We start from the raw sequence: 51,354 nt of genomic DNA, 5'->3' as shown, positions 1-51,354 counted from the left end.
TGAAGCTACCAGCATGAGTTTGACCAAACTGTGGGAAGCAGTGGAAGACAGGAGTGCCTGGCGTGCTCTGGTCCATGGGATCATGAAGAGTCGGACATGACTAAACGATTCAACAACAACAAATGAAAATATCATGCAAAAATGCATTACATGAGGGAAAATTGCTTTGCAAAAATGTTTATATTGAGCAGAATTGTACACACAAATGTGTGTATTAGGAGACATTTGTCGTAAACCACTTACAAATTTTCACATTAAAAAAAAATTCAGAAAGTGCCACGGAAATGTGGAGAGCTGAACTTAAAATTGGAAAAAGAAGAAATTGAGATGAACCAAGATTGACAAATTTGTTCATCTCTACCACTGGCATACCCCTAAATGTAACAAAGCAATTAAGGTAGCGGGTGCGGACTATGTGCTTGCTCTGGGAATGGACTGGGCACAATCAATTTTTCACAGACAACAGCCATTCCCTATCCTGTGTTTAAGAGATCCATGTATGGTGGCTGTTTGTGGCCTTGGTGCAATTAGAAAAGGAATCTACAAATCTTTATTGACTAGTTTTGCTTGACTGGTATTATATATTTTAATTCCAAAAGTAGGAGTTGATAAGGAACTTTGTTACTAAATTGGACTGATTGATTTTCTGTACTTTTTCTTCCCAAGAATAAGCTCTGTCTCTCTTCAAGCATTAACAATTTTATGAGAAGGAGATTTCAATCTACATATAATTATTATGCAGTTTTCATTTTCTCCCCTTCGTCTCAAATAACTGTGATTTGGGTGAAGAAGAAGAAGAAGTTATCTGTGATTTTGAAAATATGTTTGGGAGTTAATCTTCTTGATGTGTAAAGGAAGAGTTTAAAAATGCTTTTGTGGAAAAATAGTAACAAGTAGGGCAATAGTATATTACCTAAGATATCAAATTACAAACTTATTCTTTGTGAATCTCTTTGCTTTAAGGTGTGCACAAAATGGACCTTTTGTATTATAGGGATACTAATTATTGCACATTTCAATGGAAATATACAGTTGAATTCCAGCAACCATCATTTTTTTTGCAGACTTTTGGGGTAACAGCTCCTAATAAGTTTTGGGTGGAATAACTTTTTTAAAAGTTTATCATAAATAAGTGCACATAGCCAATAGCTCATAGTGACACAACTAAACCAAAACATTGAATTCCTATGAATGTGACATCTCCAGTTCCCCAAATCATGGTTTGAAAGACCGGGGTCATGCTGCAGGCACATATGCTTCTTCTCTTACCTGGTTTGAATAACCAGTTGATGGGATCCAGCCATCCTCTTGAGCAAATGGTAGGGCTATTTCCATTTATGCAGGGAACTAGGATCCAACAGTCATCTTAAGAAGGAAGGGGTCAGGGTGGTGATTTCAGCCAACTCCCCTGTCTTCTTGCAGCCCCCCACTCTTCCTGCACCACACCCAGAGCAGTTTTTAAGAGAGCGTAGGAAGCTGCAGAGGAAAGGAGGAATCAGCAAAGAAGGCCACCCAGCAGCAGTGGAAGTCAGCTGATCAAAAACTAAGACACACCCCATTGTTTGCTGTTGTTAGTTTTTGTACAGTGGTGCCCCGCAAGACGAATGCCTCGCAAGACGGAAAACTCACTAGACGAAAGAGTTTTCCGTTTTGGAGGTGCTTCGCAAAACAAATTTCCTATGGGCTTGCTTCGCAAGACGACAATGTCTTGCGAGTTCCTGCTGGTTTTTTTCCCTCCCCCCTTTTTTCTAAGCCGCTAAGCCGCTTATCAGCTGATCCGATCAGCAGATAAGCCGCTAAAAGCTGCTAATAGCACTAATAGCGCTAATCCGCTAATCCGTCAATGGGCTTGCTTCGCAAGACGAAAAAACCGCTAGACGAAGAGAATCACAGAACGGATTATTTTCGTCTTGCGAGGCACCACTGTAATTGTTATTTGGTTAAAAGTATCAATGCTAGCTATAATAAAAGGAGAATTCCCTGGCTGCCTAGAGAGCGCCCCAGCAGAGATTTAAAATCGCAAAACATGCAGCAAAGTGTGGAAATTTAGTCCGTCAGACCTTTAAAATATCCCCTTCTAAGTTGCTTCTAAAGTTCCACACTTCGTTTGGCATAGAATAAAATGGACTTTTAATATACCAGACATGATAACTGTAAAGCAAACAAAGTTTTACAGAATGCGTTTTATGTTCTAAAAGTAACAAAGTGATTTTTTATGTGTGAAGAGTACTTTTAAAAAAAGATTGCACCCCACCCCCTTTTCCTGAAAATTTCCATATACAGTGGTACCTTGGTTTGCATACGTCTTGGTTTGCATACGTTTTGGATTACAAACACATCAAACCCATTTTTTGGGATTACGAACAATTTTTGGGGGGAGGCCCCATTGGCGAAAGCGCGCCTTGGGTTGCAACCTGTTTTGGTTTACAAACGGACCTCTGGAACGGATTATGGTTGTAAACCAAAGTACCAGGAAAAACCCAAAGCTTTTTTTCCTCCCGGCTTCAACATTTCCAGAAATTTTATATCTGTTGGTGAGACATCCATGAGATGAAGCCTTGAAGCTATGCCAGATTCTTATAGTTTTTCAGGACCACTTTCGCAGAGGTTTCCTCAGGTTCTGAATTGAGCAACATCCTGACATTGCCAATGAATTTCTCCTAAATCAAAATATTGAGCTGAATTTACGGGAGGGGAGAGTAAAATAAATTCAGAGGATCTTAGAGGGGAGTAAAAATGAACTTCAAGCAGATTAAAGAAATGTCTTGCAAGGGTCCTGAACATCGCAACCAGATTGACTCCAAAGCACTCTGTTTGAACCCAAACTTTATGCAATTTGCCTCTTATTCATCTTTCCAGCATTCAAGTTGCATAAGAAGCTGTTTGACATCTTTTAACAGCTTTATCAAATCTCTAGAAACTGAACATTCTAAAATAGAAGGACCTTGAGAAAGTACAGGCAATTGCTCATGTGCAAATTACATCAAGTCTTGGGTTACATAAACACAAAAGGCACGTATTTGATGCTGCTTTTCCTACGTCTAATTTCAAAGGACTTCATTTACTTCTTGTAAAAAACAGAAAGATAAAGCTGCTGTTTATTACCTTCTTTGTACTCTAATACAACGGCCTAGATTTCAAAAGTACATTGAAAATCCAAAGAAATGATTTTTGTATAGCAGTAGCTGCCACACTGGAATGACTAAAAGACAAAAGGTTAACTTTGGCTCTGGGCTAGTTCCTCCCTCCCTTTAGTTTATGTTAAGGTTCTAACTGAAATGTTCATTGCACCCCCCACCCCACCCCCCGTCTTCATTTCTAGTTTCTAGCAATGTAATATCAACACTCTTTGGACTTAGCATCAGTAATGAGAGCAGTAAAAAAAACAACCCTCCATGCATATCTTTTGATTCTAATGACACAGATCCAACCAGCCACCATTGTGGTGACATCTGCATTAAATATCATTAAACTGGATAAACTGTTTATCTTTTCTTACAGCTTTGCAAACTGCTATCTGGAAGTTCATGGCTAAAGCAGATTTGCATGTAAAATCACAGAGCACCAGTAAGCTAACTTCTGTAACGCTTACAGAGATTGGGGGGGATGGGCCGGATACTGCGAAATCTTGAAGGAGGGGTGAGCAGGCTCAATCAAGATTTATTTTTATTATTATTATTATTTTAAAAAAAGTTTTCCTGGAGTCTGAATAATGGAATAGAAATCTATCATTCCTCTCACCACTAAGGAAGCATTTGATGAACCCTTTGCTAAGCGTGCTAGAGAAAAGGAACTTAGCTTAGCTGTAATTATCTGAAAGTGTCATTAATCTGTGTCATAGAAACAGTGGGACATATTCCTAGTGGGATAGAAATTTAAATGCTAAATTCCTTCCCAGGATCCTATGTTCTATCCACACGAAAGACTTCAGGTGTGAAATTCGTGTGCTTATGAGCATGTGAACACCCATGAAAATGAAAGAAATGATGATATTCTTTTTTGTTATTAAAAGAATCTATTCTGACTTCCCCCTTCTTCATTTCCAATCTATTTATCTATTTATTTTTTATTGATTTATCATAAACAAACAAACAAACAAATTACAGAGATGCAGTTACATATAGCCAAGATTTTAAGATGGGTCTATGCAGCCCAAGCATTTCGGTTGTTTTAAGGAGTGAGTCGTGGAAGGAGGACTTACATGACTCTCACTATTTATATAATTTAAAAATTGAAATCAGTCCACACCCAAACTTTCTGATTGGGCTTCAACCCTAAGCTGCACGTCTTTGTCTGGTCATATGTTCCAATAAAGCAATGTTCCATGCATTAGTAAGCCCTGCTTCCTTCTTAGGAACTTTTGATGATTTCCGGTATCAGGCTATTACCAATCTGACTTTCCATTCTAGGAGACACAGATGCAGATCCTACTAAGTCCACTCTGGCTGCTTCTCTCCCTGCCATCCCTCCTCAACCTTGCAGGGAGGTGGCAACTGAACTCTAAGTTTGACTTCCTTTAGCCTTTGTGTTTGGTGGGAAGGAGAAGAAGCCCAGAACGGAACAGCTAGGCCTCTCAGCTCCAGCCTGACTAACAACAAAAGGCAAAAAGGCAGTCAGAAGCTCTTCATGCTGAGAGGGCGCAGATGCTCTATTCATATTGCAAGAATAATTCAGGAATTATAGAGAGATAGGGACATCACAGCTACTTTACCAAGGAATTTGCAGGGAGTTGTGGACCTAATATAGTCATACTTGCTGAGTGTTATGGTCCAAGTCCTAGTCAAATGACCTTCAAGGGTCCCCCAGTACCTCCACAGTTGATATCACCTGAGCAAGGAGCCTCTCAACTTTTCCCTCAAGTAAGTTGAGGGGGCAGCAGAAGCAGTAACAGCTCCTGGCTGAATGTGCTTCTCACTGAAATTGGCACCGGGAGCACACCCATGCTGGCCCTTGAGAGGGAAGGACGTAGAAACAGCAGCTGCAGAACTCAATGGCCAGCAGTTAAGGATTCCCCAACATTTTGAGCATGGTGTCTTGGAGCAAATCATTGGCCCTTGTCTGAGGCATGAAAAAGGCTTGAGCCCCCTTGAGGTGAATTGACGCATCCCTATATGAAGCAAAGGTTTATTTGGTTCATTTCATACTTAATTTCCTCTGCTCGGAGTCTCTTCTGTTTTCCCTGCTGTTGAGCTGAGTCACTTCCTGGAAGTTGCTGCCTTCCATCTGCCACTGAGTTATTGGTTGCTTTTTCTAAATCTCTCCCACTAGATATCATCTCTTCACAATGCTGCTGTGCTGCATGAAAATTCAGAAATAGAAATGCCAGTGACTAATGCCTGGTTCACACATGCATGTTTATCATTTGATGGCCACAACACCATTTGATTAATATCTGGTTCAATATATGAATTTGTCCGGGTTGTAATTCTCTGCTGTATTATGAGTCAAGCAGTCTTTCTCTTAGCAATTCTTCTCCATAGTATGTACTCTGTGCTGATATAAATGCCCAAACTACACTATTTGCTCGTGGAGCAGACTTCGTTTTTTCCGTCTGGAGTTACCACTTCATTTCCTTCCAGCTGAATTTGAGGCAGATACAGAGATTCTTCCTCATTTTAAATGACTGAGAAAAACTTTTGGGGAGATGTTTGATCAATCTAATGAAACTTTGTGGGTGAGGTCCTGCATATCACTGGCCTAAAAAAAATAGCAAATCAAATCAAGGTGAGTCAGCTTGAGCAGAAATTCACCTTGAGGAAATTCAGTGAAAACTGAAGGCTATTAAATGGGAAAAATATCTTAGTAGGGTTTTACATATAATAAATCATGCTAGTGATAAAAGGAGATTGATCTATATATATTTATGACAGGTGTGACTGGTTTCATTATTAACCTCCACGATGGCTGCTTGTTTTGTTAGCCTCATTTTCCCCCAATGAGGATTTGCTCAATACATTTGTTGGGGAAAATATTGATTTTTATTTATTTTTTAATGTAGAAACATAAACTGTCCTCACAAAATTTTGACAAAGGAAACTGGAAATTTTTATTTTCTCATTTTGCCTACAGTCAATTAAATTATTAGATTCCTATTATCGATTTGATACTCTTTTGCATGATTGTCATGCGCTGAAGGACTAAAGAACCTTATTTGCTTTTAGTCTTATTGGAAAATAGGTCAGGTGTGCAACCTCTGCAAGCCAGCCATGAACTGTAAGCCATTACCTTGATGAAAATATTCATTTCATTTCCCCTCTCTCACAAGAATGAAAAAGAAAGGAATATATCAACTGAACAGCAGAGCTGTGCATATATACTCAGGTGAATAGGTTCAAAGTCATGTGTCATAGAGTCAAACTGCATAACTTGACAGCTATGGAAAGGAGCTAATTAATCACCGGCAGCATCTGTTAAGACAAAATAGACTCTCCTTTTTTAGCCTCTTTGGCAGGTGACTTTACTTCCTGTAGTCCTTTGTAGCATGTATGGCATAATGAAAAGTCTTTCCAAGACTCCAGAGAACAAAAAAGGGGTCCATTTTGACGGATTCGAAATGTGAAGGCTAAGACACAGATCTGGAAGATTTTGGCTGGGAGACAAGTGTTGAAAAAACAACAGAGGCACAATTTCCCAGGTAGAAACAAGGTAAGTTAAATTTTTTCAGCTTCGGTTCTCCTTGTGTAAAATGGAAATAAAGAGCAATTGAGAACTTAGTTGTAAGGATGAAATGTTTTTTGGACCCATGTATGTACTATTCCTGGGACACGGGTGGCGCTGTGGGTTAAACCACAGAGCCTAGGACTTGCCGATCGGAAGGTCGGCGGTTCGAATCCCCACAATGGGGTGAGCTCCCGTTGTTCAGTCCCTGTTCCTGCCAACCTAGCAGTTTGAAAGCCCATCAAAGTGCAAGTAGATAAATAGGTACCGCTCCGGTGGGAAGGTAAACGGCATTTCCGTGTGCTGCTCTGGTTCGCCAGAAGCGGCTTAGTCATACTGGCCACATGACCCGGAAGCTGTACGCCGGCTCCCTCGGCCAATAAAGTGAGATGAGCACCGCAACCCCAGAGTCGGTCATGACTGGACCTAATGGTCAGGGGTCCCTTTACCCTTTACCTTATGTACTATTCACTACAGATGGACAAATTTTTGTTCCTCCCAGTTCTTAAATTTTCCAGTCACCGGTTTCCCACATTCTGATTTTTGTGGGGGTTTTTTCAATAAAAAAACTTCCTCATAAAATAATCATCAACATTGTAGTACACATTTCGCCAATATACACATTTATGTATATATACACTTTTGCCTAAGATCCACATTTTTGCAAGCAATGTCTCCTAACATGATGCAATTTTGTATGTGTTATATACACACGGGCACGCACACACACACACGCTGTACACAACTGTATCACAAAAGCTAAAGAAGTGAAAATTTCAATTTGATTCGCTTACCTTTCCAGGAACTGTGCAACCCAAATTTTCCCCACCCCTACTATTCATACATAAACAGATGTGCTTGTTGCTGTTGTATTTGCTTGTCGTACCCATTTACATTTCGATCTCTAATTGTATTTTGAGAAATTTTAATTTGAAGAATTCACAATGTTTGCAGTCTGGATTTTGGCACATGATATCAGATTTAGACATAAAAATGTCTGCTTTTTAAAACTAGATTTAATGAATTCATAAAATTATCGCAAAATGTACGAAACCCTAAATTGCTATCCAACACCAACTATTAGATTTTTGGGTTAGGGTAATGATTTAGAGTTCATGTGACATTTAAATGAAGAATGAAGGAAACATTTCTAAAATTGGCAAACCCCCTTAAGCGCGCATCTATAAAAGGAAAGAAGTAAAGCATCATTAAGAACCAGTACACAAAAAAGTGTGAAATGAGGCCAAATTGTGGCCATCATAGAATGGGGGGAATGGCTACTTCGCCATCTCAACCTGGCCAATGCCATTTATCAACTCACAGCTTTCAGCATTTTTCAATATGATGCTACAAGCAGGGATTGACTTGTGGATTGTTATTTCTCATGGAAGGCATTTCTCCAACTACAGTGGTGCCTCGCAAGACGAAAAGAATCCGTTCCGCGAGTCTCTTCGTCTTGCGGTTTTTTCGTCTTGCGAAGCAAGCCCATTAGCGGCTTAGCAGATTAGCGCTATTAGCGGCTTAGCAGATCAGCTGATAAGCGGTTTAGCGACTTAGCGGATCAGCTGATAAGCGGCTTAGCAGATCAGCTGTTAAGCGGCTTAGCGGATCAGCTGATAAGCGGCTTAGCGGATCAGCTGTTAAGCAGCTTAGCGGCTTAGGATCAGCTGATAAGCGGCTTAGTGGCTTGGGGAAAAGGGGGGAGAAGGAAAAAAAACCCACAGGAACTCGCAAGACATTGTCGTCTTGCGAAGCAAGCCCATAGGAAATTCGTTTTGCGAAGCACCTCCAAAACGGAAAACCCTTTCGTCTAGCGGGTTTTCCGTCTTGCTAGGCATTCGTCTTGCGGGGCACCACTGTACTTTCCAGGAGCACAATTCAAAGCACACATAAACTATCCACCTTCAGATTTTCAATTTGCTTCTGTTAATAGGTCCTAATCAATGGAACTTCACGTTTCAGGTCATTAAAAGCTTCTGCTACATAAGAATGTTTCTTCTTTGTGTGTATGCCAGTAAGCAGATAATCGATGCTGAAGGACTGGCTGATCCCTCCACCCAGTCAAATGGACGTATGCTGCCATTCCATGCTTGATAACATCCATTAGAAAAGTTGTCAGCATCGGCAAACTTAAGAGAGACCTTCCTTAATCACCCTTGGGGGATCATTTATTTCACACATATCAAGGAACCTTCACAAGGTGGTTGAAAAGGGCATTGTTAAAATGTCCTCATCATAATTAACTGTGATGTGAGTGTTAATTGAGTATATGAGTATAATTTCATGGTCTGTACCCTTTGTAACCCTCCAATACTTTGTGTACATTAATTGTAGGGCACTATGGATTTACCTATGAATTATAGTATGCGATAATTAATTTATCCTTGTTGAATCTGGGGTTCTTAATTCAAAGTTTATGATGTTTGTTTCCCACTTAAATTAAGATGGACCACTATCACGTTCTAGTAGAGAACTCTTCAGGTACTATTTAGAGAGGAAGAAAACGCTAAAAAGATACAGATTTGAAACATATAATCCAAAGGCACATGATTAATGTACATAATTTATACATACAGTATGACTAACCTTGGGCCATAACGCTGTACCTTGGTCACTTGCTATATAGGAGTAACCTGGGGTGATGCCCGTCTCAGCAAGCAAGAATGGATCTGGACAACAGGTTCAGTGCAGGAACAGATTGGAAGAACTCTGGCAGCTTTGTTTCCTGCTTCAACCACAGATGGAAAGGTCCCAAGTTTGAGACAGCAATTCTACTTATATTTTGTGATGTGTGATTTGCATGTGGGGATGTGAGCAGGATCTACATGTTAATTGTGCAAGGGTGAACAAAATCAAGCCTACCTGTCAGGGATAAATAATAGAAAAATCTTGAAGATGGAAGGAGCCAGAAGGAGATCTACTTAGCTATGTTATACAAAGTCAACATCACCTCCGTTATGCACATAAAGGTGAACCAGTGTCACAAAGACAACTTCATTTGTTAAAAGAGCAGAGCAGGAGAGGTCACAACTGTACCATGCTAGAGAAATCAGTGTTGCACTGCTTATGACTGCTTTCCAAAGCAGCACAAAGAGCATCTCTCTGGGACTAGTAGGACTTTTGCAGGAGGCAGGCATGTGAATTAGCAGCTTTATCTACCTGCCATCACACACATAACTCTTCCATAAGATCTATATTGACACACACACCTAACAAATATCTTAAATTTTAAAAAATCATTTGGTATTTTAGATAGCATTCCCCCTAGTTTGTGCCAGGTAGCTGGTATTTTATGGAACAAAAGTTACCTATCCAAACCCTACTTTAATTTTACAAATATTTATTACTGTTTACTACATTTTTAAAGATATTTCACCATTTTTCATCTTGGTCCTCAAAGAAACATACATGGAGCTCCAGCCTTTGGACCTTGTCCGGTGAAGGGATTTTAAAAGCAGTTTCAGTGTAATCAGCAAGCACTTTAACTCAGAAATGAGAGGTTGAAATCCTGTGCTAGAGACAAGCTATCTCCCTATTGGTTTGTTTGGATCTGACCATAGTCCTCAGAATCACAATAGCTTCACATATTCCATTTCCATTTGCAGTAATGGAAAGTGTCTCATTCAGAGTCTTCAACACCTGGTTCTCCTATTTCAGACTTGCATAATTTGTGACCCACCAACCACAAAATTTGTCCAACAGGAGCTTTTGCTGCCTTCCTAGCAGTGAGATAAAGTGATATTTGGGTTGTGAGAAGCGTTCAGGACCTTGGAATGCCACACAATATGGTTGATGGGCTGAGTTCAACTTTGAGAGCTGTAAGTTGCACAGACCTAAGCTTGTCAGAAGACATAATTTGATGAAAATGAAAATAAAGATTGAAGAAAATTAAGTATTGCTGTGAATTCGACTAGCCTGGTCACAATGGAAAATGGTGATCAGAGTGTTGACAAAAGATTGCTAATGGCTACTGATAGTTCTCCAAATGGGCAATATACCTGTATGGGTGGGGTTTGAGAAAAAGACTGTGTTTGCATGTGTGTGTGAGGGGGGGGCACAGATACAGAGGGCTGTAGGTTTGGCATTTGAACTGAGACAGAGAGAGTTCTAGTTGGAGTTGGCTGGAAATTGCCGTGAAAATTTGTGTAGTGTTCTGTGATTCTGGGATTCACTGCCTGCTGTCGGAGTGCATCTTTGCTTCCAACATGCTCTGCTTCTATATTTGTAAATAAGCAACTACTCTAAAAATGATACCCATCTTCTCCAGAAGGCTTTCTCATCCAAAGGAAACTTCTAAACCTTGTAATGTTGTCCCAGAACCCCCTACCACTTAGGGAAGTGGGGAGCATGTATCGGCATCAAAACAAAAAAACATGAAATGTATCACTTGCAGGACTGATTTGACATTCAGTGTCACTATCTACTACCTCTTTTGCCCTCACATGAATGTTCTAAAAAGAAACAGGTAATTTATTTAAGCTGTTAATGTGGCGCTTTTATTTAATCTCAAAGCATATTTACAAATGCTCATTTTCATTTCGGTACCATGATGTCATTTAATGCCCAATAAAATGTGCAAATAGCTTATAAAAGAAATGTACTCTCAGCTTATCAATTAACTACTATCCTAAGGAAAGGAACAAATCTTTGAGGCAATTCACTCAGCAAAGATGCTAGAAAAGTTGGTAAGACAGAGTCATACTATGCACTACCCAGAAGTCTCAAATGTAATATTTGAAGTATTTCATGTGTGCACATAAACAGCTTTATACGTGCAGGTCCCGCTATTGGAACATTCATTATCTGACATCTGTTATCTGAACACAAAGAATTATACCCAAACCTTATGACACAAATGACTGATTCAGATATCCAAACAGCTGGAGTTTGTCTGCTCCCTTATTTACAGGTAGGTAGCAGTGTTGGTCTGCCGTAGTCGAAACAAAAAAATTTAAATCCTTGCATGCACACGAAACCTCATACCAGTAACAAACTAAGTTGGTCTCAAAGGTGCTACTGGAAGGATTTTTATTTTTATTTTGCTCCCTTATTTGTTTGTGTTTTGCTGGTTGGCCATAGCTATTTTGGGCAGAAGCCATGGAGGGAGGTTCCTGGGCTGCCCGGATGACAAGAATCATAGAATCATAGAGTTGGAAGAGACCACAAGGGCCATCGAGTCCAACCCCCTGCCAAGCAGGAAACACCATCAGAGCACTCCTGACATATGGTTGTCAATCCTCTGCTTAAAGACCTCCAAAGAAGGAGACTCCACCACACTCCTTGGCAGCAAATTCCACTGTCGAACAGCTCTTACTGTCAGGAAGTTCTTCCTAATGTTTAGGTGGAATCTTCTTTCTTGTAGTTTGGATCCATTGCTCCGTGTCCGCTTCTCTGGAGCAGCAGAAAACAACCTTTCTCCCTCCTCTAGGTGACATCCTTTTATATATTTGAACAAGGCCCTTCCCCTTTGCCTCTCTGATGTGGTCCAAAAGAAAGCAGAGCAATATGTTTGGCCCAGCTTGGCTGCAGGAGTTGCTAGAAGAAGGCATACAAGACACCCTCCAATCATCTTAGGGATTCCAGATTTGTGTAGGCTTTACTCTTTAGCCTTTTCTTCTCTGAAGATGTCCTGCAAGGCAGCTTAAATGGCCTTGAAAAGATCTCTAGACATAGAGATGGAGGAAAACACAGAGACACAAGTTCCAAAGCCACCTAGCTGGTGACTGGTCACTGGTAGAAACTAAGGCTGGTCCAAGACATCTTGAATCCAGAGGAGGAGGAGCAAATTGTATTTCCCTGACTCCAAAATAAAAGCGCATAAGTATCTAAGGCTAGTGGTTGCGTGGCGATACCTGCCCCCTCCCCAGAAGGAATAAATAAAGACACCGGACACCAGAATTTAGGTTAATGGGCGAAAAATGGCCACAACTTTATTGATTACAGGTAAGAGCGGTATTGGCCTTAGGCATTGGCCCTAACAGTCTATCCGGTCTAACCGGGGAGGGTTAAGCACCAACAGGGGGAGCCCCCCAGATGTACATCCGTAGGCGCTCCCCAAGGGGTTACCGCTCGGGAGCGCGCTTTAGGCCCTAGCCTCTGTAGGTTTCGGACGAGGCGACGCCCCCCAGAGTCCTTTAACGAACTACCCTCCAAGCATTGGGGGAGGTGATGGCGATCCTCCCCCCCCCCGACCTCATATGCATAACAATACCCCGGCCAATGCCTAACCGCCAAAACCCAAGAGTTGTGACGTTTTGCTACAAGGTAGGTGAAAAAACCAAGTGGCTTCAAAATTCAGCCAATTAGGCAAATGGAAAAAAATCCTACCAGGCCCCTTGCGGTGACCAGCCGAAGCCCATAGCAAAGTCCGAATGCATGCCTAAAGGGTGGGTGGGTGGGAAACCGCGGCTGCTGCAAAGGGGGAAAAGGGGCGAGCCCGGGCTGCCCCGACCTTATGTGCCCTCAGTTAGCCCTGCCCCCAGCGGCAGCCCATTGGCTGGTGCTGCCAGATATGAATATTGATGGGATCCCCAAGTCCCCGCGGGGCTGGCGCCAGCCCCGGGAGAGTGTGGATGGGGGCGTGCGCCCGCAACCCCCCCTCCGTAGTTCGGGAGTGGCTTTGTGAGACCTGAGGCAGAAAATCTCACAAACACCTCTCCACTTCCCTGGCTATAAAAATACAATCCTGGTAAATTAAATAACTAAGAATTTGTTGCACTTCCGTGACACCCAAAGGCAGCTGTCTCATACTGCCTAATGGAAGGGCCACCCCCTGCAAAACAGAATGGGGGATAGATGACACCACGTCTGAACCAGCAAGCAGCCGTTTATGTCTTGAAATGCATTTTCCTAGCGCTTTTCTTGCACACTGTAATTTTGATTTATGCATTTTTGTGGGACTGTGAGTATATTGTCTTTTGCCTATTGAAGATCTTTCAGCAAGCCTTTTAAGTGGAGACCTTTATTCCAGTTGGCATCTCTACAGGATGTGAATTGTTTTCGAATATGAAATGGGTTTTTTTCTTTTTTTTCTTTTCATATATGGAATTGTTATTAATTGCTTGTATAAATGGAACCCCTTTTCATTGTTTCATTGTTGATTGTTGTTACTGTGGAATTGCTTTGATATATTTTATGGATGCAATTCCTAAGTGGAATGAAATAAATATTTAATTGGAGGTTTTCTAGTCTCAAAACCTAGTTCTAAACATGTTTATGCTATTATAGAAACCTCTTGGAGATAAATGAAACCTAGCTAAGAACCAAGTATGCCTAAAACTGCAGCCTGAAGCCCTCTTCAGGTGCTCAGAATCCCCATAGAAGACAGACACTTCTAAACACATTCTGCTCCCCTACTTGTTGCTTCAGTGCCCAATTGCATAGTAAGTTATACAATTAACTATCTAGTTTTGGTGGTGATTAATTTCTTTCTCTCATCTGAATTCCCTTCCTAGGCTTGTTTCTGCCTAATTTCCTCATGCATTTGATCTTCAGATACAACGCAGGATCATGTAATCCTGGTGTTAGCTAATGATGTTTTAGGGCAGTGGGTTGGATTAAATTATTATTGCACATCACCCCAGTCGCCAAACGGTGCTAGATTCCAGGGCTTTCAGGCACTTACTTGGGGTTCGTGTTTCCTTTGGGAGTGAGGCACAGCGGAGATTGTGCTGTCTTTATGATATATGATTCATTTACACATACGTATATACAGCCTGAGCCTGCGATGGAGGGTCTTGTTTCTCCCAAAAGGGTCTTGTTTCTCCCATAGCCACAGCCTTGGATTCAAACAAAAATCAATCATTGCTCTGCCTCTTGCTCCCCAGATTGCTGCTTTGCTTCTAGTGCACATCACTGCAACTCAACTCCAAACTCTGGCTTTGTTCTCCTAAGTAACCGTGACCTCAGCCATTTGCTGTCTCACGCAGGGCTCCTTCCCCTTCCCCTTCCCTTCCCTTCCCTTAATGGCCTATCACTCAGGCTATCACCTCAACACAGAAAGCTAACCTGGTCTATATTTTAACACTTGCGGTATCCTGGTGTTAGATCTCATATATAGTCTACTCCCCCCCCCCAAAAAAAATAATAACATTATTTTGCAGTCACTTTCCACTGCTATGACTGTATCACCTGAAATCTTTTGCTTCCAGGAAATTGCCCATGGGATTTCTGTGCCAGCATCAATGATGCAGTTTGCGTTATACATTTTCAAAACAAAACAAAAAGCTAAAATAAATGTTTTAAAAAGACCCAACAATGTAAGCAGCATGAAGGAGAAGGGGGGATTTGATCTTCAGACAGATCTTTCCACCCTGAGCTACAAACCTTCATGTTAGGAATTGCATCTATTGTATTCCATGATTCTCCAAGGACTATTTATATTTTCTGAGGTTGTATAAAACCTCTGACAGCGATAGCTGAACACAGACAACCAATTACCAGCTTGCCACACTGTGCATGCAACTATTCAGTAAATTCTTTGTCGGGTTCAATACAAGTGACTATTCTGTCAGACATTTGCACCTGAAGTGTGGTGCAGTTCTTCATGTTGCTTGTCAAGATGTTGCAAATGACTGCCTCGTGGTACTTTGGCCATCTTTAGGGGCTCCCTGTTCTTCCAAATGGTTACATGCAAAGTATGACAATGTGCATTTAAATGCCATGTACATTAAAGCAAGTGTACCCTGGTGTGTTCCTTCTGTCAGTGGACACCTGGCCATGGTGGCAGTGCTGGGCAACTGAGTCTCGGCACTCTTTAAATTTACCGCATTTCCTCAGCGTGACGCTAGTTCAAGGGCACTGGGGAAAATGAAAATGGGAGCTAGCTCCAGCTGCCTGGTTGCACTCAAATGAAAGGAACAGTTGTGAAACTGACACATACTGAAAAGAGACCGCTCAGTCAATTCCCACTTCAAGCATTGAGAAGAATGCACAGGCAGGGTTGGGGATGTGGCCGTGCGCATGCTGGGTCTGCCTCCCGTTTGTGCCACCCTGCCCTTCCTCTCCCATTTGCACATTGATCACAAAGATCTGCAGGGAGATTCAGCTGGCATGCTCCCCCCTCTGTTCAGGAGTCTGACCACAGGGGATTCTAACCCTGTTCAACTCAATGCAGTTACCATGAGCCTTCAAAACTTTGTGTGGTACAGTGGTGCCCCGCAAGACGAAATTAATTCGTTCCGCAAGTTTTGTCGTCTAGCGAATTTTTCGTCTTGCGAATCACGAAATCCCATAGGAATGCATTGAAAATCAATTAATGCGTTCCTATGGTCAAAAAAAGTCCAAACAAAGCCAAATTTGGTACAACAACAGTTTATTAACTGCTCTTTAAAGTCACACATACTGTAAAGAGCAGTTCAAAAATTGAAGGGAAAATAAATTAACTTTATAAACAAAACATGTCTTTGTTTTTAGACAAAGGAAACAAAGTCGCGAGACGTTTTCGTCTTGCGAAACAAGCCCATAGGGAAATTCGTCTTGCAAGGCAAATCGAAAACGAAAAAACCTTTCATCTAGCGAGTTTTTTTGTCTTGCGAGGCATTCGTCTTGCGAGGTACCACTGTATAGGAGGAGGCAGCAGACAGAGGAATGTTGTGTTTGGTGTGTCCACATGCCCCCTGCCAAGGTTCAAGTGAGCTAATCTTGAGAAGCTTAAGTTTGACAGTTTGTCAACAGGGGCAAGCCCAAAGTATAGGTGTGGGTGCAGTTATCAGGGTGTTGGTCCTGACACCCATGAGAAAAGGTCTTTCCTCTTTCCATTTTGACCTGGGAGAGGATTTATTTGCTAGATAAAGATTTCAAGACAGGATAAAGTGACTTCTCGAAAAGCTTCTCCTGAAAGATAACTGAATGTATTCAGTTCAGTGAAGCTATTCCAGCAACTTAACTCTTCTGCTTTGCCAACATAAGCCTACCTAGGCCATTGTGATCTTTTACAATCTGGAGGCTAACTGACCGAAACGGAAGTCTGAATTTATTGCACCTTGCAAAAGTGTAAAAGTCTTTTTCATGCCTGTCTCAGTTCGTTACCCTTCAGCTGAATGAATAATCGTTTTAATAATATCATCAGCATATTGGTACATGCAGCTCAGTATTCCCTTCTGTGCAGCCATAAGGTTACTAGGAACAGATTGTATTGTTATCCTTTACTTGTCATTCCGTTTGACTACACATCTATAATGCATCTTCTGACACATTAGCCAGTGCTTCTCTTAATGTATTGTTTGCATAGTCGCCAACCCTGTCTTGGGCCATGGATGTGTAAGACAGAGGCCCAGATGCTGGTAGTCTACATGCACAATTGCCCGCGGCTGCGCATGGGCTTACCGTGTTTGTGCAAAGGCTGAAAGATGCATGTGTGGCTTCTGGTTTTTTCTAGGAGTACCCACAGACAATATCGGAACTAGATTTGAATTTGTTGCATAAATATTCTTCAGAAAAGAAAAGGCAAGCAAGTCAGAACATTGTGTGGTCAAGAACTTTGCGTAACTCAAAGACAGTAGCATAATAAGATCTAGGGTTGCCTGTTTTAAGGCCTATACCAGGTTTATTACAACTTAATCCCATAATATTTCATAAAAGTTATACATTGCTTGACTGTAAAAAACTTCATTTTTTTATAAGATATTTATTAAGATTTTCAGAAAAATTACAGAATAAAAGGGGAAAAAAGAAAAAAGAAAAATACAAAATAAAAATAGTTTAAAAAAAACAGTTCAATCTTTCTATCACATATTTTTCATTTGCTTATTTCCCGGACCTCTTCACGCCTTCCTTTTCTGTATTCCAGTTCCAATTGTTAATTCAGCAAATCCCTTCCCTCTTCATTCATCTTAATCTTCAATTTTTAAATATTATAACATTAAATTTTTTTTTACCTATTAATAACCATTTTCTCATATTCCCTTATAGCATTACAGCAAAAGACCACTTAGTTTCTATCCAACATCATTCTAACATTCATTAATTTTACAGTGTTTCTGTAAATAATCTTTGAACTTTTTCCAATCTTCTTCCACCGACTCTTCTCCCTGGTCTCAGATTCTGCCAGTCATTTCTGCCAGTTCCATATAGTCCATCACCTTCATCTGCCATTCTTCCAGGATGGGTAGATCTTGTGTCTTCCAGTACTTTGCGATGAGTATTCTTGCTGCTGTTGTGGCATACATAAAGAAAGTTCTATCCTTCTTTGGCACCAATTGGCTGACCATGCCCAGGAGAAAGGCCTCTGGTTTCTTCAGGAAGGTATATTTAAATACCTTTTTCATTTCATTATAAATCATCTCCCAGACTGTAAAAAACTTCAGAGTCCTAACTGCTACTGCACCAAGCAAAATGCAGCACATAAGCCTTATATGGAAGCCAAAAGGGGTGGAATCTACACACATATTAAAACCATGCTGGAAATGCCTTTTTAAAAGCATTTTGAAAAAATATGTTGACTTTTCCATAAGGCTCACCATCGCCACCTAGTGTCCCATTGTATATTGCACTTAAAACACACTTAAAAGGTTTTATAGCTGAGTCCAGGGACAAGATAAACCTCCTGGTTTTACTGCTGCCTGAGACTGAAAAGATGGGTTTACAGGGCTCAAGCACCTAGCAGGCCACAATACATGGCTTTTGGCCTGTGTTTGGCTTAGTGGCCTGCAAATTGTACGTGCTTCAACTAATTGCAGATAATTGAAAATGCGCAAGTAAATGTATCATCGGACAGCAGGATTGTGCAATGGCTGCTTTGCCTCCTCCATGAATTCAAGGCATCAAAATGGTGCAAATGCAAGTACGTACATCACAAAGGTCTGATAAGGTACAATCCCTCTCAACAATGCTTAGTACAGGCTGCATATATTGTGTGTGTGTGTGTGTGTGTGAGAGAGAGAGAGAGAGAGAATACTATAAATGAGCATAGGGATTTAGTGAGTAACAAGCAAAGTGATGGTTTCTTACCTCAACAAATGTGCGATCAAATTAGAGATGGGGGGGGGGCAGCAAAGGAAGGGTAAGAAGAAGATAGGGGAACAAACAGTGAATAGTGGCTATCAATAACATTTACAGGAGAGCAATGGTATGGGCAAGCTTGGCAACATAGTTATTTCCCAGAGAAGTCTCACTAGCTCCTGACTATTAGTCACAATGGTTCAGAACAGTATACAGTGAGTACCCAGTGCTGGGGATGAGCAATCGACGAACAGAGAGGCTCTGCTTATGAGCTTCCCAAAGGCAGGGTTAGCTGTTGCAAGGGAGAGCAGAGGTGCCTTTGGGGCAGAAGTCCAGGCTTCATTCAGAAGAATGAGCAGGAGGGCCCGCAAACACAGTACAGCTGGCTTAACACATTTTGAATAAGTAAAGAAATGCACATTATCTTCTAAAAAGCAACACACACAGCCCGGGAAGATTAAATCCAGAGTCTAAAATAACCTAACTGCACCTCTGAGAGACAGCACCCTAAACAAGGTCAACCTCAGGACTGTTCCGGTAAAGCAGTTGTCATGCGCTTAGTGTTGGTAGTTTTGAGTTGCTGTTAATGTTTTATGCAGAGCCAAGTGGGAGCTGAAGAGGATTCTATCGTGCCAACATTTGAAGAGTAAAGTGATTACCTGAACAGTACTTGCCCATCCAACCATTTTGAAAGAGGCAGGTCAGGAAAGAACGCTGAGGCATGCAGAGGACGTAAATACTTTCAATTTCTGGTCAACATTACAAAAAACAAAAAAACGAACAAAATCTTTGTCTGCTCCGTCATTCTTTTCATGTTCTTTGGAGAAGTCAAAGGCCAAGTACTGGGAAGACACGCCGTTTCTAATTGAATTCTAAAACTATACAGCTTCATAAACTCACTGAAGTGAATACGATCATATTACCCAATGATTCTGGTGAGTCTTAAGTCATTTTGTCTTCCTGCTAACGGGGGAAAGAAAAGAAAAAAATACCTTGCATGCTCATTGTAGGAGTCATAAACATGGATAATTATGCATAATTATGGAGATTAAGTTCCAATTAAGGTTCAATTTCTGTAATAACCCTTTCTTTAAAAAAAAAAAATCTTTTAAGGTTTTTCTTCTTCTTGCAATAGCAGTAATGAAGACCAGGGTAACTCAGGTTAGTGAGCATTCTGATAAACACCATCGTTGTCAATCTGGGTTGTTTGCATGCCCTGCGGTTCTCCAGCAGCGTTTAGTATTCAAGTGTATTATTCCTTTTGCTTCAGCAACTTTTAACAATTCCCCATAGCAGCATAACAGTGCAGATGTTTTATATTGTACAGCAAACACTCTGTTAGCCACACTGGAAGAGGCATAAAGGTGAGGTTTGCCTTTTGAGAGAAAAGAATTAGGTATTTCCCCCCAAGCTATTTCTATGTTTGCCAATTCCGTTACACCTAAAAAAATGACCTTTAAGTCTCCTTGTGCCTGAACTTAGCAATGATTCACCCATTACTTTAGGTGGTGATGAGGGTCATTGTGAGACATTTCCCCCTTGCCTATTCCCGAGTTGCTACTGACATTTCACATGAAAGTGAAATTTGCAGACATGCCATCTCATACAAGAAATGTAAAGTAAAGCAAGATGTTCCTACTCAAGCCGAACATGTAGAAAATCATTGACAGTGTATATATAATAAACAAAGACCAGTAGAGCTGAGCCAAAACTTCTTCTGGGACAGTTTTCTGACAATATTTTCTTTGCTTAGGGTCTTCCTCTTCCATCTGCCTTTACCTCTCACACAGTTTTAACTGTTCTTTCATTTATAAAAATACTTGTGTACCACAATTTCATTAAAAAAATCAAAGCAATTTCATACAAAACTACATACACACTACATACACACAATAAAAACCACATAAAAGTTAAAATCAGAGCTCATCAGCTAACTGTTCCAAAAAATATTCTCCTAATCATCTTCATAAGCCTGGCAGTTTTCAGCAAACATTTGAAGGTTAAAATAGAATACGACTGCTGAACCTCTATTGGAAGAACACTCTGCAGGTCAAGGCTGACTACACTAAAGACCCAGTTTCACATCCATGTCAAATGAACCTCGACATCATCAGCTCAGGGGACAACCAATGAAACTCCTGCCGATGACTAACCTGAGATATAAGAGTTTGGCAATCCCGAAGGTGACGCAACTTGTTCAGGGATTTGTAAATTAATATAAGGATCTTGAACCTGGCTCAGTAGCGTATGGGCAGCCAGCGCAGAAGCTTTCACAATGGTGCCACATGTTGTCAGCCACCAATCTACACCATGGTCTGCCCCTGTACTGAGCCAACATCTACTATCGCAGCCCAAGGTCCACCAATACTTGAGGAGTCACATATTTCCCTTCTCTCCACCACTGCAAATTCTGACAAAAGATTCCATTTTATGCAAAAGAAAGCAAGGAAATAAACTCTAATATACTATTGTCAGTTACATAATTTATTCTGACTGCTGAATTTGGCTTGTCTTATAACAAACAAACAAAACTAACTAACTATAATTTTGAAAGAGGTGTTGTTTTCCAGATAGTGTTCAGAGATTATCAGTCCTCACAATATAAATCTGTATAATTGAGAAAGTGTGGCTCTCTGTTGAGGAATGTCATACAAAACTCAGAGAAAGATGACACTGAAACATGTATTCTGTCTTACACACATTTTATTTTATTTAAAAGCTTTTATAAATGGCTTAATATTTTGTATATAAAATCTCTAAGGAGAATACAAGAATACAACATGAAAAATAAAATAGTATCATAAAAACCGATCTATAACATAAAAGCCAATAAAAATGTGATTAAAAACTAGAATTCAGGAACAACATGGGGCAATCTTTCTTTTAAAGATAAACACAACAAGGACCAATCTTTAAGAGTCAGGAAACACCTGGGCCAAAAAATGTCTTTACTAGATGCTTACCATGTTTAAAGATCAAACATTTTGAACCTTATGGTGTTTGGGTGTGGACTCAAAGGTTTATGGGATTAAATATTTGCTGCATTAAATCAATGGACAGGGCTTGCACATAAAATTCTTTTACTGGCTAGGACTGCCCATGGGACCATCAAATGAGCATCCTTGTAATAAAGAAATTATAATGCACCAATAATATGCTGGAAATATTTAAAAGATCTGGGTGTGCTGTGATATTTTAAGTTTTCTTTTATTCTTCAATTATAGTTAAGTAAGAAGAAGAAGCAGCCCTTTCCTTACCTTTGTTTCCCTGCAGCTGCCTCTACAAGTTCAGGCACTTGGGGGCACATTACTTTTAAAAGATCATCATCAGAGATCGGAGCTCTTTCCTGACCTCTGCGAAGGGACCATTCAACAGAAGTCCCCAATGAAATGCTGGTGCGCATCTGAAAGACAACAAAGGTTGTCAGCAGATGGTTCTTTCAATGTACAATATGTCACAACATTTCCTCCACAAGGCCCTTTCTGGTGCATTCTCACTAGGGACCAGGTCAGTCTAGATCAGATACCCCTGTCAATCATGCAAGCTGCCTGCAAGCCAGGAGTGCCGTTATGATGGGCAAAGATCAATGACTGCCCTTCAAAACACTGTAGTACTTGACCTCACCTTGTACAAAACCCGGTGGAAGGAAAAGAAATTCACTTCTCTTATGATTAACATCTAATGAGCACAAGAGATCAAGACAGGCACAGTTGCAATCCATATTTAATTATGAAACTAAGTGTCAGTTCTCCTGAAATGGAAAAGGTTTAGGAAAAAGTGAGCATCTGAAGATTGGCTAAATGGTTACCACTAAATGGTCATCACTTGTCCCCATAGAGACAGTCTGAGAAAGCAGTAGGAGGCCAACACCTCGGTCCTACTTTCTGGCAAGACCTGTTCCCACAAATGCCACTCTTTCCACACATCTGTTGGAAGTGAGAAATTTAGTTCCCAAAACTGACTTACTGCGTGGTCTCAGTAAAGGAGGCAGTGAGAGGGAGAAGCCACACTTTACGGCCAAAGCATTTATACTTCCCTGAGAAAGAACACTGTGGAGTCTGAAAGTGTTCAGTGATAATGCTACAGCTTTCACATAGCACCCTTTTGCCACAAATGGCAATTAAACATAATAGTTAACCTAAGGGGGATGTATGGAAGTAAGAGCTGGACCATAAAGAAGGCTGATCGCCAAAGAATTGATGCTTTTGAATTATGGTGCTCGAGGAGACTCTTGAGAGTCCCATGGACTGCAAGAAGATCAAACCTCTCCATTCTGAAGGAAATCAGCCCTGAGTGCTCACTGGAAAGGACAGATCCTGAAGCTGAGGCTCCAATACTTTGGCCACCTCATGAGAAGAGAAGACTCCCTGGAAAAGACCCTGATGTTGGGAAAGATGGAGGGCACAAGGAGAAGGGGACAATAGAGGACAAGATGGTTGGATAGTGTTCTTGAAGCTACCAGCATGAGTTTGACCAAACTGCAGGAGGCAGTGGAAGACAGGAGTACCTGGCATGCTCTGGTCCATGGATTCACGAAGAGTCAGACACGACTAAACGACTAAACAACAACAAAGGAGGACTTGTGTAGACAAAGACAGTATATCTGGCTGTATACCATCAGGGAAGGACTTTTGCGATCTGCCTTGCTTCTGAGCCTTTTAGAGGCAAGTGGCTCACCACTACAGGAAACAGGATGCTGGACTTGATGGGTGTTTTGTCTGATCCAGCCAGGGCCACCTCTGCCATTTGGCAGAATCAGGGGAGTTCCATAGGCCAGAAATTGGCTTTACCTGCTGAGCAGCAGCCTGAAGAAGCAGAAGACAGTGTGACTCCACCTGCTGCTGATCAGCCTTCTTGGTCCTGATGTGAGCCAGCTGCCTCCAGCTTTCTTAAGATGGGTTTCCAGCCTCAGTCAGTTGCTGGAAACAACATTTGTTGTTCCTGGCTAGACCTTGCTGCTTCTTGTGACCTTGGACTCTTTGCTTCCTTGACCCCCGGACCATCTGACTACATGAACTGAGATACTTATGACCTTAAGACTGGACTGAACCTTGCATACCAACTCTGCCTCCAGCAAGTACCCCCCTGAGCCTTTGCTGGTTGGCTGGCCTCTCCCACCACTGAACTGTGCCATGACTACGACAGGGGGTGCATCAGGTCACAGGTGCCAGGGGCAATAGATGCAGCCTCCCACCTTTTCTGATTCCCCTGGCTGCAATTCTTCTGTTGAAGGACAGAGCTATGTGTCAGTGGCCTATCCTCCACCCCAATGACTACTCCACTGCAATCAGGTGCGGTGGGGGCCATTAATCCTGTTGCTCCCGTTGCTCTGTCCCAGCTCCTGCCAACCCAGCAGTTCGAAAGCACACCAGTGCAAGTAGATAAACTGGCACCCCTGTGGCAGGAAGCTAAACGATGTTTCCATGTGCTCTGGCTTCCATTACTCCGGAAGTGGTGTAGTCATGCTGGCCACATGACTCAGAAAGCTGTCTGTGGACAAATGCCGGTTTCTTCGGCCTGAAAGCGAGATGAGCGCCACAACTGCATAGTTGCCTTTGACTGGACTTAACCATCCAGGGCTCCTTTTTATTTTTACCTAATCCTGTTGCTACCATTGAAGTGGGCTCTGTATGTGCAATGGGGATGGGGTGCCATCAGCAAAACGTGCCACACAGGCCCTGGATGCAGAAGGGCATTTCTTACATTCTTAAAAGCTTGCAAAACACAATCAAAGTCTTCTGTCCCATTTTGATACTGTGTCCAGCATTCCCTGGGCCTCTGTTTTCAGTTACGGACTTCGTGCAGAGACTGTGCTAAGTAAAACACCTGGTGTTAGAAAGCAAATCAAACAGAAAACATCTATTATGTGGAAGGACCTTTATTATAATGTCGATTTGGGGATTCTACAAAAGTCTGGCCTTCTAACCTCCTACCATCTCTTCTGCTGCAGCCAGTAACTAATAGCCAAACAACAGATGACACCCCCAAGGCTCTGTCTTTTGGCTGTCACTTGAAGGAAAGTGCCTGCAGGTAAACAAGGACACTGAACCTTCCTTTTTCGGGTGCTGGCTAGGAGTCCTGCTGGCAGGACTGCCCTCTGCAGATGCATCAAAAAGAAATGATGAGCAGTATGTAGAGGGGGATCTAACAGGGAGAAGTGAGGAAAGCAACAGAAAGGCATCAGTCGACCACTAATAAATGTAGATGAACGACTATGTAAATGGCTGCTTCGCACAATTATTCCGGAGTACATCTAAGATTTTGTAAGTCTAAACATGTAAGATGGGAATACAATGAACAGGTATCTGAAGGCACAAGTATTGCTCAAGTATTAGGGAACTGTGATTGGCTGAAGCAGGGGTGTGTATATACCTGGAACGTGTGTGGTCTGTACAGCAGCAGCTGCTTTCATCTTGTCTCTTTCCAACCACAAGGTACATACCAGATCAGCCAACTCCTCAACTGCAAGAGTGAAGTGTGCCACTGATATCCATTTGGCCAAACTGGCTGCTTCCTGAACCAGAGGCTTGAGAAACTCCACTCTCCCCCCCCCCCCCCGTTCCCTGCCTACCTTCCACATTCAGTGCCTCGGTTCCACTGAACTGCCCAGCTCTCTCTCTCATTCCTCATTCTGCCACAGTTGTTAAATATTGTTAACAGTTGTGACGTTTTGCGAAAATGCAAAGGAATGTGGAATCGGCATGTCAGCCTGTTAATGAACAGCGCCGTTCAATGGACAGATTATAGCTAAAGAAAGAAAGAAAGCTTCCTGCTATAATTTCAACAGGATAAGCAATCAATCAGGCTGCCATAAATTCAGCTCCCAGAGAATTTGAAATATTCCTTTGGGACCAAACCTTGCCAGGGTTGGGCATACACACATCTGCCAGAATAATAATGTGGTAATTACCCTTCAGTCTTATTGTTTATCTTGTACACCATCTCCAAACACTTCTCACATAATATAATACAATTATGTTTTTGCTAGATAATCAAGGTTGTCATTCTTTATTTCACTTCTTTGAAAAGTTGCAGAAATCTTTGGGGTGCAGAAAAGAAAAATCCATAATGCATACATACGCAGAGCTCTGTCAACAGCTATTAGCTGTGATGGCTAAGTGGAACCTACACATTCAAAGGCAGATCAGAATACTAGATGGGAGGACAAACCGGCAGAAGTGTGGGTTGCCTTGTAAGTTCTGCTTCTGAGCTCCCCAGAGGCATTGGCTGACACCATGCTGGATTTCATGGACATTTGGCCTGATTCATCCAAAGGGGAGGCCTCATATTGCCACATAACGCAAAGCAATGGGCATTCACAGTATAGACCAGAGGGATGCAATGTGGTGCCCATTAGCACCAGCCATAATGGCCAGTGGTGACAAATGATGGGAGTTGTAGTCTAACAACATTTGGAGGAGCACCACATTGCCCACTCCTGGTACAGACCAACAAATGAGATCTGCAACAGCCTGTTGCCTGTGGAGTGCTCCAGTTCACTGCTCTTTTTGGAGAGCCAGTCATGCCTTCTGCCAGGATACTCCATTTCAGTCCTCCTCCCACATAGTTTTCCATTACTCCTTCCCCCGCGCCTGCTAGCAGACTATGACTATTTCATGGCCACTGAGTATGCTCACAGCTCCTGAGTCTGTTGGTACCTTCCTTTTTGTGCATGGGGGGGGGGGTGTCAGTCTGCCTAACAAAAGCATTGGCATTCATGCCTGAACTCCAGTAATAAAAAAAAAGTGATAGATAAGACCTTCTGCACTCATCCAGATGGCCTACCTTGCATACGGCTTGTTAGCATGCCAGGGCTCTGGCCTGGGCAGGAACTATACTGGCATCCTAATATGGCACACACAAGCAAGAAGATCCAATTTAAATTAAATGGCTGGTACATGGTAATTCACATGGATAATGTGCTCAGCATCCATATTTAAATTGTGCTGAAATTTCAATTATCCCAGTGGATTCACCTTTGAGATAGATGTACCTTTAATCTCAGTCCTCAGCTTAATCATTACCTCTGCTAGGTACGTTTCTCGTAGCATATGGTCTGATTTACACATCCATGTTCATGATTTGAAAACTGCAACTTCAAGAGTCAGCTCGCATTTTTTTTACTAGGCCATCAAGCCCAGATAGGATGTCCACATCATCTTGGGGCACGCACAGTCCTTTTCAGTAGAGCTGGTTAACACTTTCAGTCATCAAGGGGAAAGTAATGAAGACGGTTGCCCTTGAGTGATATGCATACATTGGTTCTTCTTCAAAATGGGAAGCATAATGGTTCAAATCGCAGAACTGAACTGAGAAATGAGATAAGGAAATGCTTGCTGCTCTCTTCAGGGACACCCTGAGTGATTCCACAACTGCACAGCAAAAGGACTGCATAGTGTTTTGGCAAGAGGACGAATATCCCACCGGCTTCCAGGCACCAGGCTAAGTCCCTCAGCTTGGAGAATTTAGCTTTAGTACACTAAGACGGCCTTAGCTTTGCATTTTAAAAAAGGAAACAAGTTTGTTGCATTAATATTTAAGCCAGGAATGGCTAACCTTTTTCGTATGAGGGTGGCATTCACCCTTGGCTGACCCTCTGGGGTCAGTGTGGGTGTGCCACATGCACAATAAGGGTGCACATGTGCCCTCACACACAGAGAAACACGCAGCTTCCCCTTGCTGAGCTGATCCCTGTATTGCTGCTTCCTGCTCATCAAATGCTTGACACGCATCATCCAAGGAAGGGAGCTACCGATTCCTCCCTGCTCATCCAATGAGTGACCTGGTCATTTGGACAACTCTCTCCTAATCTCTGGTGCTTGGCTGTCTGGTTTTGAGGAAGAGAAGGGCACTTGTGTTGCTCTTCAGGCAATGTGGGGAATATTCCCTTAACACACTGCAGTAAGATTTTCTGTGAGCTGCAAAGTCTGTGAAAGTTACAAAAGAAGTGAAGTCATGACACAGTCAGGGTGATGTTTTGCAGGGCCATCCAGTGGCGTAGCGTGGGGGGTGCAGGGGGGCCCCGGCCGCACCGGGCACAACATCTGGGGGTTAGGGTTAGAGGGCACAAATCCACGGGTTAGGGGGCACAAATCCACGGGTTAGGGGGCGCAAATTACTTGCCTTGCCCCGGGTGCTGACAACCCACGCTACGCCACTGGGGCCATCTTAAGCATATCCAGCGCCGTGGTGCAAAGATCCCTTTGGCGCCTCGCTCCCCCATTTCCCAGAGTTGTTGACCTTTTCCCAAGCCTCTGTGGGGATCACTCTGCTCCTGCGGAGGCTTGGGAAGGAAGCTGCACTCTTCCAACTATATGGCTGGCAGACGTGCAGCTTCCTTCCCAAGCCTCCGCGGGAGGAGAGCAATCCCCACAGAGGCTTGGGAGGCAAGCTGCATGCCCCCCAGCTATATGGTTGGTGGGGCACAGCTGGTGGGCATGCAAGGAAAGGGGAGGCCGCCAGCAAAGCCACACAGCTCCCCCACTCGCTGGGGCACCCCTGAGAGGCCAGCGCCCTAGCACAATGCGCCAGTAAGCCCAATAGGAAAGACGGCTCTGATGTTTTGTGTGACACAACTCCAACATTTCACTGTGATGCGATTGCTTGGCAGAACATAGGCACAACACTAGCTTAAATATGGGGTTTAACTAATACCAGAACACCAGGTTACAAGGTTTTGCTGTGGGGCTCCTCCTACTTCTCTCCTTAAACCTGGTAGAAGGAAAGCAAGCTTTTAAAATAGTGTTTTATGTGGTTGCCAGATCACATGATTGAACTAAACATGTTTGAATCTATCTAAACTTCCCCCCACACCCAATTACCCAGGAACACCACTTTTGGGGGACTTACTGTGAGCTGCCGTTTTGAGCTGGGGTTGTGGACTTAATGCTGGCTGAGCTTGGAATGGGTCACCTGAGCTGGAGATTTGTTGTGCCCTAAGCTGCTCATGCCAACAGATCTTGCCATAGTATTGCCCCCTTAAAGTAGGTTCCATAGTAACACACTAGCAAAAATTAAATAGGTATTCGTCTCCCAGTTGATTGCTCCTACAATTAGCATACATTGCCTCCAGCTAAACTAAAAATAAAAGTCATTTTCCTGAATTGGTGTTCACATCAAATAATAAAAGAGGACAATAAGAAATCTGTCATGATTACAGGGGTCACCTAGAAATTTGCAGACTAACAGCAGGTTCTAACAGATTGAGGTTGAATCCTGGCAAGTACTGTTTTGGGGAGACAGGGGGAGGAGGAGTGTGGGGGACTCCCTGGTCCTGAGTGGGGTAACTGTGCCCCTGAAGGACCAGGTGCCCAGCCTGGGAGTCATTTTGGACTCGCAGCTGTCCATGGAGGCACAGGTCAATTCTGTGTCCAGGGCGGCTGTCTACCAGCTCCATCTGGTACACAGGCTGAGACCCTACCTGCCCACGGACTGTCTCGCCTGAGTGGTGCATGCTCTAGTTATCTCCCGCTTGGACTACTGCAATGCTCTCTACGTGGGGCTACCTTTGAAAGTGACTTGGAAACTACAACTAATCCAGAATGTGGCAGCTAGACTGGTGACTGAGAGCGGCCGCCGAGACTACATAAGACCTGCATTGGCTCCCAGTACATTTCTGAGCACAATTCAAAGTGTTGGCGCTGACTTTTAAGGCCCTAAATGGCTTCAGTCCAGTATACCCGAAGGAGCATCTCCACCCCCATCATTCTGCCCGTACATTGAGGTCCAGCATTGAGGGCCTTCTGGCGGTTCCCTCACTGCGAGAAGCCAAGTTACAGGGAACCAGGCAGAGGGCCTTCTCGATAGTGGCACCCGCCCTGTGGAATGCCCTCCCATCAGATGTCAAAGAAATAAACAACTATCTGATGTTTAGAAGACATCTGAAGGCACCCCTGTTTAGAGAAGTTTTTAATGACTGGTGTTTTAATGTATTTTTAATCTCTTGTTGGCAGTCAGCCAGAGTGACTGGGGAAACCCATCCAGATGAGCGGGGTATAAGTATTATATTGTTGTTTTATTTAGAAATATCTGGTGTGCAGCACAGGAAGCTGTTTGTTATCAAGACAGACCATGGGCCCATCTAGTTCATACTGGCGGTGACTCGTAGGGTTTCAGACTGCAAGTCTTTCCCTGTCCCAGTGGCGTAGCGTGGGTTGCCAGCACCCGGGGCAAGGCAAGTAATTTGCGCCCCCTAACCCGTGGATTTGCGCCCCCTAACCCCCAGATGTTGCGCCCGGTGCGGCTGGCCCCCCTGCACCCCCCACGCTACGCCACTGCCCTGTCCTATCTGCAGATTCCCCCAGATGTTGCGGCCGGCGCCCCCCTGCACCCCCCACGCTATGCCACTGCCCTGTCCTATCTGCAGATTGAACCTAGAATCCTTTTCATGCAAATCATGTGTTCTATCACTGAACAACAACCCATTTTAAACACATTTACCCCAAAATTAGCAACAGACAGCAAATGCGGATGTCAAATGTTTGTATTAAGAAATGCCATCTATTAAATACTTTAAAATTCTACTAAATAACATAAACCTCAGTAACAGAAACAGGTTTTCTGTCAGCATAGCAGCCTTGCGGAGAATAGTGTTGAGGTCCTTAATAAGTTACTTAGAAGTACTTAGGGCTTCATTCTCAGTACGGGCTCTAGACCTCAACGCTTAACTTGTTAGGTTGATACTACATTAACTTCTCAACTTCCACAGCTGAAAAGTCTGCAGGGGGCAAATATTTAAATACAGATGTGTATTTAAAACACTTTCAGACTGTAAGCTTCATGGGAGCAGGGAACCAGGGCTGCCATACGTCTGGATTCCCCTGCTTTGCCCTGGATCTTAGACAAGTCCGTTGAAAAATCACGTTTTTTGGCATTTTCCTGAAGAAAAGCTCAACAATTTCAGGGTCTTCCTAAAAAGCTCAAGAAGTTTTGGGGTGTCCTAGTTTTTACTTTTTGAAATATGGCAACCCTATAAGAAACTTGTAATAGCAGTAAGATAAAATATACTGGGGATAGAGCTCATAGAATCCTAGAGTTGGAAGAGACCACAAGGGCCATCGAGTCCAACCCCCTGCCAAGCAGGAAACACCATCAGAGCACTCCTGACATATGGTTGTCAAGCCTCTGCTTAAAGACCTCCAAAGAAGGAGACTCCACCACACTCCTTGGCAGCAAATTCCACTGTCAAACAGCTCTTACTGTCAGGAAGTTCTTCCTAATGTTTAGCGTAGCATAACTTCCTAAATAGTTATGCTATGCTACTGGCAGGGGACATGTTCAACCTAGGGGGTTGTCTTACAAGTAGTCTCATATAGGTCTAAATATCTTCATGTAAGCCTGTGGCTACCATTTACTTCAGGTGGGAAAGTAAAGTTCTGCACTTGGGGCCAGCACAGCTGTCTGGGGAAGTCCTGCAGAGTGTCTCCTGACCCTTGGTGGCCCAGTCACCATGCAAGAGAACCAATGGGGGAAGCAGAAATGTTCTTTCTCCACCTTCTGAAATTAAGCTCCAAGATTAGCAAAAGGGACATTCATTTCCACTGCCGCCTCCCAATACACACACACACACACACACACACACACCAGGAGCCTAATCTAAGATGCAGGGGTCAGCAAACATTTTCAGCAGGGGGCCGGTCCACAGTCCTTCAGACCTTGTGGGGGGCCGGACTATATTTTGAAAGGGGGGGGGGATGAACAAATTCCTATGCCCCACAAATAACCCAGAGATGCATTTTAAATAAAAGCACACATTCTACTCATGTAAAAACACGATGATTCCCGGGCCAGATTTAGAAGGTGATTGGGCCAGATCCGACCCCTGGGCCTTAGTTTGCCTACCCATGTCTAAGAGAAACATTCCACCTCCTCTCTCAAACTTGATGGGTTTTTATCTTTTGAATAGTAACAATCACCCTCTGGTTCACTTCATGTGGGACTCTGAGTGAACTTGGTAGAATTAGGGCTGTGGTTTAAACAGTTTCATTTTCTGTCAGGCTGGCGCATCAGGCGGCATCTCAGTTCCCCACCCCTTCGACTTCCAGCGACATCACCCTGCTATTCAGAGCAGCTTATTTTTACATGGTGTCAGTATTATAATGGTTTACCAATAATAACATTTCTGTTTCCGCTTGATTTCCCAGATGCACACTTTGGGAAATAGAATGGAGAAGTGTAGTAAAAACCTTGGCAAATGCAATTATCCTGATGGAAGGAAATGTGACAGAGCTCTAAGTACTTGCACCATATTAGAAAAGGGAAGCGGGTAATTGTTCATATGACAAGAAAGAAACCAGGCCGGGACCACCTGTCACCCAGAATGTTGAATGGAGCCCACCAGCTACAGATGGTCACTCGTTGGGGGTGCTAAATGAATGGCCGTTTAACTCTTTCCACCATGTGATTTATTGGATCTATGCCCCACCCACTCTGCCCCGCCCCCAGAACCCTGTATACTCCACTGGGGGCGGGACAGGGTAGCAATTGCCCCCCTCCAATCCTATTAAAAAAAAAGTTGGCATCCTAGATTGAAATCTGTTAACAGAGGTCTTTGCTTCTTTGCACAGATGGTGATTTTGTATACCGAAAAAGGAACAAATGTTCTCAACTTTACATTAATCAAATTCATGTACCCTATAGAGACTTTTCACAGGTGGAGAGTGGGAAGATAGCAATTGCTACTACTAATTACTATGAAGTTCAGACCCATAATGCCCCCCACCCCCGCTTTCTCGGACCTAACAATTTTTTGAGAGTAGTATTAGGCAGCAAAAAGGATGCCTCTTCCAAATGTCAATAATTGAATCCTATAGTCTAAGCATTAGTATATAAATATTACAACATCTACAAGTTTATGACTTGGGTTGCTTGACATTTGCTTTTGCTTTAGCGCCAAAGTAAGAAATCAGCAGGAGGCTCGCAAGGCAGTGCTCTAAAAGACAATATTCAGTCCAGACGGGGAGAAAAAGATTACAGAAAATAAAAAAGGTGAAATTTCATGCTTGAATGTGTCATGGTATGAAGCATCCATACACTGGGGGAGGTGTCTCTTTTTTTAAAATACAGGGGTTAAGCTACCCCAGCTGATCAATGGGTATAAGCTACAGCCTCACACCAGAACTATCACAAGGGTACATAGTCTTTTGAATTGAATAGATTAGTTAACTCTAAATGCTCTCTAATCGCCCTGTTCATGGGGCCATCCTCACCTCCTGGTAAGCAACTAAGGTTGGCGGGGAGGACAAGGCCCTAATTCCAATCCTCCAAAATGGCTAGCTAGCACTCCTGAGTCTGCTATTCCCTCCCTAGCACCTTTTCATTCTTTTGGTAAGTGGGGAGATCATGCATTGCCCCCCAATTAGCTGGATTTGGCCCAGAAGCATGCAGTCCCTCTACGAATCCATGGCTTTGATGGTGACTATCTAATTGAGTAGCTGTAGTTCTTCTTGACTGATTAATTTGGAATCCAACAATGATGTTTTCTGTATTAAAGTTCTCCTTCTTCTTTGGCGATCACTCGTAGCAGAGTAAGATTGTCTTCCATAAACACGGTTTTAACATTGAGTACATAAGTGACTGTGGAGGCCAATTCTGGATCCACACGTCCTACCACAGTGAGGACATAGGTTTCCGGACGGGAGTTGATCATGGTGAGGGTTTGCCAAGTGTGCCTTCCTCTTGGCATGTTTCTCCCTTGTGTTCTGAGTTCAAGTGTCTTCAAAGTCCATGACACCTTTGGTAAAGACTTTTCTCCAACTGGAACGCTCGCAGGCCAGTGTTTCCCAGTTGTCGGTGTTTATACTATATTTTTTTTAGATTTGCCTTGAGACAGTCTCTAAAACTCTTTTGTTGACCACCAGCATTACGCTTTCCATTTTTAGGTTCGCAATAGAGTAGTTGCTTTGGAAGACGATTATCAGGCATCCGCACAACATGACCAGGCCAACGAAGTTGATGTTGAAGAATCATTGCTTCAACACTGGTGATGTTTGCTTCATCCAGTACACTGATATTTGTTTGCCTGTCTTCCCAAGTGATGTGTAAGATTTTTCGGAGACCGTGTTATTAAAGTTAAGGCATCGTGCACACTGGACTGGAGGAACACTGATTTCTCTTTGACTATTTGTGTTTATTATTTGTGTGATGGAAGTAATTGGACCAAATTGTGGGTTTTCCCTCACCCAAATAGCAGGTGCAGTGAGGTCACCTGGACCTGGGCCAAAACCATCTGTCCTCCACACTAGGGTCCCATTCCAGATCAGGAGTGGGTGAAGGCAACACTGCCAATTTCTTGAGGGGAAACTATGTGATTGAAGTAACATGTAGTTTAGCCCTGAGATGCTTGGTGATGTGGGCTTTCCCTGACGTGAACCCAAATCAGTTTTTTACATGCAGGGTAGGTATTTATTTGTACAGCTTGTCAACTAGTCCATTCATTTACATTCTGCATGTTTCACAAATTTGTGCTCAAAGTAGTTCAGAGAAAACAAATAGCCCACACTTAGAAATACATAAATAGCAAAATCATAAATCATGATAAAGGGGTGGGGAACCTGTAACCCTGCAGGTGTGACTGGACTACAATTTTCATTCTTTCCCAATCCTGTGTTAAACAAATTGCCCCAAGCAAAGGAAGATACTTCAGGATACAACAGTGTGTAATGAAAGACATTGGATTCTTATCTCATTATACATGACTAAGCCATTTTTCACCTTCTCACCCCTTGCCTTTTCCTGTAAGACCTATTGCAGTCGTTAAGAGTCGTCAATAGGCTCATCTCAGCTATCTGCCAATCTCCCATTCCCACCACCCTTCTGAGTAATACCCCTCCCCACCTTCTCACTATATAGAAGGATCTGGCAACTTCTGTTTCAGTGTATCTGAAGAAGTGTGCATGGACACGAAAGCTCATACCAAGAACTAACTTAGTTGGTCTTTAAGGTGCTACTGGAAGGAATTTTTTTATTTTGTAATGAAAGGAGTCAGGCTTAGCAGGTAACCATTGATGGGAGGAGAGGGATGTTGCAAATACACAATATCCCTCCCCCTTCTAATCTCATCTGTGGCATGGAGAGCATGGAGTGGATCTACCCAAAAGTCCACTTTCAAGGGCTGAGCAGAGCGCTAGCCCTTTACTGTCAATCAATCACCCTTCTGTTAAACTAGTTGCAGTACAGGAATATCAAGAGCATTAGTGGGGGGTGGGAGTAGGGAGAGAATTCAAGCCATCCATTTCCCCACCTGCAGCTCAAAATGGTACCGCCTTACAGGACATATGTGATATCAGGCTGCTGGCTGCTCTTCTAAGCCAGACGTCTTTTCAGCTCACAGCTGTGCTACACAATCTTGCTGCATGCGAGTTTTCCGAGTGTCATTCTTACATGGAAGATTGCAGCCGTAGAGGATGAAAAGGCGGGCGCTCTCTTTCCCCCCCTCGGTTTAGAATTTCCTGAGATTAAGTAGAAAGTGGAAAATACACAGTGGTGCATCTTTGGGATTTAGGTGTGTATATATATTACATAGCTTGTAGAAAGCTTCAAAGCATTATTGCAGCCTATAAACCATGTTCTTACAGAGTGACTAGAGCCATATTGAAGCCTCCTGCAAGAAATGAAGTCCTGATGATAATCTTTACTTCATTGACCGTGTATTCTTTTGCTATCTGTTTCCCTGCCAACTTTCCCATTCTCTGTTTCAAATGCTCTCTCTCCCTGCTAAGATCTGGGGATTCATAATGTAATGCTCACATCTGGGTAATTCAGACTCTGTACTGATTATCCCATTATGCTCTGCAAGACTGTAACTCAAGCCTCATCTTAACAGAAAATGCTCTTTTAAGAGATCCTTTTTTGGGGGGGGGGATTATGCTAAGGCTTTTATAATTCTCTGCATTGCAGAAGGTGTAAATAATATATAGTTTAGGGTGAAGACAGATGTAGGATTTTAGGAGCAGTCAGTCACAAAAGGGTCTTCATCTGTAGTATGCTCATCTTCACAACTTGAACATACCAGCTCCCAGTCCTGCCTGTCACCCCATGTGGGTGGTGGGTGGGAGCCTCGTGAAAACTGTCTATAAACTACATATGTAAATCATATCTATTTCTATCTATCTTGCAATATGCATATCTTTCATCCTATTTTAAAAACCATAAATATATTTGAAAGCATTCCATATCAAGATAATGTACCCTTAGGAAATAAAATCAAACTATGTGTTTAGGATTAGAGCTGGTGTAGGAACTAAGAGTCCTGCTTTGAAGAGACAAGTCTTTCTTTAAAATAAAACCTCCATCTTTACTTTACTAGGTAGCCTTAGGGCTTATCCATACTTCCTCTTCTCCCTCTGCTTTCCCTTGGGGAAAGTGCTCTTTAGTGCTCAGTCGGAGCAAACAGCAATTCAGGTTTCCAGTGGGTTTTCCCAGGGGAAAGTAGAGGGAAAGCGGAAGTGTGGATGAGCCCTGAATTACACGAGAGGGTCCTAATTCCAGTTCAGCCCTGATTGGCACTTAAGCTACCAAACTGAGTATTGTCCCCACTCTGTCACTGTGAGTCGTGGTACTGATAACCGCCATGTTGCAGGTTTGATCCCTGTATGGGACAGCTGAATATTCCTGCCTTGCAAAGGGGTTGGAATAGATGATCCTCAGGGTCCCTTCCAACTCCACAGTTCTATGGTCCTATGATTCTATTTCTGAGACACATAAGATGTTTGCTATAAAAACATGCAACGAAAGCGGTAGCCCACTAAGTCATGTGCAGTGGCTCAGTTCTGTAATTCAAGCAATGCCCCGCTCCATTCTGTTTCCTTCACTCAAAAGCATCACAACTGTATTGCCACACACAAAAAAAACCACACTGCTGCATGTGCGCGCAGACACGTATTTGCTTGGCTTAAAACACAGGTGTGACTCTTAAGAGGGAACCTGTGTGTTTTACAAGCACCGTTTAAAAATACTGCAGGAGCTTTTTTGTTGGGAAGCAGTGCTGCAAACATAATTAACATGCTGGCCCATTTATTTTGCTGTCTCTCATTACTTTATACAGCTCCATAGATACTCCACAGAATTTCTTTTTCTGTTTTAAAGGAAAATCTTGATACAACTTTTAACTGCAGCTGCATTGCTATTCACCAGTAATAATTGCTACTGGGGAAGCAAAATTGTTTAGGGAAAGCAGCTGATATAAATATACCGACATTCTGTGCCAACAACCTCTATCTTTAGCCATAGGCAAAGAAGGTCAAGGATATAAAACAAAGAGCAAAAACTCAATTGCACCGCAGATTTAGCTACAGACAAAGGAAGGGGAAGGAAGATTCCCTTGGCCAATGCAAAACCGTGCACCGTCTGAACACTGTCACCTTTCTCATGTTCTTCCTTTCTTGCCAACTTGTATCATTGCCCATATTTTAGAAAGTTAATCCAGCAGTTGTGAATTACCCCTGTTCAAGGGCATCTCCCTTGTTTTTTGTCCAAACAGGAGTGTTCTGCTTGCTGAGCTTCCACAAGCAACAGGCCGCTTTAACTAATCCACTTTTCTTGAGGGCTGGCACATTCCAAGTACAGCACATCACAATGCAAAGAGAAGCCATCACCGCGCAAAGCTCCATTTGCAAGCAGGAATGCCAAATGAGCAAACAAGTGGCCTGCTTTGGGCCATTTAAATTTAATGATCTGGATCATTCTTCCCATGTAAGGTGGAAAAACCAAGGCTGAGCTTGCCAGCTTTTCTCATTGGATGGCTCCAAGTCATGCAGCATATTTATAATTAAAACCAAGTGCCATTAAAATTACATCAATGTCATAACAGTTACTGCAAAACAGTATCAGATTCCCCACAACTATTCCCTCGCCTGCCTATAGGAAATGCTGCACGGTTTCTACTTTGTGGCAAACATCAGCCTGTATTTAATTTCACATTTCACTGTAACAGCAAACTTTGAGCATGTTATGAGATGCGCTTTATGAAATATTGAGGGGGAACATGAAAGCACTGCTGTTTTCCATGGTTAGCACCATTTCTCAATAAGGTTAATATTATTTCGGCTTGTCACAACCTGCTGAGGAAAACAAAGAGTGTTGTGGCACCTTAAGTGGGTTACATTGGCACGAGCTTTCGGAGACAAGAGCCTCTATGAGATGAATGAATGCAATAAAGGAGCTGATAGGTTTATTTGCATATACATGGAGTACAGTGAAGAATCAAGTCAAGACGAGAGTTAAAGATAAGGACAGAGGAAGCTTTATCAAACTCAGACAATTCGTCCATCTACCTCAGTGATCTGAGTACTGGCAGTGGCTTGCTCCACAAGGGTGTTTCTTAGCCCTCTACAGAGATTGCACTTGGAACCTTTGGCACACAAAGCATTGCTCTAGCCCTGAACTAAGCAAGATGCTAGGAGAGTATTCAGGCAGTGATTCTTTGCAGGACTATCAACGTGGCACATGCATACAACGCTGTCCATATTTTCATTTGTGAAATGTTAGGAGATATCAACAATAAATCATAAAACACACCCTGTCTACCTCCCCACCTCCTAAACAATCAATCAGTTAAAATGTGTGATCTGAAAAGTTGTGGCAGTATCTTTGGCCACAACCAAGTGCCTATTCCTTTTGGAAACAGAGATGGCTCTCTCAACATGCCGGAGAACAGGCACTAAACGTAAGCTTTCTGTTGTTCCAAATTTCCATTTTAATGTGCCCTCAGATTACATTGATTGTATCGTCTAAGCTTTACCACTAAACCACTGGGGTGAGACTTCCTATTGGCTGTCCAATAGTCAAATGATTACATTGCCACACAATGCCAACACACTGAAACTGGTGTCAAACTGACTTTATCTCTTAGAAAATTAAGCTCCATTATCTTGCACAATGCAGACTTTTTATGATAGAAGCATGGCAAATCTAGAGGATGGTTGTCAGTAGATAATCATACCCCATGGGAATTATGGATATTCGGCTAAACCTTATGTCTTTTTACTGCTGTAGGGAAATAGTTATATTATGACAAATACACGTCTAGTGGATTACTTACATTCTCTTTTTTTGGCCAAAAGCTGCAGTTTTCAAAATAATCTGGCTAGATCACCTTAACATAGCACTGCTAACCAAGGCCTCTTTAGGTGTTCAGCACAAACCTATGAAGGGGCTCTCATACACCTGTAGACATTGGCATTCAGCTAAAGTGAGCCCCATGCATGCACATATATGTGAAGCCCCCCCCCCCCTTCAGACTGGCACGAATCATGCATGAGACTTCGGAATGACACATCCTTGTCCATGAGCACCTCTTCACACATTCATAAAGATGACTAAAGAGGGCTGGTCTCTGTTATTGTCCAAAGGTTGCACATTCACCCATCAGTTACTGAGTGAAATACACATTGAAGTTTGCATTTAAAATGGTGGTTAGCTGACTAAATATGACACCAAAAATGTTGTCATTCTTGAGTGCTGTGCTGAAACCTGCACTCCGTTTTTTTCTTCCCATATGGGGAAAAAACACACACATATGGGTGGTTGTGGTTGTTGCCTCATTTGCAGGAAACTATAGAATTTCTGTACAATTTTGGTGGGTACTAGGCTGGCTTTAAAGGGACGCGGGTGGCGCTGTGGGTTAAACCACAGAGCCTAGGACTTGCCAATCAGAAGGTCGGTGGTTCAAATCCCCGCGATGGGGTGAGCTCCCATTGCTCAGTCCCTGCTCCTGCCAACCTAGCAGTTCGAAAGCACGTCAAAGTGCAAGTAGATAAAGTAGGTACCGCTCCAGCGGGAAGGTAAACGGCATTTCCGTGTGCTGCTCTGGTTCGCCAGAAGGGGCTTAGTTATGCCGGCCACATGACCCAGAAGCTGTACGCCGGCTCCCTCAGCCAATAAAGCGAGATGAGTGCTGCAACCCCAGAGTCAGGCACGACTAGACCTAATAGTCAGGGGTCCCTTTACCTTTACCTTTAGGCTGGCTTTACCTTATTGTTGTGAGATGGTGGGGGATAATGTGCGTATTGTTCTTTGCATTAAATATTTTTCTTGAGTTCTGCACCTTTTCCAGATGCCTGTGAATCCTGATCTGAAAAAGCTCCATGACATCTCCCTTTAATCAAAGCATTTTTGCTCAATCCTAAGAAAATTCTTTTATTTTGAAGAGATGCAATCCAATAGATACTTTTTTGAGATCCAAAATACCTGAAAGCAACCAATATTCTCACTCTCAAGAAGCTGGTGAGTAGGAATCCTTGAAGAAAGCAAGGTATGTTTTATTGTGTTGTATCTTCAACATGTTCTATTGGTGGTCAGAATGATATGGTCCATCTTGAAGCTTCAGTATCCAAGTGGAGGCAGGATGCTTAGTCACAATTGACATGAAGGCATTACACAAGGTAAATGATTCCATTCTTTCAATCCAATCCAGAAGGAACATTGGTTCACTTTATGTGGAATTCCCTCACTCAGGGAACCAGCCAGGCCCAATCCCTTAGCTCTTATGTCAGCAAAAAGGCTGGGTTAATTGAGGGCCTTCAGAGTACTGAAGCTGTTGTGGCTGTAGCAGCTTTAGAAGCTGCCGTTTGCTGCTTTTAATGGTTTTATTTGTTGTTTTATGGTGGATTTAGAATGATTGGTCTATAGAATCCCATCTTGTAAGCTGCCTGGAGGATCCTGCAAAACAAGTGAATAAATGCATGAAATGGAGCTCTGCACTGCTAGAAGAGATTAGAAGCCATTAGAGGAGAGAAAAACCCTATCTCACACAGTGTACAGTTGTGGAACAGATCCCACCCCAGTCTTTGGACACATGACACTCCACATGCACAATACAATGCATGCAATATGTGTGTGTGTGTGTGTGTGTGTGTGTGTGTTTATTACCTCTAATTACTTGTGTGTGCTACATTTACTAATCATGAACCACATCTTCATGGATATCAGGCTCTTGAATATCTCACCACATGTCCTGCTTCTTTCCCAGGCAAGTGGTCCCAAGTGTATGGTCTGAAAGTCCATGAGGCTGAAGTTAAGTAGGTCTGAGACTAGGCAGTGTCTAGATGGATGCCTGCCAGGAAATAACACCTTGAGTTCCATGGTAAAAAAAAAAAAAGGCCGGACATAAAACCATAGAACTGGAGAGTTGGAAGGGACCCTGAGCAAAGCCAGATTTAGGTTTGATGAAGCCCTAAGCTACTGAAGGTTTATTTACTGGATCAATAGGAACCGCTGTGGTGGGAAGGTAAACAGCGTTTCCGTGTGCTCTGGTTTCCATCCCGGTGTTCTGTTGCAACAGAAGCGGTTTAGTCCTGCTGGCCACATGACCCGGAAAGCTGTCCGTGGACAAACGCCGGCTCCCTCAGCCTGAAAGCGAGATGAGCACCACAACCCCATAGTCGCCTTTGACTGGACTTAACTGTCCACGGGTCCTTTACCTTTTTTACCTTTTTTTTATGACTGAGCTGAGCAGGCCTAGGATCCAGCCTAAGTCTTTCCTCCATGTTCCTGCCCTCAGGAAGCCCCTTGCTATACGATTGCTCTCTGTATTTCTGATGTTCCAATACAGGGCTTTAAAGAAACAAAACTGTCCCTTCCTGTGTCTATTTTTCTCAGAATTTCCTTCCCTGAAAATTGTTTGCAGAAGTTGACATCACATATAATTTTGTTGGGTTGCTATAGCAATCGCGATGGGACCCAAAAGCATAAAGGATGCAGAATTAATCTGCTCATGTAGTTGAGCTTCATAGAGTGTGCCCCCTATGGAGAGAGCATAGTAATTATGCCTTGTTCACTAGGTTTTCCATTGCACCTTTCAAATTACAGGTGTCAACACTGATTCCTGCCCCCCCTCGGGTTGAAAATCTGGAAGAAATAACAATCGCCTTCATCCTTATGAGCGAAAGGAAAGTGGGTGTTTTACATTTACGATGCAACATAGACATCTCTTCTCTAATCGTCGCAATACCCCCTCCCTTTTTTTTCTTGTTGCCTTTTGCATCCACCCTACCTTTACCTTACCTCCAATTCAAACTTGATTCCCCCTCCCATTTAATCCTCATAACAATCACAGGAGGTAAATTAGGCTGGGAAACAGTGACCAGCTCAAGGTCTTCAAATCCAGACACCCCAAACTGAGCCCCCACCTCAGTATCACAAATCAAGGCCATACAACTGTTAACAGTCATGGCTTTCCCCAAAGAATCCTGGGAACTGTAGTTTGTTATGGGTGCCAAGAGCTGTTATGGTATTCCTATTTCCCCCACAGAGCTACAATTCCCAGAGTTCCTTGGCGAGAGACATTGACTGTTAAACCACTCTAAGAACTGTAGCTTTGTGAGGAAAATTGGAGTCTCCTAACAATTCTCAACACCCTTAAGAAACAACCAATCTCAGAATTCTTCAGGAGAAGCCTTGACTCTTCAAAGTGGTATGGTGCAGGTCTGGCAGGGCATTCAAAAAATGGTAGTTTGTAGACCACAGTCAAAAGAAATGTGCATAATATTTCAGAGCAGGAGAAAAGATCTCCTTCTTTGGAGGTCTTTAAGCAGAGGCTTGATAACCATATGTCAGGAGTGCTCTGATGGTGTTTCCTGCTTGGCAGGGGGTTGGACTCGATGGCCCTTGTGGTCTCTTCCAACTCTATGATTCTATGAAAAGTAGGGAGCCCAACACAAGTTCTATTTTTAAGTCCTATTTTCCTCTGCCATTCTAAACAAGGTCTGTCTTAGCTTTAAGCAATGTTCCTTACCAAGCAAAAATGAATATTGGCTGTGATTATGCACACAGTCCATAGCTCTAGAAGCATGGCCTGTTGCTTGCCCACAGCACCTGGCAATGGGAGGCACACTGCTAAAGGCCTCCTGAAAGGAAATGAAGAGGGCTTCATCCCCTCCTTTGCTAGCGCGAATACTTGAAAAGGCCCTGTTGCACCATTCATTCACCAGTCCCTGCTTTGACCTATCACCATCACCCCTTCATATTTTGCCCTGTTGCCTGGCAGGGCTGGCCTTGTATACTTCTGGAGTCCTCCAGCTCTCGTGGCTTGTAGCTGTGAATCTGTCTTATCGTTTTCTCAAAGCCATCTAAGCTAGCAGCCACCATCTGTCTTGAGGTAATGATTTCTCGAGTTAATTATAGCCCTCCTCAGGCATTGTCTTTAAGAGCAAAGAAAAAGGGGAGGGATCAGTGGGGACAAGCGTGCTAGTTCTGCCCCAGGCAAAGCAGAGAGAGCCTTGTGTACTCATGATGGCACATTTTAGCACCTGGGGAAATCAGGGTTTAAAAACATGTGGAGAGCCATGGGAATAGTGATGTTGGCTGGTGCACACATCCCCAAAGCCCACCTCACATGGTTGCTTGGCTAGTAAGAATTGCATCTGATCTTACATGCTTTACATTGTCAGCTCAGCACCATTGTTTAAGCACCTAACCAAACAACGGCTGGTTCACGCATCCATGTACATCAGGCATTTAAAAAAGTATTTACCGTATTTTTCGCTCTATAACACGCACCCGACCATAACACGCACGTAGTTTATAGAGGAGGAAAATCCGTAGGCATGCCACCCGTAGGCATTGCCTCCATAACACGCACAGACATTTCCCCTTACTTTCTAGGAGGAAAAAAGTGAGTGTTATGGTGCAAAAAATACGGTAATTCGTGCAGTATCTGCTTAGAATTCTAGCAGGGATTTCAAATAATGCAAAATCTAGATGAAATTCGCCATGTTCCTGTTCAGCAGAAATATCAGAGGAATTTTGAAGAAAGTCAAAAAAGAGTTTTGATAACTGGAAATATATATAATTTTTTTTTGGGGGGGGTGCTTTACACCTATGGTTTGAATCAAGGTACAAATGAAGGCACATTTGTTACTTCAGTTCTGTGACATTTCCCCAAATTGATGTTGGGATTGTTATTTTGTTGTTGTTGTTTAGTCGTATCCGACTCTTCGTGACCCCATGGACCAGAGCACGCCAGGCACTCCTGTCTTCCACTGCCTCCTCCAGTTTGGTCAAACTCATGCTGGTAGCTGCGAGAACACTATCCAACCATCTCGTCCTCTGCCGTCCCCTTCTCCTTGTGCCCTCCATCTTTCCCAACATCAGGGTCTTTTCCAGGGAGTCTTCTCTTCTCATGAGGTGGCCAAAGTATTGGAGCCTCAGCTTCAGGATCTGTCCTTCCAGTGAGCACTCAGGGCTGATCTCCTTCAGAATGGATAGGTTTGATCTTCTTGCAGTCCATGGGACTCCCAAGAGTCTCCTCCAGCACCATAATTCAAAAGCATCAATTCTTCAGCAATCAGCCTTCTTTATGGTCCAGCTCTCACTTCCATACATCACTACTGGGAAAACCATAGCTTTTAACTATACAGACCTTTGTCGGCAAGGTGATGTCTCTGCTTTTTAAGATGCTGTCTAAGTTTGTCATTGCTTTTCTCTCAAGAAGCAGGCATCTTTTTATTTCGTGACTGCTTTCAACATCTGCAGTGATCATGGAGCCCAAGAAAGTAAAATCTCTCACTGCCTCCATTTCTTCTCCTTCTATTTGCCAGGTGGTGATGGGACCAGTGGCCATAATCTTAGTTTTTTTGATGTTGAGGTTCCGATCATATTTTGCACTCTCCTCTTTCACCCTCATTAAAAGGTTCTTTAATTCCTCCTCACTTTCTGCCATCAAGGTTGTGTCATCTGCATATCCGAGGTTGTTGATATTTCTTCCGGTAATCTTCCGGCTTTTTTATTTATGTTATTTTACCTTGGGATTATTCTTTTTTCTTTCTTTCAAAGGTACACATTTCCATCCTTCATTCCCCAGGACTCAAGATTTCCAAAGAGAGATCCCATACAGGAATTGACTAAACCCAGACTTTATTTGCTTTTGCAAAGCTGATAAATACATTATGTGTCAATTTCCCCCTTAATTTATTGACATCGAGATTAAATTTTTAAAGTGCCTTCTTACACTGCACTGGTAAGGAGTATATGTTATTGTTGTTGTCACTATTTTTTGTATGTATTGGTATGCCAGAATGAGGGAAGCAAGGAGACAGAATCAAGGCAAGAGTGATTTTTGTCTGCTTTAGTTTTACTTTTTTGAGAGAAAGGACTATAGACTCACAATAGTTTGTGCAGGGTGGGGGTAGGGGGTTCTGTGAACGATGGCCAAAGCATTTGCTCAGAGGCAGAAGTGCATCGTTATTTAGTGGTGAGGGGCTTTGCATATGCTCAAAAGTACTTTTATTGTGTATTTATGTACTGAGAAGATTTATATCCAGCCTCCTGGCTTCAAGAATTTAGAAGAAACCATGAAGGTTTGTGTAAAAGAATAAAATTGGAGGATAGGTTTGAATGGGGATGGCAGAACCTGCATTCATATTCTGGAATGAGAAGAGAAATGAAGAGTGGATTTTGAGTGAAGAGAAAACTGTGTGTGCTCTTGGGTGTAGTTAGTTAGTAATGGAGGTGAGATCAGGCTTCATTCCAAGGTGCTGGAGCTCTTCGGTCTTTCTAGGAGGTAGTATGCTTGTTTCTTAATTCAAATTACAGTTGTACCTTGGTTCTCAAACGCCTTGGTTCCCAAATGCCAAAAACCCAGAAGTAAGTGTTCCAAACGCTTTTAGGTTTCAAACATTTTTCAGAAGCCGAATGTCCGATGCAGTTGTCAACTATTTTTTCCGGGGCGCCTGCACCAATCAGAATCTGTGCCTTGGTTTTTGAACATTTCGGAAGTCAAACCGACTTCCAGAATGGATTAAGTTGGGCGCTTTTGTTTTTGCTTTTTATTTTGCATTTTTGTTTTTGAGGCTTTTTCAGTTCGTTTGTTTTTGTGACTGTGTGGAACCCAGTTGATTGTGTGACTGCAGAAATGGATAAAAGCAATCCAAACAATGACTATCATCAGTGCAGGTAAGAATTTTTTAAATTTTTAATTTTTATCATCTACAATACTGTTTCATTTATTTTATAGTATAGTACATTGATTATTGCTTTCATTTTATGGATCAGTGGTCTTGTTAGATAGTAAAATTAATGTTAAATTGCTGTTTTAGGGCTTGTTTTGAAAAATCTGGAATGGATTAATTCATTTTGCATTACTTTTTTTGGAAAGCACGTCTTGGTTTTGGAACGCTTTGGTTTTGGAGCGGACTCCCGGAACGCATTAAGTTTGAGAACCAAGGTACCATTGTATGTGGGGAGGGAAGGGGAAGCAATTGCTCTAAGTTGAGGAGAACACACTCTGCATATGCTCTGGAGCTGTCTTATTATTTAACTTTTATTTCCATTTAAAAATTTATTTCCATTTCAGAATTCTCTGCAGTGAATTTACTGACTGGCCTTGGAACAATTACTCATTGGCATGCCTCAGCATTCTTCAGATTTAAAATGGGACACATTATCATCTAAAAAATGATGCAGTTCATCTATGTTTTTAACAGGTATTGACTTGTTGTGTAGCCTGTGGCTTCCCTTAAAGCTTGAGCCATCTGGGGCCATCTGCTTTTGGGTTTCTGCAGTTTCTTCTTGCGGCACATTTGAGTCTCATTCTTTTCTGTTGTTTCTGCTTGAATTTGGGGCATCCTTCCTAAGCAATTTCAGCGTGACTGTGTTTCTGTCAAACATCTGTGGATGTGTCGAAACGTTGTTTCAGGAACCCAGCAGCAGCTACCTCTAAAGTGACTCAGCCACTTCCATTTGCATTTTACATTTTCTGAGAGGTAACTCAAGCCAGCCAAGACAAGGGAATTAGTTTTGAATTTTTCACCCCTCCTAGACTATGTAACTCATGAAAGGGAAGAGAGAGAGGAAAACACACATATGAACTTTCTTGTGTTTGCTTAGATTAAATTAAACAACAGGGGGGGAAATGAAAATGCTAATGAAATAGGCTGCTGGGCTCTGATAAGTGACTCTGAGAAACTTCAAATGTTTCCATTAGAGTAAATCACTCTATTTTACACCATTGACACATGTTATCTATTCAGCCAGTGCAACACGGTGCCCTTTTGTTCTGTGCCATGTTGTGGCGGACTGCAAAAACCGCAAGTCATTGTTTCTGCTAAAACAATGAAGCTCACAAGCTAGAAGTGGCATGAATGCCTAATCTCCTGACAACACAGAGGGACTTGTGTGTATCCTGCACTGCAGTGTGCATGCAAGGAAGGGGGTGTGGGAATTGCAAGCCCAACAGCAAATGAAGCTGCGACCTGCAAGCTACGACTCCTCAGCACCCCCACCACACACACACACACACACACACACAAACCCTAATTGGAGATTAGCAATTAGTGTCTGGAAATGATCGACACAAAACTGGAGGGAAATAAAGTGACACGAAAGGACAATGAAATAATATTTTAATTGGGAAGAGCAGGCAGAAAGTGCCTATAGAGAATTGTTGCGTGTCTTTCTGTCTTTCTTTCTTTCTTTCTTTCTTTCTTTCTTTCTTTCTTTCTTTCTCTCTCTCTCTCTCTCTTGTTACATTGCAAGGCCGTTGTTTCATATAATGAAAGCACAAGATTGGAAAATTGCAATGCAATGTAGGCAGATGAAAAGGTCTACAGCGGCATGTATTATGTATCTAATATGTGTTTTTATACTGCCCTTCAATTATTATCCTTGGGGGGAATTTGCAGAAAAGGATAGCATTTTTAAATATATGTACAAAAAAGCTGTAGTAAGCCAGAAGCAACAAAAATCATAGAAGCAGCAGAAAATAGGCATTAGAGATGAAAACTGCACCTAAAAGCTTGGGAAAGTCATTCTGTGGTTCTGAAAAGACAGTAAGGGGGTCCTCTCTATGAACACTGTTCTGCAGCAAGGTTTGCCTTCGCTTCAAAGGTCCTTTCTCTTCTAGTCTGCCACCCATCTCACTTTAGAGGGAAGGCTGTAGGACCTGCCCCCTGTGTCTCTCCCTACAGTCATCCTCTCCAAAACCCCTTTTCCAGATGGGCTTGCTGCTGATATTGGAGCTGTAGGAAGAGAAACTTCAGGGGACATTTTACAGGTGGACAAGCCCCGGGGCTAGGCAAACCAAGCAGGTCTCTGTCTAGTCCGTGCCAGGATAGGATGCTTCCCAGGAACCACATGTATGGCATCTTGGGTTTCACACTGGAAAAAGATGGGATACGCAAGTAAGTGGATAAAATTAAATCAAATCTGCACCCCATGAAGCTGAGAGAGGCGGCATATCCCAAGGGGCATCACCCCCATTGGCTCACCCAGCTTCGCTACTGGTTTCCCCGGGCTCTAGGGTCAGAGACAGCAAAACTTTGCCGAACACCTTCCCTCTTGTCTAGTAAGGCAGAGAGGGAACTCTCCCATCAGCACCAACTAGCAGGCTAAATGGTCAGGGATGATGGGTGTTGTGGATGCAGACATGTGGACAACACCAGGTTCCCGATTCCTGTTCTGTGTGGTTGTGACAAAACTGGGTTTGGGGTTGTGGCCTTGTGCAGCATCTTTGAACCTATCTGATGAAAGGGACAGGGACACTGCTGGTAGCGAGCAGTATGGGTTTTTGATGTTGTTGAGGTGTTTGGCTGCCAGGGGACTACAACACAGAGCTGAGGAATTCAGTACAGCTGCAACACAATGCAGATACCTGATGAGTTCCAATTTGCTCTTCATTGCTGCGTTGGGAAAGATGTTCTTCGTTTCCTTTGATTCTTCTTTCTCTTCTCCCAGGGCAGCCAAAGAGCACCACGGTGATTCTCCCACTGAAATGAAGCAGTACTTGTGCATGAGAACTTCCCAGTCTTTTGTCCCTTAAAACATTTATCAGTGTTGGGATAGTTCCATTTAATCTCATCAACTTAAGGCTACAATAAAAACACTTACTTAAGAATGTCATTGATTTCAGAAAAACATACTTATGAGGTGGTAGGTTCAGTCTTGGAGCCTTAGCGTGATTGAGACTGACTGAGTGAAACTGAGTGTGTAATTAAATTTATTCAGGCAATGAAACAGAGACATGCTGGGATGGGGGGGGAGTTCTTGGGAGTATTATACTGGGTAGGGGTCAGTCAGACAAATCTCTTCCTGCTTATTTAAGGGTTGTCTGTAATAATGTGATAATCAGCAATGTTGTATATGTAAAAATATATATGTAAAAAAATGGATGTCAGTACTGGTGGTACTCCATAGCAGTGAGTACAACCCCTCTGCCCAAAAACAAACCCTATAAATTATTATTTTATTATTTATTAAATTTCTATACCTCCCTTCATCCGAGAATCAGAGGGCAGTTTACACTATAAAAACACGAAAGTACACAACATTTTATTAGCTATGCGGTTACCTATTTCATTTATTCGTTGGTTTTGTGTGTGTTTTTTACAAAAAGTCTCAAAGCAACTCACATGGTAGAAATTATAATACAATTCTACCTTAAAAGCAGTAAGAGCAAACCAAAAGCAATCACCACTCCCCCCACCTAAGCCACAATATAATTGTGGTTTCGAATAAACCCATGCTCTGAAAGAACTGACCATCTTCATTTTGTGTTCCAACTTCCTTTTTACAAGTCCCCTCTTTTTTGTTGTTATTTTTAGAAGTTTCCCTTTTAAAATTAATCATGACTGTGTTCAACTTTCTTGGCAATTTCCCACTTACATATAGACTAAATTTGATTTTACTGTTGTAACTGTGTCAAATCTGTTCCAACAACATTTGTGTCTCAAACCAGGTTCTGGGTACCATTTCGGATTAAGAACAAAGTCACCTCCATCTGGTTCATTCCATGACCAACTGTTCTACGTCACAGTCGTTTAGGGTATCTAGAAATTGCCCATTACCAACATCACCCATTACCGATGTCATTGGGGAGTATTATTGGGCTGGTGGGCTGGATCTTTGTCTTCTCCAACCCACTGGCCAACTTTGACATGCAGGTGGGGCCAGTCACATGTCAACCATTGACATCATGAGGAAATCATGTGACTAATTGGTGAGTAGTGTCATCCATGTGCCAAAGTTAAACTAAGTGGGGAAGGGGTCTGCTTCACCAGTTCATTCCCTGAAAGCAATGCACCAGTATTGAACCATGCCCACCCCCACCTATCAGCTAATATCATACAGCCACATCAGCTGATTGACAGGTGGGCACAATTTGGGGAAGGGCCTTCTTGGGCTAAGACAGGTGGAGGACCTCAACCCCTGCATTACCACAATTCTCTCTCTCCTTGAATAGCTCCCGATTTCATTCTTCATTTCAATAACATCACTTAGCTCAGGTTCAAGGGGGCAATAATACGTAATGCTCTCTGTCGTAAACTACTTTTGGGGCCTGATATTCCCACCCAGAGAAGTTCTGTGACGTTCTGCTCAGAATTCCAGTTTGACTATTCCCTGAGAGATGGTCCTGTCCTTCCTGTATAGTTTGAACCCAGAGATAACTGTATCCCACTTGTTTTCCCTATTCCACCAGGTTTCTGTTATACACACACACACATATACACATATACACACAGTGGTACCTCGGGTTAGACGCTTCAGTTTACAGACACTTCAGGTTACAGACTCCGCTAACCCAGAAACAGTACCTCAGGTTAAGAACTTTGCTTCAGGATGAGAACAGAAATCGCATGACGGTGGTGCGGCAGCAGCGGGAGGCCCTATTAGCTAAAGTAGTACCTCAGGTTAAGAACAGTTTCAGGTTAAGAACGGACCTCCAGAATGAATTAAGTTCTTAACCAGAGGTACCACTGTACACACACCCCATGTAAAAATGTTCATTTTATATTTGTCCCCCATGCCCACCATTTTTAAGAGGCATGCTCCCCCCCCCCCAGCAAATGTCCAGTGCTCCATTTTGAAAAGTCAGTTTTTCCATAGTGATTTAACAATTGTTTCCCCCTTTGCAGGGGGTTGTAGCTCTGGGCTCTCCCCACAACTCTCGGCACCCATAACTAACTATGCCTTCTGGGGAAGTAATGACTGTTTAAAGTGATATCATAGGGCTTTAAATGTGTAGTGTGGATATGGACAGCACACCAAATCAGGGGACACACAGGTAACATGTGTATGATTTGATGACGATTTCATTTCCTGGAGCGAGGCTCCAAATATCAAATGAAACCTCAACACCAAATTTTAAGTCTGGAGAAGAAAAATGAAAGAAAGTGGCCTGGCTGAAAATGAATACAAGAAGCAGATAATTTCAAGCAAACAAAATATTTGGTGTTAGGAAAAAACAGGTGTTAGCTTTTCACCTTCTGGCAATTCATTTGTTCCTGCTTCTCTTGGCCTACCTCCTGTTATTTTAACTTGTTCTTATTTGATCAGCCGAACTTTGTTTCATATTCTGCTTATATATTTTAATATAGGGCTTTGGGGGCCTTCAGGCTGATAAGTGGTATAAAAGTAAATATTTTGCTTTCATTGCTTTAATTAACCTTTGCATGAGAAGAACAACAAATATGATTAAGATATTAACTCACAAAAGTCAAAAGAAAAGCAGATGGAATTAATGGGACTATATCATTGTGTTCTCCATGAAGACCCAACACAGTGCTGCTTGTGCAACAAGGGCAAACAGTTGGGAAATATTGGCAGCTGTTTCTCCCAAAGAAGTCTAGACTTATCTAGAAGGCAATATAAAGCATTTTTTTTAAAAAATGAAATAAGTACTGACAATGGCTGTGGTTGAGCAGATGATGTGGTGGTGACTGTTAGCAGTCTGTAGTTGAACAGGGCAACTTTTAATAATTATACAGTTGAAGATTTCTAACTTTCCAAATGGAGACCTGTGAAATATCATGAAGTGGAGGGCAGGGT

General features: G+C 42.6%; 1 long non-coding RNA gene across 2 annotated transcripts; it reads right to left on the bottom strand.

The window, feature by feature from the left end:
- Positions 1-1,183: 1,183 nt before the first annotated feature.
- Positions 1,184-9,908, bottom strand: LOC310706112. Of its 2 annotated transcripts, none has more exons than XR_014525690.1 (3): positions 9,244-9,908; positions 5,145-5,295; positions 1,184-1,476 (listed from the first exon to the last, which is right to left on the bottom strand). It is a non-coding gene; the product is annotated as an uncharacterized lncRNA (long non-coding RNA). The 2 variants fall into 2 exon arrangements; XR_014525691.1 differs by having other exon boundaries at positions 9,264-9,908.
- Between the last annotated feature and the right edge of the window lie 41,446 nt (positions 9,909-51,354).

This window comes from Podarcis liolepis (assembly GCF_965112155.1).
Source record: "Podarcis liolepis genome assembly, chromosome: 4".
Classification (NCBI taxonomy): Eukaryota; Metazoa; Chordata; class Lepidosauria; order Squamata; family Lacertidae; genus Podarcis; species Podarcis liolepis.
The sequence above is the reverse complement of the archived record's forward strand: the minus strand, read 5'-3'. Positions and strand labels throughout refer to the sequence as shown.